The sequence below is a fragment of the Lagopus leucura genome, unplaced genomic scaffold (assembly GCF_019238085.1).
Source record: "Lagopus leucura isolate 7727_CA_CO unplaced genomic scaffold, USGS_WTPT01 Super-Scaffold_100026, whole genome shotgun sequence".
NCBI lineage: Eukaryota > Metazoa > Chordata > Aves > Galliformes > Phasianidae > Lagopus > Lagopus leucura.
The window spans coordinates 6,304,215-6,365,162 of record NW_024962277.1 but is presented as its reverse complement, the minus strand read 5'-3'; the positions used below and the strand labels follow the sequence as shown (position 1 = coordinate 6,365,162).

The following is a 60,948-nucleotide window of genomic DNA, read 5'->3' as shown; positions in this document are numbered from 1 at the left end:
TGCACACAGCCAGAACTGTTTGGCCATGAAAGGCACTCATCTTGCAGCAAAAATCTCTTCATTACTGTAAAAATTATTTTCTGTTGTCCAGAGTTCCTCCTGACAAGAAGAAAAGTGAAAATTTAGTGCTTTTTCTGACCTATTCTAACAAAGTCATACTGTGATGCTACAGATCATTTTTTAATTGTTTGGTGCTTATGAAACAGTTGTTTTTACAAGGAACTTCAGAGATGAGCTAAAATAATATTAGTGATGTGATGTTGTTCTTGGCATGTTCTTTCAATTTCTTCTAATTCCTAAAATCTTAGGCGTTGTCATCTCTTTTGTTTTGCAGTGTATTTGGAACAGCCCTGTGTGCACAACACAGTAAGAGAAAGAAGGGAAACGTAATGGAATGTCCCTATCTGTCATGTAAGTCTGTTCCTGCTTGCAGATTTTTTTCATTTAATACAAGTGTGAGTAACTCTAACCTGTGTAATAACGTGTTCTGTATGTTCAGCTACATGGAAACAGGAAGGAGTGTCACTAATTTAGGGAACCTCAGTGAGCTTCTGGACATAAGAAAACTGTATATACAACAAATGGGGAAGAACGGAAGTTTGAAGACTCTTGTGTGGAGCTCATTGGAAACCACTGAGGTTAATGAAAGATCTTAGGTACCTGCAGTTTGTTTTTTGTCCTGAGATAATACCATTGCTAATTACATTCTGGTCATTCTCTTGCTGTAATTCACTTGGAGGAAGAAACAACATTACGTAGTCTACAGAGGAAACAGCTGCAGCTCTCTGAACAACCAGATGTGTTGTTTGACATTTCTTAGCTATTCAGCATCTGGAGCAGTTTTAAGGATCTTCTACATTAATTAAAGAAAAAGAAGTCTGCTGCTTTCAACTTTTATTCAGTGGTATTCATGAGATGGTTCTATTTTATTTCAGAGTAAATGGAGGGGGAAAATCACAATAATTTCCTATAGCATGACTGAGACCAGAGCATCGCTCACGGTGCTGAAGCACTGCTGGCTTTGTGCTCCTGCAGCTAGTGAGTCGGTCTGCAGTTCTCATGGAGGCTGCAGGTAATAGAGACGTGATCTGAGCCTCTGCCACGAGGTTGTGAGTCCTGTTCAGAGTATGTATCTAAATTACCTCAGAAAAGTATTTTCCTCCTAAAACGGCTGCAAAATGGCTCTGAGGACTGGAATGGAAGGCTGGTATCTAGGAATTGGGCTTTGATCTAGAATAGGTGTGAAAGGAGGACCAAACTTATTTTAAGAGTTGGATCCTGTAGCAGAAAAGCGAAGTCACAGCATGAAACAGTGATGGAGCCCCTGATGGGAAGGCAGGGCTAATCCAGGGGAGCTCAGGTGCATACAATGCAATGCACCTGAGTGACCAGGAGGGGTGAGCCAGGATCCACCTCTTCCTCATTTAAGGGTTGGCAGTGGAGGCAAGAGGCAAGAAGTATCTCACTTGACATTCCTACCTACCTGTGGCCTTCTAAAGGTAAGCAGATTCTTTTCTTTGTTTCTCTGGCTGTTGCATTTGGGCTTATCTTTGCTTGTTGTTTCTTAGGACTTTGCTATGCCACTATTGTTGATGTGCTTTCCATTGCAGTATAGTTCTTTTTTGTGGGTGTGTCTTTTGTTATTTTCAGTTCTGTATGAAAAAATCAGGTGCTGCTGTTGGATCTGTCTGAAAGAGATTGGCAAAGACCCGTGTGTGGAGGCAGTGGCAGGTACAGGAATGGTGTACAGTAATCCACGCACTCTTTGTTTCCCATGGAATGCTCCCCAAAACATTGAAGATCTTGTCTGTTAGGAAGGTGTTCCATTACAATTATGTTTATTGCCTTAGCATTTTAGTTTCTGCCCTGCTGCTGCTTCTCAGACATCAGCTCAACAATCAGGTGTGGGATGTGGTTGTGTGGAAAAACACAGAACAGGGATCTGTGAGTTGAATTGCTTCCTGTTTGTTTGTGCTTTTTTTTTTGCCTTGTTTGTATGAAATACTGCCAAATGACCTTAAACATTGAGCAGCCCATCTCAAAAACGGGGCGTTGTGGTTTGTGGAGGAAGCCCAGATGTCCAGTTTGGAGTTGGTTTGTAACTGTTGAGCTGACCCATAGTGGTTTTGCTGCTCTGAACAACACCTGGGGGTTGGTTGGCTGTGCTGTGCTGTGGGCGAGCTGAGAGCAGTTCAGCGCCAAACCTCGCCTGCTGGGTTCCTGCATCAGAGCTCGCCCTGCTTTTCCTGCGACAGTAACACGGGGATAAATACATCTCTAATCGTATCTCTCAGGTTTGTCCGTATTTCAGAGCCCGTGCGATGGTTACGCTCCTCACATTAGCAGGAAGCAAACACGCGTCTTAGTGATCTGCTAACGCCAGCGGCTGCTCTCACACCTCGCGCTGCAAACAGCAGCGATCGCCCGGGGCTGAGCGCGGTGGAGCGGAGCTCTGCGAAGCAGACCCGGCCGTTCGGCAGGCAAGGCGGGGCGGCTCCTGGCGACGAAGCGCCGCTCGGATCCAAGCCTCGGTAACGAGGCGACGGCCGAAGCGCGCCGCCCGTCCTCCTCCGCCCTCAGCGGGGGGCGGCTCGCGGGCAGGTGCCGGCAGGACGAGGGGGCGAGGGCTGCGGGCTGCCCGCTGTGAACCGGCTGCCTGGCCGCGCAACGGCGGAGCAGGAGCGTAAGGATTAGAGAAGTTAGCGGGTGAGGAGGAGATGGAGGAGGGCGGTGGAGAGGAGTTGGCGGAGCTGAGCGCTGGGAGCAGCTGCGCGAGCTCGGAGCGGGGCAGCAGCCCTGCGGGAGGCGCGAGGCAGCCCAGCGGCACCCGCCACGTGCCGTGTGTGCTCACCGTATCGCTCGCTATCCCTGCCTTGGCCGCCAGTAAGTACTTGGCCCAGTGAACCCTTTATTTATTGCTTTATAAACTCGTCTTCAGTGGTTTAAGGAGGTAGTGTTAGAAAAGGTGCTAGCTGACTTGGAATTTTCTGGGTAGGTTGTTAAGGAGACTGTGTGATCTGGGATCATTGCAACCGGTGCCTGAAAATGTCTCAGCAGCCTGTTACTCAAGTGTTAGCTGTTATTTATCAGTCACTGTCTAATGGTGAAAATAAAGATGTTTTTGACACGTGCTCAGTTTAGGTAGTTAAGGGTAGGAGTGTCATGTTAGCTGAAGGGAGCAGCTTTTCAGATGAGGCATGGATCTCCTGCAGCATGGAGGTTTTGGGTTTTTCCTCTGGGCAGCTCTGCTTTATGCCTGTTGTCTGGGTGGCAGGACGCATGTGCTTTGGGAGCTGCAGGCATGGGGTTATGCTTCAGGAAGAGTGGGTGGAAGGAGCAGTTCCTGGCATTTTGTGGGCCCTTATGGCAGTTAAACCCGAATAAGGGCTGCGTGGTTGATTGAGCTCTGGGATAAGGGTTTCGTGTTCTGCAGCTGTGGTCATCATTTTTCTGTTGTCACTTTTTAACTCCTGTTGCCATTTAATCAATGCACAGTGTTTCCCATGAAACTATCATGTTTGATCACACTTGACACTTTCAGATGATTCTCATATTTTCTCCAGAGCAAAAGCAGATGACAACCAGTCCTCCTAATAGGCGAGGAAAGGGAGCTCCAACTGATGAACTAAGAACGAAGCGTTGCTATCACATTGAATACTTCCTTTTACCAGATGATCTCGTGCCTAGAAAAATGGATTTGATGGTGTTTGGGACGGTAGCAAAGCTATTTGCAGAGTCTGATTCCAAGGTAAGGGGATATGGTAAGACTGGGTAATCCCACACATCATGCATGGGGTGCAGGAGGATGTTTTCCAGAGCGAATTGTTCTAGTTGTATGTTCCAACAACTGCTTAGCCCCTACTTGCACACATAGATTTGGAAATAAGTATTGAGGATTAGAAATGTATGCTCCTAATCTACATCACCAGGTTTGTAATCAGAGGTTGTTGTCTTTTAGAGTGTTTTTATCATATTAATTATAAAATTACATTTGTGTAGATTATTGGAATTGTATGTTTGTACTTCAAAGGTAATAATTTGAAAGCAAGTGCACATTCCATTAAAAGATGGGGAAAGAATGGGAATTATGCTTCTGATCTTTGTTGAGAGGAAGATGATTTTTTTTTTTTTTTTTTTTGAAGATACTTGAAGAATGTTGCAGATGTCTTGTTTAGACACATCTGGATAAACCCTTTGTGTTCAAATCCATCAACGTAAATGTTGGATGTGTTGTTCTGAATTCACCTTAGTTTGTTGAGAAATGATTTTAGCACTGACTTTTTAGAAATAATCTGAAAGAAGTGGGAGACTGTTGCTTTTAAAGTACTGTGTATCATTCTCAGCCTGTATCTGGATAATCCTAGTAAAGATAGCTTATGTGATTCGAGTTAATTCTGTTTACCTAAGTTACAGTGACCGATTATTCATTTGAAAGCTTGTTGCATTGTTCTTGTTAATACTAAGTAACAAAATTATAGCTGTCTTTTACCATATTTTCACTTTTTGGTGAAAATCCTGCAAGTAGGAAGAATTCAGAACTGGTGGTTCTGTTCATTCACTATTACATGCAGTTTCTTTTAGTATTAGTCAGTTAATTCATATAGAGCTATAATTATGCCTCAAGTTACATAAGAAGAGAAGACTGAACTTAAAGTAAGCCCAGATAATTTTTTTTTTTATTCACAGAACTTTTAATGCAAAGGCACAGTTTTGTAGAACAATTTTCTGGAGCAAGTTCAGTAATACCCTGTAGGAAACAGTGAAACAATTAAATAAAAATAAAAGTATTTGCTGTTCAAAATCTCTTGTACTTTTGACTACCCAGTCTTTCTTCTCCCTTGCCTCTCACTGATCAGCAAAGAGAACAACCTAAGAATTCTGTACCATTCCTAGTACTGAAGTTATGATAGGTAACATGGTCACATCTTTCCCTTGCCAACTGTACCTGACTTTTAAGTATGTAGCATGTAAGCATGCTTATGTAACAAGCCAAACAATAGAGTGGGTAGGCTACAGTGTAAATGAGCTTAGTCTGTAGCCTGTCTATACCACAAGAATAGGATGTGAACAATCTGTATAATGTACAGGTTGTTAGATGCACGCATAGTCTTACCATTCATAGTACAGTTATGTTAACTATGTAGCTAGTGTTGCTGAAAGATGAATGACTTGTAAAAGAGACATAGGAATTGCTGTTTAGTGTAGTGCTCATGTTTTCCTTTGTTAATACTTGTTTTTTTTAAAGTGTCTGTTTTAGCTTTTGTAGTATTCCATTATGCTATTGGTGCTCAGCATCTTGCTGAACAATAGCTTAATTGCTGGTCTTCATGTCAGACATTGGCTTGATAAGAATGGCTTGTCTGAATCCAGCAAAGTGTGCTGACACAACAAGGGGGTTCATGTAAGATGTAGCATGATTTGGAGACATAAGAAAGGCACGCTTTGAGAGTAGTAGTGATGGTGGTCAGCATGTGAATTTAACCACTTCTATTCTGATGAAAGCCTTTATTGGAGTTCATCTTTGTTTTAATAGACTATTGTGCCATGGCTTGAAAATGACCAGATGTGGATCTCGTGGAACCATAATACAAATGTCAATGTCACTAATGAATTTCTAATAAAATTAAGAGATCATAAAATAACCTTAAAACTTTGGGACACCAAGGACAAGGTTTTCTCAGAAGCAAGGCTTAGTAAACCAGATGCTTCCTCAACAGAAAGAGATGCAGAGTCAGTTGGTAAGTCTAATGCAAATAGGTATGTTATCAAATGTGTCTTGAAGCTGTGACTACACCTGTTACGAAGTTACTGATGAGATTATCTGATACTTGCCTGTCATTGCCATTAAAATAATTCTAGCTGTTTGTACTCTGAAGGCTTTAGTTTCTGAAAATTCTTAAGGTAGAGAAATGTAACTGGGACTGTCATCTGAACCTGGGTGAATTGAGGAGCTATTTTAGGCCATTGGATGCTAATAGTAGTAGTGAATATGCTCACTTTGTTTTTCTTTTTGTCCTGAGAAGATGTGGAACTTGTACAGCTGTGTTTTTATGCTGTGCATCTTTGTTTCATCTCTTCCTCTTGTTACTTCCCACAACTTTGTAACTTCAGTCTATGGCTAAGTTCTGGCTATGCTGAGTTGAAGGTCAGAGGTGTCAAAAACATCTTTCTGTTGTGCAACTCTGCTAATTTTTACTAGTTGATTTACTAGTTGAATTAATTTAATTAGAGGACAGAGACCTTGTTAGAGCTCTTACGGACATGTATGAAAAAATACATACCAGAGAGGCAACCATGAGATGAAGTGCACAGGAAATAGGGTATCCTTCATTCAGCAGATATGGAACTACTGTTAAATTAAGCACATTTGAATAGTACAGTTAATTTTATCAGTAGAATACTGTAACTGTTTTCTCTCTATGTATTAATGGATAGTTATTGGGTGATGCTACACGATCTCAAATGCCAATTAGTATGGCTTGGGTTTCTTTTTGATTGAACTAATATTAATAAGTATTTGCTCAGACACGGTGGGCTTTGTGAAGAACTGAGCTTTGCATCTGTTTGTGTTTGTAAGATAGACTGAGCATCTCAGTAGCTGTTGTTGAGGAATGGAAATTTGTCAGTAGTTCTTTCTCTTGTGAACAGCTGCTGTAAAGCTTAGCAACAGGGGGACCAAAAGCTTTCCTTCCTGAAACTGCACTGTTGCAGGCATCTGTGTGGAGAGGTCCTACTCACTTCACTGTCAGGGCTGTTTGCTTCGTGGGTAAGCCCAGTATTCTTTGAGCTCTCACAAGCCTCACTTGCCCCAATGTTTTCCTAAAGTATGCATTGTTGAGGAGACCACTTAATGCTAGATTCTTCAGCAGGCTTGTAGGTAATTCTGGTGCTTTTCATTCCCACATGCCATGGGAAAATAATTGCTCAAAACTTGAGTGGCCCAAACAGAACAAGCAGAAAAATCAGTTTATTTATTTATTTATTTATTTATTTCCTTCTCCTGGTAGGTGGAGTAAAACACACAGTACTGCTGCAAAGAAAATTGTTTGAAGGGAATCAGCCAGCACCCAGCTGTACAAAAATTAGAGAAGCAAAGGAATCCAAGGCACAGAAAAAGTCTTCAGCCCTTCCAGTCAAAGGTATAATATGACAACTAGAACTGGCTTGTGGGCTGAATGGGAGAGAAAAAGCATAACTGGCAACTTGAGTAATGAGCAAGCAGGAACATGGACTGAGGGAACAAGGTGCTGCAGGAAGGCTGAGGATATTACAGTTGGAGCAATTTTCTTATAGCTTTGATGTAGATCTCTTTTGTACCTCAATTCTAGCTGGCTCATGGAAGGTTTTTAAGGAACACTAGAAAATAGTCTTTTAGTTGTGCTGCTGCCTCATGTTTGGAGGTGAGTGTATTAATGTCTAGAACTTTGGCCTGGACAAATTTCTGCATTCTTACTGTCTCTCAGTTGTTGGTAGCTATCTGTAGTCCAGTACAGGATGTTTTGTTTCCTTTGAACTGCTGGTGCAGGGTGAAGTATGAAATCCTATTCCTGACGTTGATGAGATCCTGATTTTTATGGAGTTTATGGTGTTGCCTTGTGCCAGCTGAGAAATTGCTGCAGAGCTGCAGTAGGTTAAAAAATGTGATGTGGTGTTCAGCTGCGGCAGCATTCGTTAAGCCAAGAAGGGGAAAACTTCTCCATCTAGTGGCAGTGTTGTTTGTAGCCCCATGTTAAAAACTGCTGGTCTTGTCTGTGTTGGGGCCTTACTGAGTCCATTGACTGGAGGGCTGCCCCTGAGATTTCTTTGCACCTGGGCACTGTTGAACTGTGCAGAGTGCTTTGCTGTCAACTCCAAAAGTGTGTGGTATCAAAGTACTTTTAACTTAGCTGTTTGTTTTCACCATTAAACAATAAAACTACTTTCTCTCCCTTTGCTACACCTACAGTTTTTGTTAGATTTATAGATGAAATCTTGGGACTTGCCAAGTATTTAGATAGAATTCTCTAAAGGGAAGTGCAGTGAGGTACCACGGATTCATGGCTTCCTCCTACCCTTAGTATCTGTTGCAACACTACATCTGTCCTTGTGGGGAGCACTGAGTCACCAGTTTCATATGATTTGTCTATAAAATTGTTTTTAGTTTTTTTAACAATTCATGCCATGCGTCATCGAAATAGGAGCAGACAAATTGCCGGTGTAATGAGGCGGCAGAGTGCATCTGCATTTTGGTGGTAGTGCCATCTGGTGACAGGTCGAGAGAGGACTGATGGACCAAATGAGGTGTGATGGTCAGTACGCTAGGAGGTAAAGGATGGGAACATAGCTTCCAGTTCAGGTGAATGGAAAAATGCCAGTGTTTGCCCTCAGTGCTCACCTGGTCTACATTAAGAAAGAAAGCAGTGTTGTGAGGGTCTCCTAATGTTTTTTTCATTGACCTTAAAAAAATCATGTGTGTTATTGGGTGTGCAATTACTGTGCTCTGTGAAACAGGTGAGTAGTAATAATTTCTCAGTGTCCTGTTCATACAGCTAGGTAAAAACCTAATATTCCATTGATCCATCGTTGCTTGGTGATAGTGGCAAATTTTATTCTTTATTGTGTGACACTTATTCAGCTAGTTAAGTGCAGATTTTTCTTGTCATTCATACCATGTTGATTTGCTCTGATCTTTCTGTGAGTAGGAGATATATCCTGTAATTAAGACTGATACATTGTGAGGCTAAATGTTGAGTAATTAACACGTAGGTCTGTGACTGTAAATTGTTTTTCTGTAATTAAATGACATCTGAAGCCAGTTAGTTATAGTATACCATACTTGTGGCATATATAAGCACTGATCAAGTATCAGAGCACTTCTATATATTGTGTAAGAGATCTGCACACTGGGCATGTCGCTTTTTTTTTCTTCTCCCTGGTTTGCTAGAATAGCTATTGGAATAATTTGTTGGAATAAGGAAAAATAATGCATGATTTCTTATGGATGTGCATTAAGATAATGTTATCGGTACCTACTAATGTACAGTTAGGATATTTGCTGGTAACAAAATATTATTTGGATACACTTCATTTTAATTACTTTTTAATTTCTAGTTTTGTTTTGAGTGATAATTACTGTGGGACTTGATTTTCTAGGCAATAAAGCTCGACTTATCATATATTTGTTCTTGCATGATCTGTCAAAATCCCTCAAATTATTTTATATATTTTAAGCTTATTCAAACTCAGCCTTGGCACAAAGATGAAAGTTAAACAGATTGTGGTTCTGGGTTACACATCAGCTTGCATTTGTGTGCTTTGCAGATGCACTTTCTTGGTCTTATGAGACTCATCAAAAGTAGACAAATTTAGAATTTGTTTTACTTTCACAGAAGAAACTGATCAGAGAGAACTAGGAACTTCAAGTTATAATGTACTACATCCTTCAGAGGCAGATGACTTCCTTACAGTAAGGTAAGCGTGCTACACTTCCATGGGGAAGTGTTCATGTCCTAATAATACAGTTGAAGATGCATATTTTTTAGTATCTATGTTTCTTTTAAGCTTGTTGTAATTATACTCTGCTTTTGGAGATGGCTGACCGTTGCCATAACACTTTTTGCAGTAGTGCCTGCTGATCACAGGGCAGGACCAAAAGCATTGTTGTCTAACAACTACCTTAAGAATTTTAGTGGTAGATTTCTAACAATCAATGTACAACTTTCTGAAATTGAAGATTCAAGACCTGAGAAGCTATAGCAGTTTTAAAAAATCAAAGTGTTTCTCGAGTTTTGTTCATGATGGAGAACTTTATTATGTCACTATCGCTCTTCCAAGCACCTAAGCATTTTCATTCTATCTGTATTAAGAATGACATTTCTTTCTACCTCATTGTTCAAAGGAAAATTATTATTGTTATGATCATTCCTTGTGGAGGGCTAGGGAGTTATCTGACAAGGAAGCTGTGCTTACTCTAAAAACACATCTGAGATTCAGAAAGTTACATTTCACCTGTTTTATTATTGGCAAAGTTTTGCTGATATTTTGAATGCCTGGAGAAGAGTCTTCTTTTCTAAAGAGTCGTTTTCCCTTGTCACTCACTTTATGTCAAAAGTATACATAAGGAAGTACAATCATCATGATCCAATCTTCTATGCATTTGCAATGTGCAGTGGGGAGATTTCCAGCAAATCCACCAAAAAATTCCATGCTATCTCCCCAAACTCCACAGTATGATTTCCTTCACCAACTCCTAACATCTGGAGGTTGCTGTGTATTGTGATAGTTTCCAGGGCCTTTGCTGTGATTTTCTTTTATTGATGCAAATGAAGCATCCTTATCATTTTTATTTTAGTGGATATATATGTAACTTCTAATTTACTTTTAAAACCACGTGTAATTCTGTTTTAATTTTGATTGCTTTTTTGTGTCATATTTGCTAGAAACAGATTTGAGGGTAAGGCCCAACTTCTGAAGCAGAAAGCAGTTGCTGCTCCTTTGCATAATACAACTTCAGAAGAAACTGAGAAAACAGCCAACAATGTGGGAATTCTGATGTGTCAAACAGACAAGACAGCTACCTTGAATGGTAAGTTCTGGATGGAATTATGGCATAGGGCTTATGAAAGCTAGATTTTAAAAGATAAGGGGTTCTGTTTGTGTATTATTTTTTAAAAAGAATTCAAGATTAGAGAAGTGTGTGTTACCAGACCTGCATTTTAGTCTTTGCTTTCCGTGTTTCTTCAGAAGCAAGTTATATCTCTTGTTTTCTTAGCCAGTAGAACAAAGCAGGGATGCTGATGGCCCTTTTCCACCACTTTAAGTGTTCCAGTGGTGAAATGATGGATATTTGCAAGGGCTATGAGTGTGCAATAATAAATTTTGTAAAACATTTAAAAATTAATGTTGTAGCTGAAACAACTGTTACAACTGTGAGACTACCAAGCTTGCTATTCCACATTGCTTGTGCTGCAGTTGCCACTAGAGGCCAGGTTTTCATCTGTGGTTTATAGTCCATATTTATTTCTAGTGCTTCTTCATGTTGTTAAATGAAGAAACACATCTCTACTGACAAATATTTTGCTCTCTCATCTGTAGCTTATGATTAACTAAGGTTCTATGAAAGGTGATAACCACAGCAACAATGAACATTACCATATATGTTAAATCACCCATGTTGAATGTCATGCTTGTCTGACTGAAAAACTAGCATGGTGTCCCAGGGTTCCTGCTCACATTATCCCAATACACTTTATAAAAAGGACATTTGCTTATCAACAAGCATCACTGAGCATGAATGTTAACATTCAGTTGTAGTTCATTCAAATTGAGTGAATGCATCAATATTGTCAACCAAGTCCTTCCTTGACAACTATTTTGTGGTTGGGCAGAGTGTCTGAAGATAGGAGTTACGTAAGTGGAGGCTGTGGCTAGTTCTGCTGGTATTGATTATGTAAAGATTGAATGTGGGTGAAAGGAATGTAGGGAATAATCACTCAGCATCTGAGTAAACTGTGGATATTGATTAGCTTGTCTTGGTGATATCCTTGGGATTTAGAGGAATGGCAGTACCCCTGTTTTGTGGGCACAAAGTTAAAAGATGGAGGTTTCTGGAAACAATAAATTACATGTTGATAAAAATTGTCACATATGCATCGTAATACATATGTGAAAAGGAAGAATAGTAAGATGGCAAATACAACTTTAATCTTGATAATTCCATTAACTTTTAATGCCTACTGCTGTAAATTTTTTTTTTGAGATTTCATATACTAAAATACAGTGAACCGTGCAGAGGAGTTCTGAGCATATTGAAATACTAGCTAGTTGGTTTTAGAAAGAAGAATTGACATCTTTTTCTAAGGACACGTAACTCACTGCGTTCTGCCTATAGCAAACTTTAAATCATTTCCTCCTTCCTTGGTCTAACCCTGCCTTCCATCAACAGGTAGAAAGGATCCTGGTGCTAAAAAGGACATGGGTACTACTAGGGCAAACATTGCTTTGCTGCAGTTGGATCTCATGCCTCTCCTCTCAGGTATTATTCTGTAAGGAAGAGGCAGGGAGGGAGCAGGATGTTAGATGTACTGTGTGTGTCTGAAGCAGCTGTGCTGGTGGGTCTGCCTGGTGGAAAACGAGCTGTTTAGTTCCAAGTTTTGGTTGTTTTTTTTTAATCTGTTGAGAATGTGTTGGAAATAGGATGTCGGTCAGAAGAAAGTGGATTCGTTCTGAGGCTTTCTGACTGTAACTAGATTAACATCACGTTGTCCTGTTTTTGTGTGTAGTGACTTAAATCTTTCTGTGCTCATAGACAGAATTGCCAAGATGTCATAGAGGATGAAACTCAGCTGCTGAGTACATACAGCAAAATTTAACATGCAGAAACATTTAAATATGCTTCTGTACCTTTAACAGAGACTTCAATTGTGATGAAAAGCCTCTAAACTGTTTTAATATTTATGTGAATGGTATATTTGCATCTTCAAAGTGACAGAAAACTTCAGCACGCTTTTAGCTCTTAGCCCAAATGAGACTTCTGGCATTGTTCTAGATACTATTTTCTTCCCCACTGCAAAAGGTAAATAATATATGAAGCAATTATTTTATTCATATTTTATTTATTATTCATTTTATTTCAGTACAAATTCAGTGGAGGTTTTAAATTTAATCAAATACTGATGCCTTGATGAGATAACTTCTGTAATAATATTTCATCTTGTTTTTAAAAGGAGAAAACTCAGTGATCAGTCGACTGGAAGAAAACAGTCCTATTCTTTCAGATGCTTATGTGTCTTTCACTGTAGAAACACCTCTTCTGTCTGAAAGACAAAGGCATGAATTAAATCCACTGGTTATAAAGATTTATTCAGCTACCAGCCTCCCAAACACACCTATACCAATAGAAGAGCTACAGGTAATGCATCCCACTCCTGCTTTCTGAAGGAATTCTCTTTATTACAGTGAAGTAATGTTGCTTACAATATGGGCATGGTTTTAAAGAGAAGTTTTCTTGTCGCTATTTGGCTAGCATTTCCTGAGAGAGGTGTCTCCAGAGTAGTGCCTCTGTATTGTAGGCACTGACAACAAAATTGCAGTCCTTGCATTTTCCAAGGGCAATAATTTACATGTAATCAGCATATTTTTATTTTTGAGCAGTGGAACTTGATTTAGTTCAGTCATTGTGCTGTATCGTTTGAAACCATTTGCTGACAAGTCAGTACCTGATTGGTTCATTCAGAACAGCTTCTGTGTTGAAAGTAGTATTGAACTTGTAAAGCATTCACTTTTTTTTCTTTTAAATCTTTTAAAAAAGGTGAAAATTATAGTTTTAGATTGTTTTGTTGTTGTTTTTATAAAAATAGTTCAATATTAATGTCAGGAACTGTGTATCTTTGAGTTTCACGTTGCAGGCCTGTTGTGGCAGACTAGGCAAATTGATATACCAGTTATGAAAAATAACAGGGAAAATATTACACTACATAGTTTCCAATGCAGTCTTCAGAGTGATCACAGAAGTTTTTATTTTGTTTCCTTGGCTAAATGTGGTGAAATCATGCATTGTTGAGAGCCAGGAATTGTCAGGATAGTCCTTGACAGCCAGCTTCCTCTTTGTGCTGGTTGCCTTAATGCTGATGAACATTGCAGAGAAGAATCACAAGTATTGCAGAATGGATCTTGCTATTTAGCCCCAAATGTCTAGCTAAGTAGCTCCACTAACTAATGGAGCTGATACTGTCCATTCCCTATGGTATCTTTGGATAATTGTTGAACTTTATAACTACCTATAGGCCTTGAATCCTATAGATACACGAAAGTAAAAATATATATATATCAAGGAGTCTTTGCAGTCCCCTGCATGCTTCTTTAATAATCTAGAAAGAAAAGGTGTGATTATTTTTTAAAATATGTATGGAAAATCAGGAAATTTGTGGACAGACAAATGAAGGGGACAGTAACTTCCTGAAACACAGGATCCAGGCATGTAGAATGGCCTCCTTGTTGCCTTGAAAGACATAGTTTGTACTATAAAGTACATCCCCATTTTGCCTTCTACAATAAAGGCCAATTATTCTGTAATATGAAAAATAAGAGGGAAGAAATTAACACTTCAATTATCTGTTTCTCTCTCTCTCTTTTTGTTTAATAGAGACTGTGTGTTCCTACCTATTGCAAATACAAATTTCACAATTTTCCAGCTCATCAGACTCATGGACGAATCCATGGAACTCATGTCTACTTTAAGGATGTTAATGTATTTTTAACAGGAACAATGAAACCTGGGGAGTTAGAAAGGTATCTTAGAGGTCCACCTTTGGAGATTGAAGTTCATGATCGGGATAGAAGGATTGAAGACAACAAAAAAAAGCCATATTTATTTGGGGAGGCTCAAGCTGATGAAAATCTGGGAGAGGTGAGGCCCCTTGCTTGCAAATCCACAATATGTAATTCTTCTACAGAGAATGAAACGTGGCATCCACATGGGGTAGCTAAAGTAAGTCTAACTGATCTATTGTTGGGTAAAAAGTACGTGACTATTAGTGCACCCATTCGTAGCTGTTCAACTCCAAATACATCTGCTTTCGATAAAGAGGATAAAAGTAAGAAGATAAGGAAGAAGCATCCACAGATTCTGTTACCTATGGGACATTATCTACAATCAGACTCACTTTTGAAAGTGAGAGTGGAAATAGCAGTGCCATTGAGAATGCATGCAGAAAGTGATGATGCTCAAGTGGCAGATTGCCCATACAGTTGTATAATTTACATTTTTGACTACAGTAATTCATCTTTATTACGTGATTTGGTGGAAGAGATTACAGAAATCAATGCTAAAGCCCTTCAGCTGGACTGTTATCCTCCACACGTAATCAGAATGACTCTTGATACATTAAAACTGAAAAGCACACTAGAGAAGGCTTCTGAATTAGATATTGTTACTGGCTATCACCTACTGGATGGAGCTTCTCATCTCTTTGTCTTGGAGGGATTAAAAGACAAAGCCATCAGGAGACTCTGGGATAGGCACTTTGAAAGGTAAGAGTGACATTTTTTATTAATTATTTCCATTGGCAGCTGAAAGTTGTAGTTTCTCAAAGTGAATTCTGCTACTTTATATAAGTGGGAGAGAGGGCAAAGAGAATGATTGATTGGAAAAAAGCTTTTAAAACTCTTAAAATGAGACTATACTACTTCACATCTTGAGGATACATCAGCACAGTAAAGGCAGTATAGTTTAAAGAAACTGAAATGATGTGCAGAAAACGTACCTGACTTCCAAAGCACAGGTTGTCTTAGCTTAGTTGACATCACATACACTGACGTGTAGCCCCGTGCTATTTCTGTTGGCCAAATATCTGTCCTAATTTTCAGTGGGCCATACAACTGTGCTCCCAGTTGAATTTGGCCATGGGACACCCTGGCATGTGATCTGTCATGTGAGTCATTGTTTGCTAATACCCAGTGGGATCTAAAAGCTGTGAGGAAGCTGGAGCCCAACCTGTATTTTTCCTTCATACTTAGGAGGGAAGTATGACAAATGCAAAACTAAAGTTTCCCTCAAATTTCAAGTTTAAAAAATAATCTTTCTTTTTTTCATTGCTATAATGTTATTGAAGCTTTTTTTTTTTTGTGCAAGTTGCTTCATTGTGCTTGCTGAAATTATTTGTTACATGAGAAGTCATCTCTTGTTAGAGGTAACCCATAGCTTCGATTGAAGCTTTGTTTTACTGCTGCAGTATGAATTTTTGTATATTAGGAGAAATATTTAGAGAGAGCTCTTGAGTAGGGCCATTAAGCACACAGATGAAACTGAGGTGAGCTGCTTTTGAGATGACTGCAATGTGGTTTAAAAAGAAAATCTGTTCAACTCATTCATGACATAAAGGTTTTGATGTTTTCTTTCTTTGTCCATAATCACTTTTTCAGAACAGTTCATGTGAAGTGAAGGCTGTGGAATAAGACATTCCATTTGAAGGACAAAAGGCAGTTGGTTTAATGAGAGATAGTAATTGTATGGCAGAACTGAGGAAACCTGAGATCTGGGCTGATGGCTCTAACCTTGTCGTTGGCACGCTCTGTTACAGAGCTTACAGACGTGAAGATGGACAACTGGAAATACTGTATGATTCACAGCTGTCTTTCAGTCAGCGCCTGTATACAGACCTGGAAGCAATCTTTTATCATTTCCACCTCTGTAAGCCCCTCTTCAGTATAGCAAAACAGCCTCTGCTTTATGTCAGAGGAGCAGTTCCTTGGGCATGTTTCCAAGCCTTGTCCAGGTATGACTCTTCTAAATTTGTAGTCAAGAAATAAAGAATTATTATGATGGAAGAGTGAATATTTGATATCAAAAGTAATATTCCTTCATCTTTTCCACGATGAAAGCAATCTGTGGGCGTGATGAGTGGTTCAGGTTTCAGATGACTTACAGGCAAGCATGTTTTACTAACTACTGATGTAATGGTAACTGGAAATTGGTGAGCTCACTTCTGTGGGCAGAAATTCATAATTTTTTATTTTAAAGAAGAGAACTGTATCAGTAGGGTAGTATGTTGGAACATGACTGAATGTAATACAAATAGAAGAAAGAGAATTCGGGTGTCAGAAGCATCAGCTAGGAAGGATTTATTTCTCTGCTCTGTTCTCTTGGAGAGATGATTTAGAAGTGAGTAAAGGAGAAGGACTTGTTAGAATCAGAAAGTCCCTTGAACTAAGCAGGAAATTTCATTAACAGTTTTCCTGAGGTAACTGTAAGAAGGAAGGGTTCTTCATGAGTTGGGGAGACACTGTTTCCTTTCCATAGCTTTTTCTTTAAAGTTCTTTTATGTGATTTATTGCTGAGTCTGTCAGTTAGCTCACTTTGTCTGCGTGCAGCAGCTGTTAGTCTTAAAGCATCTTGACAACTTCTAAGGGGGATCAAAAAAAGAAGTGGATAAAGCTGCATGTGCATAAATTATCAATATAACTTATAAAACCATGAAAAATATTCTGTGCATGTCTTTATTTGTCACAAGTAGCTCATAGGATAAAAGTTGATCAAAACAAGTAAAATAAAAGTGAAGCAGAGGTGATTTTAGTGAAATTTGGCAAAAATATGAGTCATGCACTGGAACCAACGTGCATGAAGGAAGTTTCCTTTATTGGCCCACCAGCCAGGGAATAGGAATTCATTAGCTAGTAACTGATCTTATATCTAATTCTAATGCCAATGACATTCCTAGGCTATTCCTAATAGTTGTAATGAACTGCTGTCCTTCTGTATCACTGCCAAATACCCACACATCTGAGCTGACCTGAACTTGTTAATAAATAGATAAAGTTGTGTAGTTCTTTCCCCAGTAATTTTAGTGGTGATGCTCTGATTGCCGTAAAGTTTTTGTAAACTAATGAACTGTTGATATCTGCTTGTAGGCTCAGTTACCTCTGTCACAGTAAGAGGTTGAGGGATGTTATTCAGGGGGAGCTGCTGCCCTCGGCAGAAATGATCACAGCATTGAGTCGAGAGTATGGAGCTCCATTAACTGATGAGGATCTCTTCACTCAGAAGCCTCCTTTACTCTCATTTTCCTCTGACTATGCGCCACCAGGAGATGTTAGCAGAGAGAAAAAGACAGGATATTCTTCATTAGATGACTACAGTGAAAAATACGTGCAGTGGAAGAAGGAAGTAGCAGACAAAAAGTCTTTTGAGAGAAACCATGTTAGGGTGAGTTGTTTGCTATGTGAAAGAGGCACGCCTTATAGCTGTGTCACTTCATATCTTGATTAACACCCCCTTCTTCTGAAACCTTAGAAAAGTTTTTAAGCCTAATGTGTTTGTAAGTGTTGTACAAACATTACTAAAGTGTAGGGTGGTTTTATTTTGCAGAGGCAACTGTTTTTTAAGGTGGAAAAAAGCAAATTTGCTTGCAAGCAAATAGAGGAGGTGCTGTATGAGTGGAAAGAAAACTGATGGATTATTTAAAGGATTTGCCAATTTCTTCTTGGGGTTGGTTCCTATTTTTGTTCTTCTTCATAGCACCCCCACATCAACCAGTTACACAGTGCTTTGTGGGGCCAGGCCAACAAAGCCCATGTAAAATTTGTGCTGCTTTCTCTTGCCCTGCAAAGTACTTGTTTAGACAGCCAGAATGGTTAGCCAAATCAAATCAGCAGTTGAAAGCAGATCTTTTAAGTAAAAAACAAAACAAAAACAAAAACCTGGAATAATTTTATTACTCTTCTGGTTTGTTCCAGGCTGCCATCTGCCCCTTCTGTTGTCTCGGGGCAAACATTAGAATTGAAAACCTTTCTGTTCAGGTAGACATTCGAGCAGAGATACCACACGTGTTTCTGGGGAGTCTGAAGTGTTTTTTGAGCACATTTCTTAGCTGAGGACTCTCACCATCCCATGGTTTGTGAAGGCTAGTTTGGACTGGTTTTAACACAAGGAAGTTGTCCCTGATGTTAAAAGCTGCGTTCCTGTGTAGGGGTACTGCCTTGGAATTATTGAACAACGTTGAATTTCTAAGTATTTCCAATTGTAGTTTGCTGCTAGAGAGGTGTTTGATGAGGCTACAAGAGAAAACAATCTTAAGTAACATCATATTAACTTAACATATTAAGTTCCTGGTAGTTGTTTGTAACAACATAAGAGGATGCAAGCAGCAGCAGTCTTTGGTCTAAACTTTCTGTATAGATTAAGTGTGGGGTCATTTTTTTGTTCGTTTGAAGTTTGCAGTCTTCTGAGTATACGTGCTTCAAACAGCTCTTATTTTATAAATGCTTTGAATCAAGAGGACAATAGAGGGACTGAAGTCCCTTGTAGATTTAAAAAAAGAAAAATAATTATTTTTAAATAACAGGTTTGATTAAAATAAATATATCTTTTGAGTTGAGAAACTTGAGTGTGTTAGGGAGTTTTAAACATTAAAGGGAAGTGATATCCAAAATGCAGTGTTGCTCTTTTGCTGCAGTTACCTGTTGTGGCAGTCTGAATTCAAAGCCTTAATTTCCATAAGCAAAGTTCGATGGTGTTGGCAAGTAAGGCAAAAGATGTGAGGGTTTAACTACGCTGTGTCAGCAGAGAAATTTGAGGAGTCATAATTAATATCGTTGCTCATGTATGTAACTGCAATTGCTGGGGTTTTAATGGAATGATGCAAATGAAAAAACTAATCTTATTTCATTTGATGAAGACCGGCATCAGCTCTCCAGAACACTGATTTGTCTATAAGCAGAAGCCATTCTCTGCTGAGTCCCTGCCTCCAGTGCACTGCCTCTGTCTCAGTGTGTCATTTGCTGGGACAAAATGAGGGGCTAAGCTGTACAAAAAATACAGTTCTCTTGTGGAGAGTCTTATTAATGAAGAACTGTTGTGCTCTTTGTATGTAAATACTTCTTTCTACTTGAGCATCTTCTGAAAGCTTTTTAATGTTTACAGTATCAGTATAATGTTTACAGTATACAGTTTACAGTTTGAAATATTTTTGTAGCACTCTAGATTTCCAATTCAGATGGAATTCATGCAGAATCTCTCCTAGCAGGCTAACATTGATGCTGTGTGCCAGCTTAAAGGAAAGATGAAGAAGCTGAAGTTTGAAGCTTTCAGAATTTCTCCTGCTGATGGCAAATCTGTTTACAATTATAGCTCTCAGAGCCTGAATTCTGCAGAACTTGCAAAGGAGCATCTTCGCCGGGAAATGGCAAAGGTAAGCTGAGGCACAAAAATGGAAGACCTTGGATTGCTGTGCGTAGGGCTAACAAAGAGAAGAAATTAAATAGGCCCACAGGATGACTTCCATATTAGCACATTAGTTACATATTAGTACATAGGATTGGAAGGGAATCCTTGGTGTGTAAAATTCTTATTGTTGTGCATTGTAGTCAAGTTGTCTCCTCTTCATGATTTGGGCTCTGAGTTTGACGGTGGACTTTGGTATCCTAGAGGTCACAATTCTGAGTTCCACACATCTGTAAGCAGTGAAATTTGAGGGATTGCAATGCTGATATGGTATAAAGTGATCTGAAGAAGGCATTTGTGAGCATACTTGAAGAATCTCATTTATCTGCTGTTCTCAGAATTGCTGGCTTCAATCTAAATAACAAATGTTTTCCTATCCACTGGAGATGAGCTCTGTGAAAAGTGTTGATAAGATACCCATGAACACAATATAACCTAAAGTTACCTTTTTATAATCAAAAGTAAATAATATTAAAGATTTGTCTTCCATCCTTGGATCATAATGTAATGTGAAATTCAAAAGCAGTTTTTTGATTGCTTAATGACAGTTCTTTTCTCTATATAATTCTTATCTACGATTACTTCAAGCCTTAAGAAATGTTCCTGCTTCTGCACTTTTGATTGTTTTCCTCTCCCACCAAAGGGAACTTCACATTACCATTTACTGATTTGTTTATTTTTGTAGGAGCCAAAAACAAGGTTCACTTACTGTCACGAGTACCTTTCAGCCATGTTTGACCCAGTTGATGTGGTTACTGCCTGTAAGGAGTCCTTTGCAAAATCCAGGAGTATGTGGCTGTCGCCAGATGGATTTGTATTTCCTGGGCTTAAGAGCAGCATTGAAAGCAACCTGCACCCTCAGATGCCTGATGAGGCACGTGTGGAGGAGTTACAAGAGGTAACAGAGTACTTAAATGAGCCAAGGGAACAGAAGCATTTTAGGAGACTTAAAAGAGGATGACTGCTTTAGCATGTGGAATTCTGCCTTGTGGAGTACAGCCCAGGCAAGCCATCTGGGGATACATCTGAATTTGCAATCGGTGTATATCAGAGCCCAGCTCTCCCAGGCTGTGCTTTGTTTGGATATGCAAACTGTGCTCTTGATGCATACAGAAAACCTGTTGGCCAGTATTACCAGTGGAGTGCATCATGTTTTGTTTTACATGTAAAAGCAAGGGTATAGAATAAAAACAAAAACAAAAAAACCACTAATGTTGCATTGCATGGTGGATGGATTTCAGGCTGTTCTTCGTGAGCTGCCAAGTTAATTGTAGCCTTCCTTTATCTATCCAAATTCCCTCACTAGTTATTTTCCCTCCACCTTTTATTTGTGCCTTGTAGTTCCAGTTTTATTAGAAGTTTTCTAATCAGTTTCTCTATGGGTTTCTTGCTGCTCTGTGTCCTCCCATTCTTCTGTTTATTCTTTACTTCTTGTTTTCTGCCTTTTTACTGGCTGTCAGCTGGACTAGCTTACTCTTCCCCATTTTGAATAGTCTTCAGCATTGTCACCTAAGCACATGTGGTCTGCAATTAGGTCTACTATTAGATGATTTGTATGTTTTTAGAATTGGCAAGCTAAGGAAATAAAGGGAACAGAACAAATTATTGGTTGGTTTTTTTTTTTGTGCAGGATCAATAAGTTTTGCAAAATTTACTGAACGCAGTCACAGCATAGAGTGGAACAGGCTGAGTGCTCGGGGGGTTACCTTGCAAAAACTCTCTTTCAAGCATGTGTACGTGTTCAGTTCATTTGCAGATTTTATTTAATTTTTTTCCTCTACAAATTTAAGTAGTTTCTCAGAAAGGTTAGAGTATAACTGAAGTAGTGCAAAGAAGGTGCTTTCTTCTAGTCCATCATGTTGGAGAATGAACTTTCTCTAGAAGGGAGAGAAGATTAACTACTCAAGAGTAACAGAAGCAAGTTAGTGCAGTATCATTTCTGTTGCCTTTTGTTGAAGGCAGCGGAGAGGAAGGCAGCTAAGCAGTACATGATAAAGAACTGGGCAAGCTGAAAAAGGAGCAGCAAAAGGAACAGCAGGTTTCTTAAAGGGGTTCAAATTTATTTTAGAAATGGCAGGAGAATGCTCTGTATGCTAACATGGAGCCGGTGCTGCCACGGGGCAGATGGAGCTGGGACAAACGGCATGTTGACTTCGAGCTCTACAAGAAGCCACCTGAACCCCCCCTGACAACAGCCTCACTGTCAGGTAAGGTGGTGTTAATTAGCTACTAACGAAGCTTTTAACTTGATGCTCTGATATACAGGTCCTGAAGCTTGCTCAGTTCTGCTATCAAGGGAAGTGAATGTAAATGTAAAGAGGCTTATCAAGGACATTAATGGACAGCAAAACTGTTCACACTTGAGCATATGAAGCATTAGAGGATGTAAGAAAGACCTTGACCATACTCCAGTCTTACCCCTCCACTTCCTTAACTTCTTAGCTTTAGTTTCTTTGCCTGCAGTATGACAGGAAGCTATATAGCCTTCTTGGTATACTCTTCTGTAAAGCTAGTCCTGGTGGCTGCCTGTTCTTTCTTCATATGGGTCGGTAATGATCAATCAGCTGTTGTTGCTACTGAGGTCAGACAAAGAGCTGCATCACAGTCTGCAAGTAATACCAGCAGCTGAATTCAGAGGGGCCCCAAGATGAGCTGGTTAAATGCCTGTGCTGTTGTTACAGCAGCCTGTAATGCGTGCCCTGGTGAGCTGGTCAGTGTCCACGTTCTCCCACTAACAGTGAAAGAAAAGGCTGCATTTAATTATGATACAGTAACTTGACAAGTTTGCTGTGTGTTTCTCTTTGCTCAGAACCCAGTAAGACTCAGTGGCATGTTCAATGGTAGAAAATAATAGATGTCTCATGGTTACTGAAATTGTCTTTTACAACTTTTCTGCTGCCACGTTACCCTGTAAATTGTAAAACACGTGAGTAGTGCAGTTCTTCTCCATTGCTTCATACAGAAAAATGCTTCTGGAAGTAGACAGGATTAACTAATTCGTTCACAGAGTCTGCAGGACTACGGATTGTCTTTGCTGTGAGGCACCAGCCATTATTCTAGCACCAATACGATTTGTTCTTTGATTCCTTATGAAAAATGATGTTCACTGCAATAGCAGGCTTTTAAGCACCCCTTTTCTAAGTCAAAAGTCTATCTTTTCCATCTACAAACATTCTGTTTGTGCCTTTTTTTTCTCTCTCTTCAATGTATTTTGACTGCGTGAAGCTGCTACTCGTTTTGTGCAAAATGCATTTGATGATACCAAGCTGAAAGTTCACCGGTGCTCCGCAGCAGCTGAGTTACGCACACGTGGGCCAGGAGCCAGTTCTCAGCTACAGAAGCTGCAAGGGCTTCTGAAAGATGAGCCTCAGAAATTCTCACTCAGGAAGCCAGGACTAGTTCTGCAGGTAAAGGATAACTGCTATCTCTGGGTGCTGATCTTGGCACCTACCTTTGTACAGCAACACCAGCCATGTACTTTATGGCAGGCAGATAATGACAGCTAATGGAGCAGAACACTTTCTGAAGTAAAAATATGTGTTAGGTTGATGCTTAAACTTACGAAGGTCTTTAAAAAAAAAAAAAAGAAAAAAGGCACAAAATTATTCTTACTACTACTTTGCTTTGGTGGTCAGAGACAATGGAGTATGGGGGAGGATTTCAGTTAAGTTGCCTGTTGCAAGGGATGAGAAAGGAAGAATGATTTTTGGCCAGCTGGCTTCCCAGCTTTAAAAGGGATTGTACTGTTCCCTAATGAAATCTGGGGGTCGAGGGACTTGTATTGGCTGCATGCCGAGTGTGTAACCTTGTGCTCGGTTGCTGTAGTGCTCTATAGGCTTTCTGAGCATTGCCTGTCAGCCTGTTGGTGCAAAAATCGGATGCAGGCACCTCAGTTTTGGAAGACAAAAGGATCTGTGCTCATTAATATGAAAAGCCGCATGGGTGGCCTGCATCTAACTGTCCTTTCGTTGGCTGAAGCACAGTCAGTGCTTGCGTGTGAATGGCCCTAGCACAGCTTGCTTTTAAAGCTGATTTAGATCAAAGGGAATGAAATGAAATCTGTTGGCTACAAATGCTCTAGAAAAACAAATACAGGAATTATGAAAATGCTAATAATAAAAGCAGAGCTGCAGCTTGGGAGTCTACACCCTTTCCCCACCCTCTCCGCCCTTTCAAAGATAATATTCTAAGCACCAGTTCTTGCTTTAAATGGATGTATAGCAGCAAAATGCCTATCCTTAGTTTAATGTCAGACTTTGAAATGAATGCTACTTTGTGCTCTGCGTTCTGTTTTGATTTAGCTCCTCAAACTATTAGACTTATCCACCTTGGACTGTACTTGTTTTCTGTACTTTTAATACACAGGTTTGGTTTGTTGTTTTTTTTTTTTTTTTGGCTAGATTCGATGCAGCTAATAGTATTAATTTATTATATAACTTGTAGCTTGTGCTTTGTGATGTTCTGCTTGACTGTCAGACTTCACTTCACTTGGGCTACAATGGTCTGTTAAAAATATTTCAAGGCTTCCTGCTGAAGCCCGTAGGAAGATAATTCTGTCACAAAATTTTTGCCTCATTTGTGAGTTTGCAGTACCTACCAGTAGTCTACTTTGTGAGAAACAAGCATGGAGGTAGAGGGCAAGAAGAAAGAGGAGAGAAGCTTCCCAGAACAAAGCGTGTTTTCTTGTCCTAGCCTATCCCAGCCCTGTCAGTGTTACAGAACAGCTCAGATGTCCTGCCAAGAAAGAAGAGTGTTTGTAGTGGCTTTGTACCAGGCCTTCAACACTGCCACAGCCTGAAGTGGAACGAGAACATTATTATTCCCTGTCACAACAGAGAGCATAAGAAGTTTGAAAACAAAAGGCGCAGATTTCAAGTAAGGTAACCTAATGGCTGGAAATGGCTCCCAGAAGTGGTTCTGTGGTATTTGTCAGGAGTTACAGGGTGCAGGCTGTAATAATGAATTACGAGGTTGATCGGTTTTTTTGAGTGTCTCTAAATCAGTTATGTAGGGGACAGGTTGTGGTGTTCCTGGGAGGCTGTCTTTTCAATCCTTAACCATGAAATTAAGGAACTGGGATTGCCATTGGTAATCATTTGCCCTGTGTCACTGTGTGTTACCTACAGTCACAGAATTGGGTTCTCCACAGTACCCTCAGAGGCACTGGCAATTCAGCTGTGTTTCATCTTATGTTGTCTGTTACTGCAGAACAGTTTTACCTTTCCAGTTTTAATTAGACTCCTAGAAATCTGAAGAAATTTCATGATGTTCGAACTTTCTAAATGACCTCATGAGACAGCACACCTAGCATTAGCAAGAAGCTTCTTTTAGTTGTTCATCCATCTCACCTAAAATATGGAATGTGAAGTGGCTTAATAGATGCACTACTATTTATTGTGGAGAACAATATTTGTTCTTAATTTCACAATCAAACACTCAGAGAACTCAGAGATATTCATCTTTCATTTCCTTGTTCCGTCCATGCAGAACTGTACTCTTCCAGAATGCCATACTTGTCCTAAGTCATGCCTAACACGGTCAGGTTTCAGCCTTTTCAATTTGTGGAATGATTTATTAGCTGTTATGTCTAACCTGATATTCTAGTCGGTTGAGCAGTCGACTTAAAAGCTGAGTAACAAGAATGAAGTCATGTGGTCGCAGTAATTGATATGTGTAGCAAGCTCATTTAACAGGTTCAGTAGCAATTAGTAAGCCTCTTAATACAATGGTGTTGCAATTATTCTTTCAAAAACTTGTGGATCAAAGAGAGTACTTTTTTTTGTTCCAGTTTACTTGGCTCTAAACAATCAGTTTACAAGAGTGAGCAAGCAGCAAGCAGAAGCACTACTACCTGTACACAATGGAAAGACCCTCTCCAGAATGATATTCTGGATGCAGGTAACTCAGTGAGTACAGAGAATGTGTCACAGGACAGAAGTGATGTGCTGAGCTGATGGGTAACTAGATTATATTTGGGGTTCCCAGGAGAGTAAATGTGTACCTTGTCATCATATCTGAATAATGTTCATGAAAATTCTGTTGTCCGTGACATCACCATCCTGGACAAGGCAATGACAATTGTAGTTGGCCCTGCTGGCCACAGTGCTTTGAACAAAATCAGCTCCTGAGGTCCTTTCCAAACTAAAGGGTCCTCATCCTTCAAGTCTTTCAGTGCTTCTCTGAAGGCCCGTAAGTCATGGATTTAAGCTTAAAGAACCACATCCTCTTCCTGGGAAAACATAACTCAGTCTGGATGTCAATTGATTTTTATTTGGCATCAAAGATAACAGACATATCTCTAAAAATAAAACTTGAAGAGTACAGTAATTTCTTTCTTCATCCTCTTTATATGAATGAAGTTGGTTTTAGTCTTATTTTACAGATACAGCTAATTACATTTTGTAAACTCATGAAACAGTTGTTTTTAAGGTGTCAAATACTTGAACTGGAGAAAAATAGTTGCTGTTTGTGTTACATTCATCAATATTAGCTGTCAATGAAGTAATTAGAATGTCCTGTCCAGTGGGTGTGAACAGATATAAGCTCTCTTTTCCAGTACCTGTTTTGCAGCCTTTTTAATGTAGTCATCCAGATTTTCATCTGCATCTATGGAAAAGCAAAAGAGCTGTTGTTCTAAATTTCTTTCAGAAAGGATTGCAGAACACAAATTTAAGTGTCTGAACATCACTGGTAGGAAAATTCTAAAACGATTCTGATTATGGCTGATTGAGTCATTCCCAAAGCAAATCCCCAGTTGGTTAGTATCCAGATGAACAAGTCATACCCAATTGTTACTTAATATTTTCTTCACAGGAGTATTTGTTACTAATAATTCTTCTTCACCACAGCTGAAAAAATAGTTTATCCCAAAACTGGATTCATCTATAAGAGGAGAGACTGTTCCACTCACCAGTTCTGCTCCTCATCCTAATTAAAGGCAGAGCAGAACTGTTCTATTGGTTATATCAAAAATACCTATTTTAGTTGAGAAACTGCGACAGCCACTGAGTACAAAATACATTTTATAAAGCTTACATTTTTGCAGTTGAGCCATGGCATAATTATTCTTGAAATATGCTTCGCTGCAGAAGATATTTGTAAGAAGCACCTGCAAAATAGAGTATTAATTTAGTAGTTTTTAAGTTTTAATTTCATAAACAAAACAATGCAGGAAAAATACAGTACTTTAAGTTGCTGAATGTGTAGTGTGTCTTAGATAAGGAGCCCTGTAAGAGTGGTGTATGCTGCAAGCTCAGTTATTTATTTCCCACAGCTACTCCATCACAGTGCTGGGATGGCCCCCTCACTGGATACTGACTGGAAGACATTGGTGTTACTAAGTTCAGCAGGACTTGCACACAAGATCTGAAATCTCAGGACCACTGAAATTCATCCATTTGGATTTGTCTCACAATTAACTGAAGCAAACTTAATTGCTATGCAGCATAATTGTAACTATGAAACCTTACATGAGCTGCACTATCATCTCCAATGTGTCAAAGTCTCTCATTTTACTGTCGAGACATTTAGTAAGAAAAAGTTGTAATAATTTTTAATAGTTGATAATGTGGAAAGAATTTGGGAAGAACAGCATGATGCTAGAAGGGTTAAGAGAGCATGTAAAGTCCTAATTCATTCTTAAGTGTATGTAGGTCAAAGGATATGGATAATATGGCAGCTTGTGTGCTCAGAGAACTGGAGAGGTAAGTGGGGTGGTTGCTGTACCCAGGCGTGAATCAGTTGAGAAACAAATCGGCGCAGTTTCATTTGAGTTTGCTGCAGTAGATGCACATCCTTAACAAACGCAGAGTGTAGCTTTGGTGTAATGAAAACTATTTGTCACTGAGGTTTTAGCCAGTGTGAGACATAAGCATGCAATGTGTGATAGCTCAGCACGCTTTTTAGAACCGCATCACCTTGTGAGGCAAAGAACGCAATGGCTGTATTTCAGAGGGGAGGGGAAGTTGGCCAGTCGAGGAAAAAGCAGCTCGGTAGAGACTTGTACAAGTTATCCAGGTTAACATCTCAAGGAAAGGTCTAAGCATAAATATAGTGCACCTTACTCATACAACATGCAACTAGACAGAATGATCCTAATCACTGCTGTGTTAGGGACGCCCCTGGGCACAGATGTTAGATGGCTGTGACTGATACTGAAGCACACTTACATCATGGTCGTGGTTTCTTAGGCCAATGCTGATGGACCGGCTTGCTCTGGAAATAGCTGCTGTCATGGCATACAAATTAATACAAATATCTGACACTCTCTTCAGAGCCAACTGCTCATCCACTATTGTCTAGAAGAATAAAAATGATCAGGTTATAGGCTTCGGTCAGATTGCTCTTTTCCATACTTTGTATTTATGTTCGTGCTTATTTAGAGCATAGACAGGTAAGTTATTACACTGAATTTCCACTCCTGTGATTAAATATGCTCCACCTTTTCCAGACTTCCTGGCTGCAGCCAGAAACTACTTTGGTAAATGCTAAATCACAGAGGGGTTTTTGGCACTTGAATTTCTATCTACCCCCAAACAACACACAAACACATTTGTTAATGCTGAGTGGGGTAGTCTAATAAGCATGCTCAGAACTCATAAATCTGGGGTAGCTGTAGCTCCCATTTTAGCTAAGCTGCTTTGCATGGTGTAATTCTGTGTTTGCTGTATAGCATGAATGAATAACCATAACAGAAAGCATGCTGGTACAGCTCTTCTTTTGGGAAATGGATTCCAGTGCCTGCTTACAGCAGCATACTTAGAATAGCCACAGCCACAAGCAGGATTTGTGCTTACAGGAATATAAGGACACATTAACCTGATCCCAGTGATTGCTTAAGTAAGTTAAAGTTGTTTGTTACATCAAGTTAGTATAGAGTTGGCGAATGTTTTCTCAGTCAACAGCTATCAGTTGTGCAAAGGAAATCCTGGCTCTAGCCATACACTGTCCACTCTAGATTGCAGTGAGACCAGTTGAGGAAAAGTTCAAAGATAAAACTCAACATGATATTGTTGTTACCTTGCCAAACCTCGTGAGTAGGCCTCTCACTGTAGTTCCAAAATAATAAACGTTTTCCTCAAGTTTCTTGCCACTCTCCTAAAATACAAAACAGACAAATACATACTTAAAATATTGAGTACATTTAAACAATTTGAACATTCTCCAAAGGTAAATGAAACCTACAGCAGAAGTCTTTACCAGAAATGGGATGCTTGGATAACCAACATGCTGGGATTTGTGTGTGCCACTTCTAGTCAACGAAAATAATTCCCTTTTAAGACTTCAGCGTTTTACATTTCCCCAGCTATCAAGGATAGAGACTTGGCCTGTGTACTTAATGGGATTATAAACCACAGAGTGGAAAACTACTGCACAGTTGTATTCCTTTTATCTGTTAAATTTTTCTCTTGCCAACTACTGTGTTCTTAACACTCAGTTAAAAGCCAGTTAAAGCACATTTCTTTAGCAATAAGATAAGCATTAAGCAGTTTGATTTTACTTTTCTGTATAACTTCTGATATAACTTTTCAGTGTAGTCTTCTTTATGCTTACACAAATAATAGTTTGAAAAATGTCTGTGCACCTTCTGCCCAACAAACCCGATTCATATTTTACGTACTGAATGCTACAAAACCCCTGGAAGTCAGTATTGTGTGCTATTGCCCATGTTTTCAAACTTTGCTGGTAAGGAGGAAGGAGAGTTTCCAGTGCCACGTTTGGCTTTTATTAATTCTTGAATGCAATTGCTAATTCTATGATTCTATGGCTATGGTCTTCATGTTTGAGGTATTAGAGGTGCTCCCACCCAGTGCACAAGGTAGGTCGGCATCACTGCTGTTAACACAAGCCACCCACGTACACTGGTGGCACTGCAGGACACACAGTGTGTTTATCTGAGGTGAAAGCAGGGCCATGTGCACAGCACAGGATTAGCAAATGCTCTTACATGTGTGCCTGACACAGCTGACCTGGGGCCACAAATGCTGACAAAAATGATTTCATTACACATCTCAGATCATTACAAAACACCATAGGATGAACATATCATAATTTTTCCTTTCCTATTAACAACTTTAAAAACAAAACAAAAAACCACCAACACCTTTTTTCTTCTTGGCCCTAAGAATTAAGTGATGAAGCAAGTGTGTCCATAGATCACCAAAATTCATAGTTACAACCACATTACCATTAAACAGGAAAATAATGTGTTATATAGTTGAGCATATTACGTAGAGCAGTTTGTAGATATTACTTGAAATTGATATAAACCTGGATTTGTTGCAAGCACAGAATTGTAACATGGGGACTTACCTCTGAAATAATACAAACACCTGCTTAGATTTGTACATCTCCCCCTTCCTAATCATACTTCATTCTGCATCAACAGACACAAAGTTGTGACAAGCCTCCAAGGGAATCAAACATAGAAGAGCAATGCCTGGCTCTTACCTGGAGGCTGGGATGCACCAATCCACCTCGTTCTTCCATTATCCCATAATCCACTTTTCTGCCCGTTGAGTCTCTTACTTTGTTTACCAACTCCTGCAGTGCCAATCCTATGTTTCCTTTCTTGATTTCTCTAAAATGTTGAGTAAAAAACAGCTGCTGAAATGCATTTGCTGGTTTGCAAGGGAAGTTTCAGGATAAATGCATTATTAGTTATCTGCAGTGTTTTCATCTTTTGAATCCATTTTACTATCAAGTCCAGAGAACCACACAGCCTTAAAAGCACTCAGCATGGCCCGTTCCTCGTGTCAATACAATGAGTTGCAGACATCAGTCTGTGTATGCACTGTCTTACAAATAACACGTTGGTATAAAATCTTAAGTTGTTTTAATTACTGGTCTTATAATTGTACACAAGCTGGAAATATAAGGTAACATACAGTCATCAAAGATTCCTAAATATATAAAATAATGCCAACTAAAAAGAAAAAAAAACAGACCCCTATATATTGAACTGCCCTTCAGAGAACTTAATAAGAAATGCAGTTTTTTTCCAACCATTTCCCCCTTAGATACAGTTAAAATTATCACTGTTTACTTCATTAAAAACTATTAGCAATAAATAAGAAGAACATACTTAATTTTGTCAGTTAAGATTCTGCCTGCATGCTGCATACCCGTCAGAGCAATATACATTCGCAGGATTTCATTTGTTCCCTGCAAAACAACCAGTAATATATCAATAACATCAAACTGATATGTACTTATCAAATAAAAAAGTGCTTTTAGTATTCAAAAAACCTGGATATGCTGTGCTAACATTTTATGTATTTCCTTGTTTCAATGCTGCTTTCACTGCCTATGTAACTTCCCTCCTTTTCCTGGGAACATGCTAACGTGCATTACTTTAAGGTACAATTATGTTGAGAGATGCACAGCAGACAAAACGTGGCCATCACAGGTAGGTAAATGGTTTTGCCTTTTCTAAGTACATGCATGGTTTTAAAGAGAGGTTCTTTTGTTAACTACTTACTTCCATACATTTCACAATATAGCAAATATTTCTAAGCAGGTCTTCCAGCTGATCTTCCCCTTCTAATGCTACACTGCATCAGTTTTAAAAGATCACTCTTTACCAATCCGTGAATGTTTGCCAACTTCTGCTTCAGCTCACTGAATGATGAAAGTCTGACCTCTGATTGTGAAGGAGTTGAGCTTTTCGTTATTAGCCATGCATTTGTAACGGAGCTAGAAGGAAACCAGGCTGAATGCACCTGGATGAAAAAATAACTTCTGTATTGTTCCAGTAAAGGAATACTTAAATATTCCTTTGTGTTCATTATGCCCATTTGGAAAGCAAAAGCAGATCAGGAAATGGAGATCATGAGCCTGTACAAACGTGACGTTCAGGAATCCACTGTAAGACTGATTGCCTTAACACAGATAGCTGGAAAATAACTTCATGAACAGAGAAGATTAGTGAGAAAATGCACTGAGATACTGAAATGTGTTCTTGAACACAACACTTCCTACAGCCAGTCCAACAGAGGAGGATGTTACATGCTGGCAGTTTTTGCTCGAGTCAGTACTGGAATTGACTCTTCCTACTTATGTGAGATTCCCACAAACAGCTGGGGGCAGGGTTCAACCTCAAATCCTGTTCGAATATTCTTGCTTGCATTAACTTCCAGCTGAGATCTTTGCTGCCCTGACAACAGGAGACAAACACTGATTTCTACACAGTCTCCCCAAGAAAAACTCGTGTGAATCATGCAGATGATAATCCCACTTGCAAACAGTAGAGAACAGACTTCACAACTAACATTTTGTATTATACATACACACATCAACAAGGCGAAACTTCCAAATTAATCATCTGTGAGCTTCCCTGCTTTGCTTCTATGCAGCACACAGAGGAAAGGCTGCACAGTCTCAGAAAAGAGCAGCTTAGATGCAAGCAAGAGACAGAAAATCCTATTAGAGAAGTTGTGTGAAAATAAAAAAAGTTTTGCCTGTGCCTCTTACCAAATCCTACTGCACATTAGAGAAATGAGAATAAAAGCAGTGAAGTGCTTTCAAAATATGCTTGACAGAGTGAGAATGTTTCATTCTCTCTTGCCTACGCATACACTCTGATTTCATCACAATTCACCATATGCAATCACTATGATTTGCTGAACATAAACTGATTTTCACTTGCCAGCTAAAATAGTTTTAAGTTCTGTGTTAAGCAGTGCTTTTAATAATTCAGAATTCCCCAACACGTTCAAAATTACCACCACCCCAAAGCATGAGCTGGGACTTTACTCCCACGCTGGGGTATCTGGAACAGGTACAGTCAGTTTTGTCCAAAACATGCAGAAGATGCCCCCGCCTCTGAGAGGAAACAAACAGTATATTACAGTACAGGGATACAAGTTCTTTCCAAGGGCAAAGTCAGTTCCTAATGAGCCCACACTTTGTGGTTAATCTATACAATCCATCATCTCCAAGTTTATTATAGGAAAAATACTATATAACCAAAGAAAACAAGATTAGTTCTTCAGGCTTATTCCAACCATTACAGACTTCAGAGCTACCAGACAAAGGCCTACTTAAACAAGTACTGTGCTGGATTTGTTTCACCTCAGGCTTACAGAAGGTGTGTGTGTTTCTGTCAGTTTCTGGTAAAACAAACAGCATATTCATACTTGCCTCAAAAATGAGCAGTATCCTGGAATCTCTGAGATAGCGTTCATAGGGGTAATCCTTCATATAGCCGAGGCCTCCAAGAATTTGCAGAGCTTCACTTACACAAGCCCACGCACCTTCAGAGCTGAACACCTGCCATTAACAGCATTCAGTCACCACGGTTCACACAGTAAGAACAGACATCATAGCTTTGTTACTACACTGCAAGTTAAAGCAGGAAGTAGCACTGGATTTGGAAGGATTCTATCTGTGCACCATTACTGTAACATTCTGTAGTGCTTCTACAGTAGTCCTGTATAAAGTTTTCCTGCAATAATATTCTTGTGCTTCAGTGTCAACGTGAAAAGTTACTTGAAAAATGAACATCTCCTATATTTGCAATCCACATAAACTTCTCAATAAGGCAATGTTTCCATGGGAGTCAGAGCCACAAGCTGAAAGAACAAACAGCTTGTCTTTCTGAGTGCTTTACATTGCCTCACTTCACAGGCACATGTTCTGAACTCAGCAGAAGACCAGCGTGGGGGCTGAAACTTCTGACTTCTCTTCAAGGCTGCACTGACAGCCTATGGCACCCACCTGTGTGCTGCAGGAATGCCTTAAAAAGCCACACTCCTTCAGAGAGGGCCTGGCTCTCACCGAGTTTGAATTCTGCATTCAAAGCAGGAGGGAAGCTCCCTAATCAGGTCTGTAGCTGGAAATAAAACTTAAGCACTTTTTTTGTGTGTGAAATTGCATAGAAAGAGAATTCAAGAGGACCCCAATATGCTAAATGTGCTATATGCAGCCTGTCTTTTGTGTGGGGATACAAACCTGAACATAAGGTACTCTGTAATGTATGGAAAACAGAAGTCTTTTTTTAATTTTTAAATCTAGCTGAGCTTTTGTATGTACATCTAGAGTAATACCTGAGCCTCTATGCAATCTGTAATGTAGACTGAAGATCAAGAAAGGAGTTTGTCTTTATTGGCTCAGCACTGTTGGCAAGTCCTTCAGTAAGATTAATTACCTTGACCATGGCTGCCTCCACGGAGCAGTCTGGGAGGCCTGGCCTGTCCATCATTCCTGCTGTGAGGTAAGCCATGCTCTCCATTACATACGCTTTCACAGCCATAAAACAAAACTTCTCCTGTCAGATAGGAATGAAAGGAGTCATACACTGATGCATACACTGATGTAGCCAAGCTTGCAACAATGCTGAAGCTGAAGAGTATATTTTCCTATGTTTTAACACATTATTCAATAATACTTAATAAAATTACTACTGCAAAGCACTCATGAAAAATTTTAAAGAACTTGCTTTGTTTGTTATTCACTTAAAATTGCATAAAAGATCAATGTACAGAAATCTGCACTGAATTTATACAAATGCAGCACCTCTTGTGTTTTTTTTAATCTAGTACACTCTAAAGGATCTCAGCAAAGCTCAGAGATGGAGCGTTTCATTTTTTTTAATTACCTGAATTAATCCAAACTCGCTCAGTTTCTTATTGAATTGTTTCCTGGTACAAGCGTGCTCTGCTGTCAGCTCTTCAAAACAAAACACAACACCACAGAACAATAATCTCAAAATAGTACAGCTATCATTGCTGTGATGCATCATTCCTGCTCTATGGAAGCGGTGTTTTTCTACTGACTGATCAACCCCTACTGCTTCAGCAACAGCACACAGTGAAAATGAGTCTGGGGGTGCTGTGCCAAAGGCTTTTAAACAAGACCCACCCACCATGCCAAATGTGCTCAGAGGAAGCACATTTTAACGCTAATTACTTTTTTGAGAGATGCCATTAGCATTTTGGGTAACTATTGGTAGAAGCCAATTTTAGTACTTAGTAGAGCGTTTAAGCCTTGAACATGACTGAAATGTGAAAGGAGGCTACACTGCCTAAAAGCAGTCAGATATCTGTTATGTAAGAATTCATTACATCAGAATAACTGTAACAGAGGCATCTTCAGTTTTTTACAAGTTTTTAAATCAAAACTTTAAATAAAATCAGTGCTTTAAATACATCAAAGTATGTTATGACTGCCAGTAGTGATGTTCTGATCAAGATAAATGTTACTGCATTGAATTAGCACTATCACATACCTTACACAGATCAGATTTTTTCCCCATGGCATGCAGTAATCCAGAACACCTAATTCACCCACCTATCAATTTTTTAATCACTCCAGCAGATGCACTGCCCATGCTGAATCTTCCACTGTTCAGGATATTCATGGCAACCTGTAAAAATAAAGAGAGCTTTTTTGTTTAAGGTGAAAAACTGCTCTCTGGCTTCACGTTGTTAGTGTTTCTTGGATTTAATTCATCACCACTTACACTTCTTACCTGCAATACCAGTCCTCAAACTGGGCAGTCAGTGCAGCATTGAGCATCTCACCAGAAATGCTTTAAAACCAGGTATTTCAGACAACCTAACACATCTGATTTCATACACAAAACAGTTTTCTGATGCTGATGATTCAGTTACTCATTATTCAGTCATTTCTGTACTGAAAAATGGACAAGGTATTGGATTTCAGAGGGCTGAGCTGGAGAAAACAGCCCAGAAGAAGCCCCCAGACAGAGAAATATCTGTTCTGTATTGCACAGCAAAAAGGCACACGTTTATACTTGTGCTGCAGCTTGTCTCTGCTGTTATAGAGGAGGAAGGCAGAAATTCTACTTAGAAGCACAAATACCCATTCAATTTTTCTTTTATATTTTCACTCTATATTCAGCAGTCTCATCTTAGTCTTACTTTTGGGCAGGCTGTAACACCCTCCCACCAAAAGCTGTTAAAATGTACTAATTCTTTAAAACAGTCATCCTGAAGCAAAACAAAGGACTCCTGCCTACAGAAGGCAGAATTTTGGTAAGATGCTCATTCAAAATACATTTTGGGAATAGGTGTCTGTCTCAAACAGCAATTAGCTTGTCAAAATTCTGCTGAGTCTTACAGCAATGTACAAGAAGGGGAACCGGTGCTCTTTAACATCTTTATTAATGACATCGATGAGGGAATTGAGTGCACCCTCAGCAAGTTTGCTGACGACACCAAGCTGAGTGGTGCGGTTGATACGGTGGAAGGAAGGGATGCCATTCAGAGGGACCTCGACAGGCTGGAGGGCTGGGCTCGGGTGAACCTGATGAGGTTCAACACGGCAAAGTGCAAGGTTTTGCATTTGGGCCGGAAGAACCCCAGGCACCTGTACAGGCTGGGAGGAGCGGTCCTTGAGAGCAGCTCGGCAGAGAAGGACCTGGGGGTCCTGATGGACGAGAGACTGAATATGAGCCAGCAGTGCGCTCTGGCAGCTCGAAAGGCAAATGGGATCCTGGGCTCCATCAGGAGAGGGGTGGCCAGCAGGGACAGGGAGGTGATTGTCCCTCTCTACTCGGCTCTTGTGAGGCCCCATCTGGAGTACTGTGTCCAGGTGTGGAGCCCTCAGTACAAGAAAGACATTGAGATTTTGGAAAGGGTCCAGAGGAGGGCAACTAAGATGATCAGGGGGCTGGAGCACCTCCCCTATGAGGACAGGCTGAGGGAGTTGGGCTTGTTCAGCCTGGAGAAGAGAAGGCTGCGGGGTGACCTCATTGCAGCCTATCAATACCTGAAGGGAACCTACACCCAGGAGGGGAGTAAACTCTTCAAAAGGGCTGACAACAGCAGGACTAGGGGAAATGGTTTTAAGTTGAAGGAGGGAAGATTTAGGTTGGATGTTAGGGGGAAGTTCTTTACTAGGAGAGTGGTTAGGCCCTGGAATGGGCTGCCCAGGGAGGTTGTGGATGCCCCGTCCTTGGACGTGTTCAAGGCCAGGTTGGACGGGGTCCTGGGCAACCTGATCTGAATGTGTATGTTTGGTGGCCCTGCTAGGCAGGGCGGTTGGAACTACATGATCCTTGGGGTCCCTTCCAACCCGGGTGATTCTGTGAACAAGATGAGAAGTGCAGAAACGAAATACAGACCCACACTGTATAAAGATGCTGAAGTTCAGTACTATTGCTTTTCAAGGGAAACATAAATGACTCAGTTCAAAGACAGACACTGTTAAGTTTAGCAAAAAGCCACCACTCCTACCTTTTAAATTGTGGTCATTATATGAAGAAAAAATTGTGAAACTTACCTTTTCTTATGTTAACTACATTGGAGGGAATTCTATTTAGAATTTAGAGCTGGAGCTGAATGCTATTGGAGCAGTAAGAAAACTGCAAGGACCATTAAGGAGTTTTGCAAATCCACACATCAGACTCAGAGAAAGTGAGCAGCATTGTCCTTAAGGTACCACACTGCTTGGGTGCAATGAAGAGAAGCCATGCCTGCAGCAGCATTGCAGTGTCCTCCCTGCACCCTGTGCTCTATAATCTGGTCCTGGGAAACCTCACTGTCATTCTTTGGTACCTTGGCTGATGTCTGGACAGACTTTCCTTGAACTATTTCCTGTTACACTCATTTCTGTCTTCCCCCTTCTACAATCCAATTCTGGCTGCAGAAGAAGATGACAGCTGAGTGCGTAAGCTCTGTTAGAAGTTCCTTCCTCTCCAGAAGAGAGCAGAGTGTTTCCTATACTAAAAACCAAACACAAGCAGGATCTGGTCAAGGATTTTACGGATACCCAACTCAGAGCTTATGGCACGTTCATGCACTACCCTGGTGAAACCAGTGAATAATACCAGGCACATCAGCTAAACTGAGAATTCTGTTCTTGTTTGGGAGTGTTGATACTACCAATGAGGAAACTGTAGGACAGTTTAACAAATAAGAATAAATCTTCAGACCTGAAAGAATTGTTACTGCTGGTTCCTGCTTACCTTAAATCCTCCTCCTACTTCTCCAAGCACGTTCTCTACAGGCACTTTAGTGTTTTCAAAATGCACTTCACAGGCTGAAACACAGAGTTAGTTTGTCAGTAACTGTTGAATCATAGTGCAAAAATATTTAAAAGGTGTCAGGAACACAACAGACTTTTGTAACAAAAAGTTTTCCTAATGTACTGTGAATGAGAGATTATGAAACTTTGCCAAAGGAGCTTGAATTTAGGAAATGATTGTAGCTGACATCAATTACTGATATAAAATACTCAATAGAATGTACATAAACTACAGAACTATAGTTTTGACTCTATTTTATGGAATTGATACCACAATAAAGTCCAAATGATAGACTGTGAAAACGTGCAACCATCAGTAAGTTGAAGAAAAACCTATGAAAACTTACTTCTAGATTAAAGTTACTTGGTTACTGAATCTTCTGAGTTATTTCACTGCATGAAAGTGCAGCTTCAGGTGTGCAGAAAAGAATTGTACAATATGGATTTCTTATTTCAGAGCCTGCATGAGGAAGGACTCAGAAGAAAAGCTAGGTAAAGAAACATGAAACTTACACTGATACATGGAAAAGATACTGATTTGCCTTTGAATTCAGAAGATCTTAACAAACAGAAGTATTAAAACAATTTCTGTTGACAATTTTAAATGATTCTTACTATTGGAGCCTCGAATGCCTAACTTATCCTCAGGTTTCCCATGTGTGACTCCACCAAAATCTCGCTCCACGATGAAAGCAGTGATTTTGTCTTTTACTTGTCCATCCTTCTCAACAATCTCTGTCCTAGCAAACACTGTGAAAACATTGGCAAGGCCGCCGTTTGATATCCAAACCTGTTTTGAGAGGGGAAAGAAATACATTCATTTTGAGTTTATTACCACTGTTCTTAATTATTTTGTAACAGATGTCAGCAATGAATGGAGCAAAAACAAATTGTTTCCTCCCTTACAACCTAATGAGTGCTCTGCTACTACTTTGGCCTTGTTAAACTGTTTCCAAAGATAGTTGATTGGAGTATGGTCAGTTTGGAGCAACTGTACAAATAATTTGTAATAGAACTGAATTAAACAGTGCATTTTCCCAAAAGCTTGTGCAGCCTTTTGTGTATGGCACGTGAGGGGTGCAAGAGCAATACAGGCTCCAGACCCCTCTCTGCCCAGTACAATTTTACCTTCGATGAAAAATACTAAGTTTTAAGCCACATATTTATGAGCTCCACAGATGGTGTCACCTGACAGACAAACGTAACAAAAACTTCAGATCAAAACCATCAAATACTGCTGAATGCAGTACGCTGTGTATCTTTCAAGAGTATTTTGCCAGTTTTAGAATGGTCCAAGCAGTCCAATTTCTAACTCACTGCTGATTTTTTCTTCCAAAAGTAACTACAAAATCTGGCACGACGAAGAATGAAAGAAGGGGAAAATAAGGTGTCAGGTATCTCTTCACCTATGGTGTCACAGGAGAGCTAATTCATCCACCCTACAAACGAGAGAAGGAACTTGATGGGAGGGTGGTCTGTATCTTCATCACTAAGAGTTCAAAGTTATTCCCTGACTTGTGCACTTTTCTGCCTGGCCCACGGTCATTCTTCATCAGTTTGGTGACCCTCAAAGTCCAATGCAGTTGCCCAGCTAGAATCTTACTTGGTAAAACAAATGATAATGCTGCAACAGACTAGAGTGTTTTTCTATAAACTTTTAACAAAAATATATATTTCCAGTCTGTGAGTGGATACCTTGGAACCATTTAATAAGTAGTACTTCCCATCTTCACTGAGGGTTGCTCTTGTCTGGATGGATGCAGCATCACTTCCACTAAAAGCAAAACAAGTTGTTCATTAGTGTTTAAGGACACAAACGTGTTTTAGGAAACAGAACGACTTTTTCCCCCCCTCCTTCCCATCTTTTTTTTTTTTTTTTTAGAAAGGGTTCATAATTGTATGCAATGGTACAATATCAATTTTCATTTGTAAATAACAAGGAAAATTCCTAGATTCAAAAATATTGATGAATTCTACTTAAGTCACCCTGAGGGGGACATTTCTGCTGATTAACTTCTGTTATCCACCTTATCAGCTGACCCAAGCATCAGAACGCCATGTAAGCACCTTTGTTGGGCTGCACTATCAGCTATTAGGCCATATGCTGAACCTGTTACCCTAAAGCACAACCAAGTTTATAACATGTAAGCTACTACTCAACAGCTTACACCCTGCTTGGATATCCTAACAGAAAAAAAGGCTCAGCAGAAATGAAAAACAGATGAATATGCGACAGGACTCCATCAACAAACATTTGGGCACATTGCATGCTTTCTACAGGAGTAAAACTGCAGGCAAATTACAACAAAGACATCGAGAATTGCTGTTCTGTGATTAAATGCTTAAGCACTCCCCTCGATCATCACCTTATTACATAGGTGAGAAGCACATCATTTCCCCCTTGAAACAAATTTGAACACAACAGTGTCTCACACTGGGCTTTCAGTGGTAGACAGTCAAGTTCCTGGAACACCAAGATCTCAGCTGATGCTTTAATAGGATCAAAGTTTTAAAATTCAGCTGCAAAAATGATGCTCCTGTGTGCCAGAACAGAAATACCAACAGAGACCGAAGGTGCACTTACCAGACCAGCAATTTTCAAAAATGATACAAGGCTAAATAAAGTTGTTAGGGGGCTTTCAGAACACAGTCAGCTCTTGTTTTCTTCCCGCACATTACTTCAAAGTCCCTTGCATGGATGACTTTGCTAAAAGCTTAAATGTTACTGGTGCATATTCTGCTTGCAAACAGAACAGTTTTTAGAGGGTCAAAGCTGGGCTTATGAGTAGAAGTCAGCACTGCTAGTGGAAAGAAATCTATATCACAACAGCATGAAGATAAGCAAGTGAATCAGTCACTGCAAGGCATATTAGCAGAGAAGGTGTCAGAAAAGACAGTTGGAAACTACTGCATTGTACAGGTAGGTGAGATTCACCTTCAAGTATTTGACTGCTCTGTCCCTCCACCAGTGCCTTCAGCCACCCACAGCAAACCACCTGCCTGCGTGATTTTAATAAAACCACCTCTTCTGCAGTGACAGAACTCGCTGGTTTTATTGGAGTAAACTCAAATACAACCCTGCCTTCAAAAAGAAGTTGCTGCTCCAAAGATACCTTGTCTAAACTCTAACAGTAGATCAAAAATCCTTCTTATTGTTTTTGGTAGCACCTTCAACACTGGTGCAGGCTTTTATGATTTTGAAGAACTGAAAGTCACAGCACATTATTTTTAAAAGTAGATGAAAAGTTGAGCTGGGAATAACTGAGAGCATTAATGCAGCTACCATCAAACACTGGTTAGTGATTTCCTAAAAGCTGCCATAAGCACGAGGGAAAAGACAAATTACAAGGTTTTAAAAATGGATACTGACATACACAGAGACCACAGGCACAAATTAGCAAAGATTTTATACAGTGACAAAGCAATCAGGCAGTAAAGAAAGTATCATTTTGAAAGTATCATGTTTTGGTGCTTTCTGAAGATTTCATAGTTGCAAAAACAGTACCTTCCAGGTTCAGTGAGACAAAAAGCTGCAATGTGCTCCCCAGATGCCAGCTTAGGCAGATACTTGGCTTTCTGCTCATCAGTGCCAGTAATCAGGATTCCCTATACAAAGAATTAGGAGAAAACTTCTCAGCATCAAACTACGTCAGCAGAACTGAAGCTGGCAAACTGTACCAACTTCAGGAATCTTCATCTACAAATTATACGGCATAAAAAGGCAATACTAAAAAAAGTTTAATAAAAAATGGACATTATTACTGATCTGGCATTAAAAGATGCCAAAGTAACAGCTGTTCAGAGGGCCACAGGAGGCAGCTCACTGTTAAGGCTGCCCTCTCAGGGAGATTTTTGGATCCTTATGCCTTAAGTGAAGATGTAACTGTTGCTCTGAAAGGCACAGAGGCAGTCCTCCCTTTGTGACTTGTCATACCTTCATTATGGTTTTATTTAAGTAAGTAAATCAAAAAGCATCAATTCCAGAAGCTCCAAATCAGAGAACAGAACACGATTTACCTAGTTTCTGGATTGTTTCACTACACCCTCAAAAAGCATTAATTTTATTTTAATTACTTCTTATTGTAGAGAGTTGTACTTATTTTCTGTACAGGGGGTTCTTATGATCAAGCAGATAAAATATCAATACCCAACAAATGAGGAAGGATTAATGTCAACTGATCCAAACTGGTCAAAGCAGGAGAAAGAGCAGCAGCATCTGACACTGCACTCCTCACCAGACTGCTCTGCAGCCCAGGCAGCTCACTGCAGAGGGGCACAGTAAGGTGAGGAACACGCACTCATTTTTAATCTGCTCAATTTTTTATTCTAAAGACCTCCGTGCTATTTTAAGCTTCAGAATACTACCAGCCATCCATCATAAAAGCTGTTAGTGTTAGATCCCTAAGGCTACACAGAAAATCAGCTTGAAATTCATGCTGGCCACAACGCGCTGATCTCAGGTAGGTTTTCTCTGCTTACTTCCCACAACATGCGGCCTCATTCAATGACAACTGAATTCTCTGCACGACTTCCCCTGATGTCAGCCCTGCCGATATTTTACTGTTTTCAGTATTTCATTCTTCACAAAGCTTGGGATTGTTTCACTCCGATTTGCTACAGGGCACTCACAGCCCACACGTACACAAACATCCTCTCACCTTTTCTACGCACGTCGCACAGAACTACTCGACATAAGAGCTTTACCTTCAGCCCAATAGCCTGGTGAGCTGCCAGAGTCACTGCGATCGATCCATCTAACGAGATGATTTCTCCCAGCCGTGCATACATGGTGTTTGACAGCCCGAGACCACCTGCAACAAACACTGTGCTTTATTCCAAGCACATACCTTGGACTTCAACTCACCCCCTCCCACTCAAAAATTAAAATAACACTGTACACCTACATATAGACTGCGTCCACAAACAACTGCCACGCTGCTGCACTTGCGTCAAAGAGCTGAATGTAGTTCTGTTGAAAAAGGCACATCATCTGTGCTCAGGAATGCACAGCAAACACAGCATAATCCACCAAATGGTAGGACAGGCCAGTTAAACAGTCTCCATGTGAAAACAGTAAAAGATTTGGTACAGAAATGTCTCGATTCTAAATTTCTGTGCATCCAGGATAAAATTATTTTGTGACCTTACAGAAGCAGGCAAGGAAACCCGGCAGAGCTGTGCAGCCACCCAGCAGGAGGCAGCAGGGGGAGCAGTGCTGCACAGGGCACACACGCAGGGCACTCAGCCAGGCTGTCCCAGCGCCGGTGGGAACGGCAGGAAGTGACATGGAGCAGATCTCCAGTGAGACCTTAAACGGGCACTGAAGGAGAATGAAATGCAACACTTCAAAAGATGCTTTTAATTAAAAAAAAAAAAAAAAAAAAAAAAAAAAAGTGACATTTTCAAGAAAAACTTGACACCAAAGTCTCCTTTTGGAGGCATTTTGTGATCTGCTGCTGAAAGTACCGAGGCTGCTGGTAAGGAACATGGAAAGAGCAGAGGACACGTCACACATGCACCCGTCCGAGAGCAGCGTTCAAGGACACGATGACCTCAGCACCACTAGTCCCACTTCCCATAGCTTAAGACTACTATGTGTGTTACTGAATAAACAATTTTATCTCATCAAGAGAATCTTTTGCCCAGGTTTCTGGGTTTATAATCCTTTACGAGAGACAGCGACAGAAGTCAGGATAACAAACACCCGAATTTCAGCAGACGTCTCAATAGAGCTGCTATTTTCTGTGCATGAAATAAAGGCCAGAACAAGTCCCCTCGATGCCATTCAATCCAATCACTGCTCCTTACACCCTCTTCCTTCACAGCACTCTCAGATCATTAGAAGTCAGAGTCCCACCCAGCCACAGCTCTTTCTTTTCCCACCCTGAGAGGCACCAGGATGAGCGCTCAGCTCAGAGGACTGATGTGTGCACACTGACTGCAGAGATGACAAGACAAAGAGAAAACTCCTACACCATGTGCATGAGCTCCATTTTCCCATTAAAGTTCTGCATTTTAAATGCAAATACACCACTGCTACAAACCCTTACAAAAAATACCATGCAATGAACAAAGCACCAATTATATGACTGAAGATTTTTCGAGTACAACAAGCACCTCTAGCAAAAATACAGCAGGTTTAAACAACAAAAACCAGGAAATAACCTCATTGTAAGTGTATTAGTTATGGTGCAGTGAGAAAAGTAACTTGTTTGTAGCAATCTGATTTTTATCCAGCATATATGAATACCAGACAGCAGGACTATGATTTTCTGCAAGTACCACGAATGGACTGAAAGCTTTTAAAAAACAGAAGCTGACAGAGTATTATATAGCAATACAAAACAAAAAGTAATAATAATTTATTAAGGATTTTAAGTCAGATACTAATTTCTAATTAACAGTAAATTACATTTTCAATGCCACGATGCTTTCTCATGATCTGCTCTGAGTTTCTCCTTTGTTCTCTGCTTCCAGCACCTCCTTTCATCAGACATTAACTTCCTGCCTTCTCAGTATGCTTCTTAATTCCCAATTGCCCCCTCTCCCCATGTGGGTTAAGGTGCTCTGTCCAAGACAGTATCCTGAAAATAAAATCTTGACAGAGCTTGCAGATCTCTTCTCCATCCTACTGCCTCTTCACCTTGCCATACTCTAAACACCCACTGAAAAACACTTTACAGGATTTCTAATGCATTCCAAAAGCATTAACAATTAAGCAGAGATCACATAATGACACATTACGTGCAAGCTGTCCAGAATACTCTGATCTGTATAAAATCTCTTTAAGGAGTTGAAATCAGTGGAGCTCAGCAGCACCAGGTATATTAATACAATACAACAACAAACAAAAGCCACTATGAAAACAGGGTATTACCTCATCAGCAAATAGACACTGAGGTATGCCTCCAGCTCTACACAGCATTCTTAAAATATGCTGTTTCACACTGTTCTCTTCAAAAATCAGGTATCTCCCCCACTGAAACTAGTTTCTGCAGATTATCAAACCCAGTTCTATGATCTTCCTTTGAATTATTATCTTCTTTTACACTTGAAAGCAGACAACACAAGCATCTCTTTCATTATTTTGTATATTTCAAGTCATGAACCAGTTTCAATCGCATTTTCAAAATGCATCAGAATATGATTGTAATTTTCTTGCCATTGCAAGTTTAAGAGTTAACCCACTAAGAAACTACTGCCTGTAACTCCCATAAAGACATAAGCTTTGTGTTCAGTACTGTTTTTACACAAAAGCTACACTGAATCACTAGGCACTACACTTCTGTAACTGTATAGTCAAACACATTCCTATCTGTGAATGACAGCTTTGACAAATCCCTTCCACGAGACACTGTTGTCTGTACCTGGTGTAATTTTAGAAATCATCAGCTGATACTGCAAGTCCCACAGAACATCAAGCTCCACTACCACCAAAAATTGAACAGAAAGGAAAATGCCATGCCAGGGAGAATGCACACCTTGCACAGGTAGTTACCCAATTCAGGTACCTCTAAGCCAGGAGAGCACACAGCACCCTACTGACACCCTCGGTGCCCACACCTCTGTTAACTGGAGAGCCACAAGAATGCACCGAGGATATTACAGACACATTATGTGAGATCCAAACTATCTTGTCAAGGGTCACTGGGTGATCCTTTTTGATCACTTACTCACCATATTCCTCTGGAATCTGCATGCCAAAGAGGCCCAGATCCCCCAGTCCTTTCAAAGTTTCAGGTGGGATTTTTGCATCTTGATCAATCTTCTTGGAGTCCACTATAAATACAAAAGGTTTAATAATTTAAAACCTTGATTTTCAGCACAGAAAAAAGCCCTGAGATCACAGCGCTCTCAAATCAGAGCTAAGGTCACTGTGTTCATGAGTCACCGGCACTGTGCCCTCTAACCTAAATACCAGCTTGAGAAGAACTGAAATAGCCTGCAGAAAAAAGGGCTGCAAGAACAGCACGCCTCTCCCTCGTCTAATTACCCTACAGATGATTTCTGAAGCAGCTTAGCAATATTGTGCTTGTTGCATCACATACTTACGTACACCTCATCCCTAAGGTCAAAAGAGTTATTTTTTCTAGGTTTAGCCTGATGTTATGAACCATTCTATTTGCCTCCAACACCTCATGGCTGGAAATCTCAAACCCTAAGATGGCTGTAAGATTAACTGTCTCAGCCTGCTGCCCCAACCAGTCCTCCACCCAGCAGAGCAAAACATTGTCCAGTCTTTGAATGCTGACAGCACATCTATAGTCCTACACACTCCTGCTATATAGTCCAACTCTGTTTCCAGAAAGCAAGCATTTCAAGAGGTTTTGTCCTTCAGGAGAGACATGATAATACAAATTAACAAGCAATCACTTTCCCAAAGGCTATTTTCTAGTTTTCAGGAATCACCAACTTTACTCATGAAATAAGCTGAAAGCATTAAGAAGAACCTAACCTGCCATGGAACCAACACTCCACCTGATCACCCCACCTTATTACATACACCATTAAAGCCAAACCACAGAGCATACTGGAAGCTCCCAGAACACCAACTATGACAATCAGATCGTGACAGACCTAAGGAAAAGACTTGGAAGTGGGGAAAAATCTCATTTTTGTTTCATTACCTCAGATGCGTACAGCCCAGGACTCAATGACTACAATAAGTAAGGCATTTCTTCCTGAACTATACCATGGTCGTAGTTTTTTTAGAAGTACTTAATCATGGAATCATAGAACAGCATATAACTGTGAAATGGGTTAATTACACAACTCTTGTTCTTATGAGGCATTTGAATTCTTAGGAGATTACCACAGCGGTTCTGTACAGTGACACGGAAAATATACCAGAATCACAGTAGGCAGCTGAGGAAGGGTGTCAGCTACAGCACAAGGAATGTAAGCCATCTTTCCAGAGAGCACTCAGAAAAGAGTAACTCTGCAAAAGCAGCAGCGTGTTCCTAAAGGAACTTCCCATTCACCCTGGTTAAATGATTCTGTAATTTCTGTACGAAATGTAATAGGGGCATGCAGCTAAGCATTCTGATCCTCTTCTAAGTGAGGCCATTCAGAAAAGAAAGACATTTTTGAGGAGATTTTTTTCCCCACACAGATTTAAGTTATGCTGTAGAAGATCCATATGCCAGTGGCTCTTCTAGGAAGAACAACGCGTTCATTCCTTCCTCCCCCATTACACCCAGACCTCTGCACCACAGACTGCCAAGCTTGGAATGATGGCTGCACTGAACTTCTTTGGTTATCCAGTGCCAACCACACATCAGGTTTCCAAGCACCTACGGCTTCTCATCTATTTTATACCACACCCACAAATTGTCCTAATCATTAAAAAGAAACAGCCATAAATGCAAACAAAGATGATCAATTCCTACCTTCTGTTCAGGTGTCACAATCGGATAGTTTTATTTCTCCCTTTTCACTTTTTTACTCGATAAATGTTGTTTCCCAACAAAGCAAAGAATTAAAATGTGTAATCTGTATGATTTTAATGCTAAAATTACCTGTGTCTCATAAATCATCACCTGTGACATTGACATTACAGCTTCTTCAATCTCCCACAGCGCCCGGCAATCCAGGCCTGCTATCTTTGTCAGCAGGAAGTCTCAGCTGACCCTTATTAACTGACTCAGAGATTGCTGTTTGTAAAAAAACAATTTTCTCCAGCTGTTCTAGAGCTGGCTCATCTATTGCACCAATAATAGAAGGAACACCTGCAACCCTATCTGGACTGCATACAGCTAATGTGACTTTTCCAAACAGAATTACTACTCCTGAAAATAGGAATACACATAAAGGCTTTTGATTTTTCATTGCTTCTCTAAGAGTTACCATTTATGAATGTCTATAGTGAACTTTACTGAGAATAGGTTTAGTACAGTACAACAAGTAAAATGTTTCACACAGAACTTGCAATATCTCAAGTGGTAAATGGCAATATGCAGACAAACTCAACACCATTTCAAATCCTACCTCTGAATCTTTTCAACTCCTTTGCTTCTTTTATTTATTTTAAAGATTTATTTCTTCTCAACAGCATCCAAATAGTCCTTTACAAAGAAGCCATAAATTAACATGCCTGCATCATCAGCGTTATTGTGCTTCTGGAAACACGTGCATAAAGTAACATCTATGTATATTTTAATAATCTTATTTAATTGCTACAGTTAAACTACTTTGTAATCACTAAATCACACAAGTAATAATTATACCTTCTTCAGCGAAGAATTTTTCTACAGGTCCTACAAACTGGTTGATCTCCTGTAGTTCTTCTTTGCTAATTTCTGGGTAAGGGAAAACTTCTTCCTAAAATAACAGACATTTTTTTTTTTAATTAAACAAACAAACAAACAAAAAAAACCAGAAACAAAAAAAGCCCTAAAGCAATTGAAAGAAAAACTCAAGAGCGCAAGTCCTTCAAATACCAGGCTCCAAAATCTGTGAAAATTAAGGACTGTGCTGAGCGTTCAGAAATTTTATCCGATGCAATGAACAGGACTTGACTAAACTTCATACCGAAGCACAACAGAGACACTGAGCGGAAAACAGAGATTTCAAGAATTCTAAAGTTACAGAAATTCTTTGTTAATCATTAGTTTTGTCAACTTAATCCCACTTTGGGATTAAAAACAGTTTCCATCTGCATCAGAATCATCTTGGCACTACAGTGTTCTACACTGCGGGTACACAGATGTGGGGCTGCTGTTCCATGCTGCTCTTGATCATCCTCTCAGCAAGCCAGATTCTTCATACAACCATTCTGATCATAGACTGGGGGTGGCACAACCCAGTGGGTCTGAATAAACAAAACCTTCCAAGCAATCAACATACAGAATCGTTAGAGCTGGGAGGGACCCTCACGGCCCACCTGGCCCCACTCCCCCATGCTGAGCAGGGACACCTGCAGCTCCATGCAGCGCTCAGGGCCTGCCCAGCCTGACCTTGGAGTCTCCAGGGCCTCCTCACCACACCCTCTCGGTGCCAGTGCCTCAGTAAAGTACTCCAAAGTACAAAAATTCTTCCTTAAATCCAATTTAAATCTCTCCTCCTTCGGTTTGAAAGCATTTCCCCTTGTCCTGCCATGCACACCCTGCTAAGAGTCCGTCCCCTTCCTTCTCACAGTGGGGATGGCAGGCTTGCTGAGCCCCACACCTGCGCTCGGCATTGCACTAATTACATCTCATGAGGTTCACCTGTATTTGCTGCTCTCCGGGTCTCTCTGGATCTGATCAACGCCATGCTTTTTCAGAAGACTGCTCTATTGAAATTTGAGTGGAAAAAGGCATACACCAACAGGCACCTCGTGGGACACAGCCTGACTGCGACTCACCCACCTCCCCGCCCCACGAGCTCTCAATACTTCGTCGTTAAACTCGGCGCTGTCGGTAACACTGCAGATTAAGGAGACCCGCCAGCCCGGTGAGGCGCACCCCACAAACCTCGCACTGAAACGTCCGGCCGTCACACCGCCCACAGTCGCACAGCCCCAGACCCACCCGCAGCTCCCAGCGAGCCGACACATGTGCGGCACGCAGCTGCCCGGCCCACGGCACCGCCGGCACAGCCAGGCAACGGGCCGGGCACCCGCGGGGCCACCCGGGCACAGATCGAGGGCCGCTCGGCCCGGAATCCCCGCGGGGCCCTCGGAGCCACCCAGCGCCGACCCGCCCGCGGTGCCTCCGCGAGGTACGGACGCGACCCCTCCCGCCCCGCGGCGCCGAGGGGGCCGAGCCCCGCCCGCTGCAAGGCGCCGTTAGCAGTCAGCCGGTGCCCCGGACGTGCCGCGCTCACCTTGCGCAGCGCCCCCAGGAAGAGCTCCTTGGCGTAGGCAGGCCGCGGCGCGGCGGTTCGCAGGCGGCGGACGGCGGCGGGGCCGGGCAGCGCGGCGCGCAGGGCGCGCACCAGGAGCCCGCTCATGGCGACACGGTTGGCCGCGGCGCGCGGCGCTGACGGCACAGCGGATGGGGCCGGGCGCTGGGCAGGCGCGTGACGGGGCGGAGCCCGCCGTGCTCTCGAGGCCCCGGAGCGGAGGGCCGGACCGGCGCTGCACGAGGGGCGGAGCACGCGCTTCTTTTGCGCCACGCCCGGCCGCGGGTGCCGAGCGGCGGCTTTACGAAGTTTCGTTCACGCGGGAGTCGGGTGGGTATGAAACTCCTCGTTTAAAGGCTGCCATCACGCCTGCCCTCGCAGCCGCCTCTCGGGCAGCGCGTTGCAACGCGGGACCCGCTCCGAGCAGGCAGCAGCGCCTGCCGTCCAGCGCAGCGGCCCCGTGCACGGCTTAGCCCAGGAGGGGTCACGGCCTCACGCTCCGCTAAGTGTAAGCACAGGTACCGCGTGCTCGTGTTGCAGCAGCCTCGTGCAGGTATAGGGCTGATGACTGCACCAACCACCGGTCTGTGCGATGCTCTCCAAAACTCACATTCTGTGCTCAAACTGTCTGCCACAGTGATTTCAGCCTATTCCACACAGAACTGCTTTCATAAGGAATTAATACAACAGATTTTTGGATCAGTAAATGAGTATCATGAGATTACGCTACAGTTTTCTTTTCCTTTTTACTCTATTAACTGGTATTCAATAATATAATATATATATGTATATATGTATATAAATATATATTCAATAATATAACTCATTGAGAGATGTATAACTTACTTACTGAAAAAGTACCACTTGCTTTACAAAAATATTCGTCAATCCTTGCAGTTCTTCCAGGAAAATACAGACAGTTGCCTTAGTAGCTTCTTCTCTCTTTATAAAATTGTTTTCACCTTTTCAGTCAGACAGATGCTAGGGAAGTTTTAGCACGTGCAGTTCCTTACTATCTTCCCTTTGGATATGTGTTGCTGTACTCACTGCATCATCTCTCCTGTCTCTGAATATTTAAAGAAAGTTGGTTTACAAATTAAATCTTGAGAAAGGTGAGAGCAGAAACTGGTATCTCCATTTTATTTCCCAGCCATGTGCTGTGGGAGTAATGTCACATTTGAAACATGGATGTTAATGTTGTCACTGTGTAATGTTTGTCCAGGTTAGCGTGCATCTGGAATTGAACTATGGCTATCATGAGAAGTATCTGAGAAAAAGAAATGAATGCACATCATTAGTGAAAGGGATTTCCCACATCTTACAGTGGCACTTACAACTTACAGAGGCAAATCACCAAAACTCTGGCAATCTTCATTACAGAAGCACTAAATTATCTCAGCATTTTATTCTGTAAAGTATTCTAATTCAAATAAGGAAGGTTCATAAAATTTTCTTTTTAACTCAGTACACATTTTCCATTGGGCTAGAGGGTGTTTCTTGTTATCACTCTTTTAAGCTTTAATCACTTTAGTTTTGAAGCACAACAGAAGTACTCCAAACTATAGCCATTCTAACTTCTTTGTTTTTCCATGATGGGTAACATCAGAGCCAGAAGCAGAGCCAGAATTACCTGAAAGATGGCAAAAACAACAAATTATATGATGAATTAAGTAAAAGCGTTTCACAAACTTTTCTTCTCTGTTTTGGGAGGAAATATTAACCAGTAAAATGAAAGTAAAAATCAATCAAGAGCACGTGGTGAGCTTATGGAGGAGGTAGATGCTCACAGGAGTCCTGTCAAGGTCAAGCATTCAGCAAAGGACACGCTCCTCTGCTTCTTTTCCTACCCTCCCAGTGCAGCATTCCTTTCCCACAAGCACAAATGGCACCATGCTCTCTCCTGCTCCCTTGCCTGACCTACAGCATAGCTGTGGGGGCACAGTGAGGGACAAGGACTGCTGGTTTGTATGGCTCAAGGAAGTGACGTGTCAGTCCAGTGATCATGTGCATAGCAGAGGCTGCACGTATTCAGTACTGCTGGATCCAAATACGATGCAGCTCCATGTCTGAAAATCAGATTGCTCCTCATTAGAAACAATTTCATAGCGCTAATTATGAAATTAATTTCCAGCCATGAGTTGCCACGGTACCATTGCTGATACCATTGCTGAATAGCATAGCCTTCCAACTCAGAGCACTTGCACAGTCCTTTTGCTTTCCATTCCCTTTGGCCAAAAAAAAAAAAGAAAAAAAAAAGTCACATTTCTTTGTCAAACACTTCTTAATCTATTTTTTGTAGCAGAAATGAGAAGTTGTAAAGACAAAGTATTTTCCACTATGCATGCATAACATTTAATTTCTGTCAGGAGGAATTTACCTCATTCATCTTATTAAAAGAGTGCTTTTTCCTTGCTCATTATACATATCTGTTTATATCTCTCTGTTTTACTGTGAAGAAATAAATGAAAACTGTATATCATTTTACAACAGAGCTGATAACTTGTATGCTTGTGTGATTTATTTGAGCTGCCTCTGCCTTGTCAACCATGATGCTATTTCACACCTCAGTTATTACAAAGTGCTAAATAAAGAGGATGCTTTTTACAGCACTTTATCATAGAAATATGCATTTATATGATTGGTTAAAAAAAAAAAGAAATCTAAACATCCTAACATTCACGACCAGTCTCTTCCTGAAGTTGATTAGTTCTGCCACATAATACAGAATTTGGCTTTAATTTTTAAAATAGTAGGAAACAAAAACAAAAACAAAATGTTATTAAAAATATACCTAGGATAAAGCAATTTTTGCATCATACTATCTTCTTGTCTTGGAATTTTATATCAACAAAATTTAGCAGCAAAAATCACTAAGAGACTAGTAAGCTAGCTAGAGATGCAATATGCTTCCTTTTGAAAAGGTGTACGTAATGCAGTCATAGCACTACTACAGATTTATTCTTGCATGCTACTGTAAGTACAAGTATGTTCTTCTACAAATGTTTTTCAGTACATATATGATTTATCACACAATGCTAACAGCATCATAATTCTGTCAGTTGTTTGAATACTTGCAGAAAGACTCACTAGCAAGAAATTCATTCAAGATGTGTACTGACATGTGACACAAACACCTAAGTAGACAAACACGAGACTAATTTTAGGATTAGTTTTCAAATCTTAGACTTTCGTGTTTTCTGGTTACAACTCATACCAGAAAACCTTGGCCTCGTCCTTAATATTAGAATTAAATTGCTTATCCCCAGTATGAAGGCAAAAGCTTCCTGACTGAAGGCATTTTTCATTAGGTAGGCACATACAAGTTCTTATCAGCAAGATTTAAGGAATGCAATTCCAATAAGATGTGCACCTTGAACAAACAAGGATATTAAAATAATTTTAACAAATAACTGAGCATTAGACTATCATATGCTTAACTTACATTTATTTTTTAATAAGTTGCTGAGCATTACTGGAGCTGGTGCAAATCTGTCATGCAAATGGCATTTGACACTGACGTTTTCTTCGGCTGTTTATTTTTCTTCAGTAATGCCAGATTATAAATGCTTTCATTATAGTCTTAGTTGAGGTAAGAAAGCGTTTAGAGATGTTATTTAGGCCCTACTTTTAAGATGGAACAATAAAAAACACAGATTATTAGTAATACCAATATTTATTTCTGAATTCTCTCAAATTAGAGAATTCAGACTACTTGGCTTCTCCAAAGGCAGAAATATACCAAAGTTCTCAAAATCATGGTTTCTAAAATAGGAAAAGAAAGACCAATGGAGAGCAGGACTGTCAGTTCTTCTATTACCAGTAACAGACTGTGTGATAGTATCAGCTCTACTTCAATGTGTCACACAGCTCCAAGGGATAACACATCGATAGTGTCTAGAGATAGATGGGTACTCACCCATTAAAAAAAAATTGATCAAGAATGTACTTTCTGAAAAAACAGCCATTCAGAAAAGGTCTTAGTTGACTATTCCTTCAAAACAACTCAAGAATCTCCTAAAATTCACAGGAAAAGAAAAAAAAAGCAAACAACACTTAAATTGACAGTTAAGCATTAGTTTTAACTGAGACATTAGATGCACTGTGATTCATTTGAAGTATAGGAAATGAATAAAAGTAAAAACAATTGAACATGCCAAAGTTTGTCATCTGAAGTATCTGCTGAAGTACAACATCATGTGAGTCAAACATGCCTGCTTAGCTGTGTGTCATGGTGTACATTAAGACACAGCAAACAAACACAACAGGTACAAGTACAGGATAGCACTTACCTCGTTACATCACTTACTGAAATATGATGCTCTCTGCCAACAGGTGCACAGAAGCAATGAATACTCTCTATTTGATCTCAAGAACGTAGATTACACTTAGGAAATGAAGGACATACCCCTGGGAAGGACAAACTTGAAACATACGTCAAGGGTAGGCAATCATCTGAACATGGACTCCTATGGAAATGTGATAGCCAAAAGATTAATGGGATCAGTCCAACATGCTGGACAGCTCACGCTTAAGGAAATTCAAAATATGGTAACTATTTTTCAATGTTAAAATGCTTTCAAAAATATTACACAAGAACCTCTTCAGTGTTGCCTGCAGATCTAAGTGTTTTCTTTATTGCCCCTCATAGTACTTCAGAACTAAGTATATTCACAGTACCACCAAAAAAACCTAAGGCCTACTGAGACGTGGCCACACTCTTCACAGTACCAGTCATTATTTCCAACAACTTATCTTTAATTTGAGATGAAGACAGAAACCTTGACCCCTTTGAAAAGAGTAGCAGAATTCAAATCGACCCAGCGGGTCCAGGATAGCACCTGAAGGAATTTCCTTCATTTCATGTCTGAATAATTAAAGTTCTTGGATTACACAAGATGAGAAACAAAGAGTTTTAAATGATTTATTTGATTTCTCCACATGATCACAGTTATAGTTTTACATCAATAGGGTCTGTTACTACTTACAAACAGAATGCATATTAAAATGAAAGCACTCCTTTCTTCCCCATAGTTACAAAAGGGGTCTCAAGCCTCCCCAGAACAGAAGCTTCTTGTAAGTGTAATTGTTTTTGAAGTCTTTAACAGTCTGCATTCAACACCTAATTCTAATAGTTTAATACAACTCAAAGCAGATTTTAGTTCCTAGCAGGAGATAGGTATTGTAGGCAACCTCCAAGTGACTGCAGACTTAGAGTAATACTAATTTACACACTATGTACAATTTAGAGAATTGTCTACTCCCCCTACTTGGTCCCATTTTCACCACCCCCTTTTCTATTTCCCAAATTTAATCTTGTTATTGGTTCCTCTTTTCTTTTAAATATATACACAATAATCCATTTTGCAGGCAAGAAGTGCGATGGTATTTTACAACGGAACAGCAAAATGCATGCTTAACTGCAGAAAACACACAGCTTCATATGGAACAGCAAGTCAACATCTAGAGATTCATTTTTTTAAATATCTGCTGACTGTCTTTCAGCTCATTTTATCAAGAAACAAGAGGCTTCTGCTGCATGCAGTACATGATGGGAAAATCATTCTACACTGTATGTTAGACTTTTTTCTTTTTAGCGATACAAGACGTACATTATATTAGGATGAACTCTGTTTTCTGTTTTTACATTGTTGCACATTTCCATTTTTAACTTAAAAGAAAATTAAAAACCCCAAATATATATTTAATTGTTGTCCCAGAAAAGATTTTTGTCGCCACACCTTCATTCTTTAGGCTTCCCTTTCATTTTTTCAAATCAGCAATACGACTTTGCCGCATTTTTTTAATGGGAAAAGAGAAACATGGTCACTCTACACAGCTCTGTACCAGTTTTTATTTGGCAATGGCACTTGAGAAAAAAAATCTCAATTTTATACCTGCCTGCAGGCTAAAATATATATATATATATTAGTTTTTTTAACTACACAGTGTTTCAAATACTATCATTTTCCTGTTCTAGACATGACTCACACTGTTCTAAGCAACTGTTAACCAAGAATGGAATCAGAGAAGTTATACTAAAACCCTTAATACAGTTTAAAAAAAATAATCGAGTCCACTGTTTCTCCCTATTGTTTTGAAATAATGTTTACAGTTACTGTGCTCCTATATGACCACCCTGATTTTTTTAAACTAGTCTCAAAATAGTCTGATTTTACACATGCAACTTAATGCACCTTAAAAGGTAGGCACAAATTCTTTCTCCACGTGCAGATGAAATCGTTTGCAAATGTTTTTTGCATGCACAGTTGTGATTCTTCTGAACATTTAGTTGATTGCACATGGAAAATCAGTGATCGAGCATTAAAATGTGGCTTACAGTGTAAGTATAGAATATTTATATTTGACTAATTTAAATGAATGAAAGGGGTTTTGAAACAAAGCAAATGCAGATCTGGGAGATTTAAGGTCTTCACTGTTAACTGAGTAACACAGCTTGAGTCAGATTTTCCTCTCAGCTGTTACTGAACGTTCTGCATTTACACAGTACATGGTGAATTTTACATTAAAACTCTGCATCTGAAACAAATACAGTCTCTGCTACTCAATGAAGAGGAGCGCTCTTACCTCCATTTCAATCGAAAGATGCAGTTTGTGAAAGATATTTGTAACCAAATGACTCTATCTTTTCTGGAACAACCTATAAATTACAATTAGACTCTACTATTGGTACAGATGTATGAAGAAAAGTCTACATATTGAAATATGTTATCACTTTACTTCAACTAATATCAACAGTTAACACTGATATATTTTGCAAATATACAATATGTAGAGTGTAGCCTCACACTAATAACATTAGATGACATGCAGACAGTTCTACTTTCCCCTATAAGAACAGTATATATTTTTTTTAAACTGCAAGGAACAGAGCCTCAGGGGACCTGTAGGAGCCCTCTTAAGGTTAGCCGCAGACTTTAGACTAGTATGAGTGATACTTAAAAATCATTATGCAATCACTTGTTTTCTTTTAATGAAGACAATTTAGAGAAGGAGCAGAATGGGAAAATATTGCACGTGTGGGAAACAAATATGGACAGCTTTAAACAAAAGGCTAAACTCTAGATTGCTGTATTTGCTCTCTGTGGAGGTTAACAAAGTGCTGAGTTTGCAGTTTTGCTGGTATTGTGATATCAATGGTATGGAAGGGAAAAAAAATTACACACACCCCAAATATTATAGATGCCATAACAAGGCAGAACAAGCCAATATGAAGGTTACTCTCTTATTCTCACTTCAGTCTCACTTTAACTTCTTTCCACTTTAACTGATTTCTTCGTTATTCCTGAAAAAATATTATTAAATATAAAATTGACTACTGTTCTTACTTTTACCCATCTCACACTGGAATTTTTTCCAGAGCTCATCCTCTTCAAGGTTTGCTTTTAGGCTGGTACAGTTTTGCAGTTCTGATTCCTTTGCCTCTACTGTTTAGGTGTAAAGTTCTTGCAGTGGCTCAAATTGCTGAAACTACAAAGTAGGTGCCATGTGTAACTGTACAGGGTTTAGGGATAAAATTTTATATCAATTTGCAAATGGTCTGATTACAACACATAAGCAACAACAGCACAGCCTGTTTTTATGTGATGTCTTGCAACTAACTGGACTATGAAAGTGAGGGTTTGAGCATAAACTCAGCCTGCTGAGTGCTGGTTACTTTCAAACTAACAAATGTGATGAGTAAAAATGGTGAAGCCACTTCATTGCTAGTGCATGGCTACATGGAATTACAGATCTTTTTTTCTTTAGTATATATATAAAAACCCTACACTAAATTCTAAAACAAACCTTCAAGTTTTAGAGCACTTCCACCTGGAAATGCTCTCAGACTTAGAATTCAGCTTAACAGGGGGGTAAAAATAAGAAATTATGGTAAACAGGAAACAAAGTAGCTGAGAAAGATGGAAGTTTGCAATTTTCATGTTTGAGATGAATGTTTTTGCAGTGTATACATGCACCTGTTATAACTCTTCATGTGTGTTCATTAAAACATATGCATACAAAAGAAATGTGGATCATGTAAATTCACAGTTATCACAGCCTTTAAAGTGTCTAAATTTGTGTGACCAATGCTTGAAGATGACCACTGGTGAAAGGTCATCCCTTACATTGCTACCATATAATTACTGCATCTTAACAAGTTTGCTTACCTGAAATAGAAGAGCAGTTATAATACTGATTACGTATGATATCATGTTAATAAAATAAGGATTTATACAAAGCAGTATTTGACTACAACAATTAAATGCTATGTTACTTGGCACATTTAATAATGATTGCTTAGAAATCTTAGCAAGTCCAGAGGACTGACTTCTAATGAAAATACTGAAATGTCTGAAATTTATTTCTAACATTTAGTGTTTTTGGTCTACTCTTTCATATGCTATTCATCTATAATACTGTCCTATCAAGTAAGTGGAATTCCTTGTAAAGTCTATATTGCTAGCTTTGTGGACTGAAAAAATTTCTTTCCAAGCACAAATGTTAACTATACAGTATATATATATATATTTATATGTATATATTTATATTATATAAAGTTTACTTACGTACTTTCATCAACCATATCAGGTCTACTTATTTTTTGCCCATTGACAATAAAAGAGCAAGAATGCAACACTTGGTTCTGTATCACTTTTTTCCTTTTATCATAGACTATGTTTTTATTCTGCAAGTAAAATTGTCAAGGGATTTGGTGTAAAAGGTAATTTTACTCATATTCGGCAAGCAGCATGTTTTCAAGGCAGTCTGGAAATAAGAACTAACCAGATGGTAAGCATCTATGGAATAGATAAGTGAAACCAGTATTGATTGCACTAACTTGACTTATTTTTAGTATCAGCAAGCCTTTAAGCTCACACGACTCAGTTTAATTGTTTGTCTAGGTAAAAACTGACAATATTATTTGTTGCTTCCTGTAAGTGCTTTTGTAATTGTGTTTAAAACTACAGTTATTAAGAGGGTCAATACGTTCTAGACTATTGTGCTGATGCCGCTGTGTTTGGGCTTAGTGCTGGCTGAAGTGGACGGAGGTGGAGGCGGTCCATGGTGATGCTGAGTGTGCTGGGGATGAGAAGAGTGCCCTGGGTGTGGAGGGGGCAGTGGTGGATGAGGAGAGTGCGTATGCTGTGCGTGGGGGTGCTGCATGTAAGGAGTATGCTGGGAGTGTGCCCCATGCTGGGAATGGGGCACGTGTTGGTGATACTGGTGTGGGTGCTGGATGTGCTGGGGAGGGTGATAGTGGTGGTGGTGGTGATAGGGTGGTGGGTTCTGCTGCATATGACAGTACTGCGAATGGTGAGAGTGTACTTGTGCCTGGGTCTGTCCCTCAGCTGGCCCTGCATGATGCATGGCAGAAGGATGCTGTGAGTGTTGCTGATGTGGGATTACTGGAGGGTGTGGAGGTTGCTGTGATGAGCCAGATGGTGGATGGCCTTGGGAAGGTGGCTTTCCCCTTTTACTACCAAATAAGGAACCTAGGAGTGAGGAGGAGTTAGGCATAGTCTGGTGAGGGCGAGATGGACACTCTCGGGTTGATGTAGCTCTTCGGCGCATGTGAGGACTGCTAATGATGGACCCCTAAAAAGAAATTAATAGAAATAAAAATTAAAAAAAAATTTTAAATGTTTAAAAGAAAAAGTTCACACTGACCCACAAACTCCTCCTTCAGTGCTCACATGGGTAGAATATGTTAAAGAGTTCGAGGAAAATTTTATTTCCAACTTCTCTAAGTTGCCAGCAGGGCAATCGTGCCCTTTTGGGGACATTTATAGGCATTAACACTTTAGTATAGAAAGCTATTGCTTTAGGTATGAAAAATGTCACGGAAAAGTAGCATGACAAAATATCTAGGAGTGTGTATTTAAATGAAAAATACATTTTAAAATACTTCAAAATTACCATACTTGCTTTTTTAAAAATAACAACAAAAAAAGTTAACTCAACCTAAAAGGCTAAACACATAGCAGCAAACGTTACAATTCAGATTTCAAAAACAGTATTTAAACTTATTTAAATAGTAGTATTTTACTACTATACACCATAATGCTGCTTCTCAAGCGTACCTCTAAATTATGTGTTAAATGGAACCACATCACTTTTGCCACTAAGTTTTCTATGTGACTTTGTTTTCTGAGCTGTGGTCCAATGTTTTCTATTATTTAGCTTGGAATGATCTATTTAGTTTCTGGAAGTTTTGGGTTTGTATTTTGTAAAGAGAGATATGGGACACAACATTTGCTATGCAAAATGTGCTAGACTTAAACTGCAATCTATCTAAAGCAAACAAAAAAAAAAGGAAAAAAGAAAAAAAGAAAAATCTGCAAGCTGAATTCAGACATGAACAGTATATATAAATGGTTTGAAGATGAATGAAATCTCATGAAATCCACATTGAATTAACCTGTCTTAATTTTTTTTTTCCTCCCATGCCCTATCTGTGCAATTCCATGGTGTCATGACTGCATACACTGAACTAGAAAATAAGCAATGGGGATGGTTGAGCATGAAAATCAATAGTTTTAGCTAAATATCAAACAGCAAGAACAGTGTACTTTGTAACAAAGAGCAAGTGGGCTTTTAAGCTGGGACTAGACTGAAATGGTGGCAAAAGGACACATCATATTCATTTAACCATGCTTGCAGGAACAAAGGGAACAAGGTTAGCTCAAACCAAAAAATGGCATTGGTCTAAAACAAGCTGTCAGTGCTTTTTAAGCTGGAAGAATACAAAGTGAGTAGCCTAGGCATGCATTTTATTTGAGGCAGGCAGGTTATATGTTAGAAGAAAAAAGAGCAAAAAAATATGTATATAAAAGAAAGGTTTGAAATGCACATCATCACATCCAGCTAGACATCAGTAACTTCCTACTTACTTCCATATTGCTGTCTAGCGATCCTGCACTGCTGCGTCGCCCACGCTTGCCTGCCCAGGACATGCAACACCATAGATTAGAGACTGAGACAAGACCCGGGTGAAAAACAGCCGCTTGCCCTGAATCGCTAGAGGAGTCTCTAAATGCTACTGGGGGGCTGCAGGGGAATTAACATTGCACTGGACTGGTACAGTAGCTCCTGAGGCAGAAACTTAGATTTTTAAGGCCGTTAGTTAATTTAAGTTTCTGTACCTGACTGTAACTTAGAAGGCATTTCTGCTGTGAATCAACTGTAAGTACTGGGGTGTGATATTGCAATTTGTACAACTCCTAACACACATGTATCTTAACATCTATATTTAGCAGTACGGTCATGATGTTGACCAGCAACAATTTTAAGTTGTTCAATTTCCTGGTATCTAATTATTTATGAAGTTTTCTTTACAGACCTGTAGCATTGATATATATTCGTGGGGTGGTATTAGCTTAAACGCGTAATCTAATATTGGCAGATTCTGAACTTCATTGGGGGGGAATGCCAGTGGCATC

At 40.0% G+C, this 60,948-nt stretch overlaps 3 protein-coding genes across 15 annotated transcripts in view; 1 reads left to right on the top strand and 2 right to left on the bottom strand.

Moving 5' to 3' along the window:
- The first annotated feature begins 396 nt into the window (after nucleotides 1-396).
- Nucleotides 397-25,922, top strand: CFAP92 (cilia and flagella associated protein 92 (putative)). The gene is made up of 18 exons (XM_042880144.1): nucleotides 397-411; nucleotides 1,430-1,499; nucleotides 3,564-3,748; nucleotides 5,534-5,738; nucleotides 7,008-7,139; nucleotides 9,369-9,450; nucleotides 10,419-10,564; nucleotides 11,924-12,013; nucleotides 12,705-12,889; nucleotides 14,123-15,009; nucleotides 16,059-16,253; nucleotides 17,386-17,680; nucleotides 19,500-19,664; nucleotides 20,382-20,594; nucleotides 21,765-21,903; nucleotides 22,922-23,103; nucleotides 24,389-24,576; nucleotides 25,485-25,922. The coding sequence occupies exons 3-18, from the start codon at nucleotides 3,575-3,577 to the stop codon at nucleotides 25,648-25,650; spliced, it is 3,444 nt and encodes a 1,147-aa protein (XP_042736078.1). The 5' UTR covers nucleotides 397-411; nucleotides 1,430-1,499; nucleotides 3,564-3,574; the 3' UTR covers nucleotides 25,651-25,922.
- A 24-nt stretch (nucleotides 25,923-25,946) lies between these two features.
- Nucleotides 25,947-49,618, bottom strand: ACAD9 (acyl-CoA dehydrogenase family member 9). The gene is made up of 18 exons (XM_042880146.1): nucleotides 49,490-49,618; nucleotides 47,911-48,004; nucleotides 45,362-45,463; nucleotides 42,389-42,495; nucleotides 41,190-41,290; nucleotides 39,380-39,458; nucleotides 38,300-38,474; nucleotides 37,626-37,699; nucleotides 34,985-35,060; nucleotides 34,293-34,363; nucleotides 33,843-33,962; nucleotides 32,837-32,965; nucleotides 30,780-30,859; nucleotides 30,146-30,275; nucleotides 28,715-28,792; nucleotides 27,865-27,993; nucleotides 26,732-26,804; nucleotides 25,947-26,302 (listed from the first exon to the last, which is right to left on the bottom strand). The coding sequence occupies exons 1-18, from the start codon at nucleotides 49,613-49,615 to the stop codon at nucleotides 26,202-26,204; spliced, it is 1,845 nt and encodes a 614-aa protein (XP_042736080.1). The 5' UTR covers nucleotides 49,616-49,618; the 3' UTR covers nucleotides 25,947-26,201.
- A 4,796-nt stretch (nucleotides 49,619-54,414) lies between these two features.
- IQSEC1 (IQ motif and Sec7 domain ArfGEF 1) overlaps nucleotides 54,415-60,948 on the bottom strand; it is a 353,788-nt gene continuing 347,254 nt past the window's right edge. For 12 of the 13 annotated variants that reach the window (XM_042880458.1, XM_042880464.1, XM_042880451.1 and 9 more), the window contains 2 exons: nucleotides 60,400-60,449; nucleotides 54,415-59,104 (listed from right to left, as the gene is read on the bottom strand). In XM_042880458.1, the coding sequence (XP_042736392.1) occupies nucleotides 58,499-59,104; nucleotides 60,400-60,449 (656 nt within the window). In that variant the 3' untranslated portion in view covers nucleotides 54,415-58,498. The remainder of the gene's footprint in view (nucleotides 59,105-60,399; nucleotides 60,450-60,948) is intronic. The other variant, XM_042880463.1, reaches the window with a different exon arrangement.

Bases quoted from the DNA above. Each gene is read 5' to 3' on its own strand.
- CFAP92 (XM_042880144.1), top strand. From the start codon at position 3,575: ATGACAACCAGTCCTCCTAATAGGCGAGGAAAGGGAGCTCCAACTGAT. The intron at 9,451-10,418 runs GTAAGCGTGCTA...CATATTTGCTAG, and splicing joins GATGACTTCCTTACAGTAAG to AAACAGATTTGAGGGTAAGG. The intron at 17,681-19,499 runs GTGAGTTGTTTG...CTCTCCTAGCAG, and splicing joins TTGAGAGAAACCATGTTAGG to GCTAACATTGATGCTGTGTG.
- ACAD9 (XM_042880146.1), bottom strand. From the start codon at position 49,615: ATGAGCGGGCTCCTGGTGCGCGCCCTGCGCGCCGCGCTGCCCGGCCCC. The intron at 39,459-41,189 runs GTACTGTTTTTG...TTTTGCTTTTAG, and splicing joins TGTCTCACTGAACCTGGAAG to TGGAAGTGATGCTGCATCCA. The intron at 34,364-34,984 runs GTGGGTGAATTA...TTTGTTTTGAAG, and splicing joins AGTGATTAAAAAATTGATAG to AGCTGACAGCAGAGCACGCT.